This window comes from Nomascus leucogenys, chromosome 4 (assembly GCF_006542625.1).
Source record: "Nomascus leucogenys isolate Asia chromosome 4, Asia_NLE_v1, whole genome shotgun sequence".
Classification (NCBI taxonomy): domain Eukaryota; kingdom Metazoa; phylum Chordata; class Mammalia; order Primates; family Hylobatidae; genus Nomascus; species Nomascus leucogenys.
In genome coordinates this window covers 75,214,004-75,274,951 of record NC_044384.1, presented here as the reverse complement: position 1 = coordinate 75,274,951, position 60,948 = coordinate 75,214,004, and the positions used below count along the sequence as shown (strand labels likewise).

The 60,948-nt window shown below is 35.5% G+C and overlaps 2 protein-coding genes and 2 pseudogenes across 2 annotated transcripts; all 4 read right to left on the bottom strand.

The window, feature by feature from the left end:
* Positions 1–2,170: 2,170 nt before the first annotated feature.
* Positions 2,171–3,115, bottom strand: LOC100595103 (olfactory receptor 5D14). Its single transcript, XM_003275273.1, has one exon. The coding sequence runs from the start codon at positions 3,113–3,115 to the stop codon at positions 2,171–2,173; it is 945 nt and encodes a 314-aa protein (XP_003275321.1).
* A 7,628-nt stretch (positions 3,116–10,743) lies between these two features.
* On the bottom strand, positions 10,744–11,684 carry LOC100597934 (annotated as a pseudogene).
* A 13,941-nt stretch (positions 11,685–25,625) lies between these two features.
* LOC100594761 (olfactory receptor 5D13-like) lies at positions 25,626–26,570 on the bottom strand. Its single transcript, XM_012495833.1, is given in 1 exon segment — positions 25,626–26,570. A coding segment is annotated over 1 exon segment (945 nt).
* Positions 26,571–59,363: 32,793 nt separating this feature from the next.
* Positions 59,364–60,008, bottom strand: LOC100597594 (annotated as a pseudogene).
* Positions 60,009–60,948: the final 940 nt, after the last annotated feature.

Below are 60,948 nucleotides of genomic sequence, written 5' to 3'. Positions count from 1 at the left end.
CCACTGTAAGTCCCACTGCTCTACCCACTTACATCCCACTTGATAACGAGCTCTGTCCCTGACCAAGCAGAAAATCTATTGGATCTCTGGACCTCTGGTTTGAACACCTGGAAGCAGCATTTTTGTCCATTGATGCTGCAGGTTCCTCTCTGGTGAACCGTCAGTGCCTCCGGAGCATGGTGATTCTGAAGTAAAATAGAGGCCAAGAGGCCAAACAATCAAATTCTTATTAGAGTGTTTTGATTTTTTAACATTTATTTTACTTTCAGGGGTACACGTGCAAGTTTGTTTTAAAGACAAATTGGTGACACAGGAATTTGGTATACAGATTATTTTGTCACCCAGCCAAAAAGCATAATACCCGATAGGTAGTTTTTAATTCTTCGATTGTTTTTAATATTTGAACCAAACACGCATGCCAAAACTGCACCTAACAAAATCATTGTTATATTCTTAAACTATTAAATGCCCAATCTGTGTTTAAATTACCCCAATTGTCTCAAGGACATACTTTTCCAGTTAGTTTGGATCAAGAGGCAAACAGCTGTGATTGTTATAGCCGGTTTATTTTGTTATATAACCATTCTTTGTGTGAGAGCCTGTGAGTGTGTGTGTGTGTGTGTGTGTGTGTATACCTGCATGTCAGGTAATTTTTTGCAGGGTAAGATAATAATTCAGCACTCTCTGTATTTTGCTTAGTGCTTTATTTTGTGTCATTTTATTTATATCTCTGCTTATTCTTTTTAACTAATGCTGAGATCAAGGATATTTATTAGCTTAGTTTCATTCTTTTACTTTTTTTTTAATAAAGCAATAATTCTGGCTGGGCGTGGTGGCTCGCACCTGTAATCTCAGCACTTTGGGAGGCCAAGGGGGGCAGATGACAAGGTCAGGAGATCAAGACCATCCTGGCCAACATGGTGAAACCCCGTCTCTACTAAAAATACAAAAATTAGCCAGGCATGGTGGTGCACACCTGTAGTCCCAGCTACTCAGGAGGCTGAGACAGGAGAATCGCTTGAACCCAGGAGGTGGAGTTTGCTGTGAGGCCAGATCTTGCCACTGCACTCCAGCCTGGCAACAGAGCAAGACTGTCTCAAAAAAAAAAAAAAAAACAAAAATTCTTCATAGATGATTCTGACTACTGTATACTGCAGTCCATTGAGAAGCACATGGTAAGTGGTTGATGATAGTTGTTTGTCCAACTTTTAGTGATGATCATTCTGATCTCTGAATTCAGGTTGTGTTAACTTTATTACTTCATCTTAAAATTATCCACAAACTTTTTACCTAATGATTGTTATGTCTGTTGAAATCATTACCTTTATTCATTTTTTAAGTGTGGAGTCAGTTTACAGTTGTGATTGTCTAATTTCATCCTTGTTTATGCTTTTATTTCTTCTGAAATTCACCTCATTAATTGGTAGGTGATGCTGAAATACAATTCATATAGGAAAAATAGAATAAATATATATATTATTTAACTACTTATTTTCAGAGTAATGAATTGGTGCCCTAATATCCATTGATATTAAACAATGTTTTATTTATTTTTTTCTTTTTTAGTATCTAGATTTAAACCCATATGAGGACTTTAAATCAATTGTAATCGATATTCATTTTTATGTTTAAAAAATTTTTTCTGACCATAAACCAGCATCAGCCATTTCAAATTGCTTCCTATGTCTCTTTGAGACAATCTGATTAGCTGCTGATAGTATTCTATCTTTCTGGAGCATTAAATTGCCCAATGCTCATCTTGCCTATTTTCCACCCTAGACTTCAAATTAGCCATTTCTCCAAGAAGCCCTAGTTTTGTTCCTAGGGAAAAGGTTTCTTTTTAGAGAAAATTTGGGGAATGTTGTTTGAATTTGTATAGTATTTGTTACCAAATATTTGTATTTATTTAGTCATTCATATAAAAGTTAGAAATAATTTTGAAATTATGGTTTCTCAGTGTTTTCAGATTAAATGTTTACTTTCATTCATTTTGTATAAACTGGACTAAACTTGTAGAGATTTCTGAACCTGATAATACTGGGAATGCTATATCAATTCACATTTGACAATTCCATAAAAACCTCATATAAATATATGCTCTAGGCTTTAGAAACATTGTAGCCTCTGTTTGGGTTGTTCATTTGGATTCAAAACAACTTTTGAGACGGGTTCAGTTAAATGGAACTTGTGTGTGTATTAATTTCCAGAAAACATCTTTCACATCTTTATTCCTTAGGCTGTAGATAAGAGGGTTCAGCATGGGGTTGACAACTGTGTAAAATACAGAGGCCACTTTGACAGTTTGCCGAGAGTTTTTGGAGTTGGGTACACAGTAAAGGGAAAGGATGGTCCCGTGGAAGATGGTGATAGCAGTCAGGTGGGAGGCGCAGGTGGAGAAGGCTTTGTGGCACCCACTGGCAGAACGGATTTTTAGTACAGTCACAAAAATGAAAACATAAGAAGTGAGGATGATCAGTAGTGTACACACCTCATTGAAGGTGGCAAAGCTGAAAAGCAGCAGGTGGGGGATGAGTATATCAGAGCTAGACACAGCGATGAGAGCAGTATACTCACAAAAAAAGTGGTTGATTACATTAGGTCCAGAAAAGTTTAGCCGGAGAGCATAACAAAGGAGTACCAAGGGGCCAAACATGCCCCAGAGATATGACCCAGCCACCAGCAGGGCACAGAGCCTCTGTGACATGGCCACTGTATAAAACAGAGGATTGCAGAAGGCCACAAAGCGGTCATAGGCCATCACTGCCAGCAAGAAAGACTCTGTCACCACAGCAGTGCAGGACAGGAAGTACTGCATCATGCAGCTAAAGTAGAAGATGCTTTTATCTGCCATTACCAAGTTCTCAAGCAGCTTGGGAGTGACAATGGAAGAGTAACAAAAATCAACAAAAGAGAGGTGACTAAGGAAAAAGTACATAGGAGTGTGAAATTTGGGGTTAATCTTGATGATTACAATCATCCCAAGGTTTCCTACCACAGTGATAACATACATGAGCAGAAACACAAGGAAGAGAGGAATCTGAAGCTTTGGGTAATCTGTGAAACCTAAAAGGGCAAAGGTGGGCTCCATGCTCAGATTCCTTAAAACCATCATCATAATTCCTTTTAATGGGAGGGTTGAAGAGAATTGTTCCTGCCAAAGCAAAATATGGGGTGAGCGATAATTATGCCATGACTTTCTTTGATTAAAAGGAAAAAAGGAGAAGGAACAGTTATTGGTCCTAGTTTTGTCCAAGAAGAACATGCCTCATGCAGGCAGCTGCTATGTCTAAAACAAACCAAGCCAAGTCTTTGAAGTGTCTTTCCATTTTTGTTACACTTTCTGTTTTCATATATATATATATATATATATATATATATATATATGAATATATATGCGTATGTGTATGTGTGTATATATGTATACAGTAGTATACATGTCCACACATTAACTAGTAGCATGACATGCACATAACTTACAGAAAATGTTTATACTAAATATTTAAACTAATAAAGATTCTGTGGAAAAATGTAAAATATTTACATCAAACAACAACATACATTGCTACCGTATTTGTTTATATAGACAAATTGATTAAAATATTCAGAATATGTTTCTATTCTAAGGACAAAGGAAAATATTGTGGAAATCTGGAAAAAGAGCACACCAATTCCACTTTTTACCAACTTTTGTTCTAGAAAGGCTACTTCTTTCATTGAATATCTGAGTTACTGAGGAGTTGACAAGGACAATGGCCTACTTTTGGCCTCTTGGTGAAATGGACATTTTACTGGCGTTTATGACTTAAGGGTCAGCATCTACTATAGCTCAGGTATTGCATAAGTATCTTACAAGAGTCTCAAGATTTATCAGGTGAAAGTTCCCTTAAGCCTGACTAGTTTTCAATCTTATAAAAGTTTACATAGTAATTTAAGATGAATATAAAGGAAATATGGATAAATATCCATTTCCAAGTAGCAAGTTTATACTATTCATCATGAGATAATTGTCAATGGATATAAGGCTAAATATTTTCATGAGTGTTGACCTCATTTTTTAATATTATTAGGCTCAGAATTGAATAATACAGTGATTTAACATTTAAAAAATCAAAGGCCCCATTTGCCGTATCAGGAAGACCCTATTTTCAATTTCATAGAAAGCCTGGATACACTTACCTGCTACAACAAAGAAACAGGCTGCCACCCTCCTGTCTCTTCAGACAGTGTATACCTGAGGCACCAAGACTCTTTCATTTAACTTTATAGCCCTAGGGACTCGAACTCTGGAGAATCACTAACAACTTACTCTTTACAAGCATCAAAACAGGCAATTAAGGCAAATACCAAGTCTCTTGTGTCACATTTAGTGACTGGAATTTCCTTGAAACTACTCAGAAAAAAAAATGCAGCATGAAGTTAACTATCAAGCTTTGCTTGCATGTAATTCAAATTACAATAAAACTTTAAATACTGCCTCATCGGTTCCAAAATTCAGTGCACCTCTTGGATTTTGACCAATTTACTCAACTTGCTTACAGAATGACCCAAAAGTTGTCCATTTGGAGTGGATCCCAAAACAAGAGAAAACTTGTAACAAACTCAGTAAGAAAGCAAGCTGCTGTGCTATTGTCTGGTATGATACAGCATATATTATTATCCTTGAAGTATATTTATCAGGTAGGGTTGTTCGGAACGTTGGATAGGCCTTTATAGTGAATTGCATGTCAGATCTTTAGGATTTTAAAAAAAAGCAATAACTTACTCTGCAGTTTAGGATTCTTTAAAAAAGCAATGACTTACTCTGCAGTTGAGTACTGTTCATTTGAGAGTCAGCTTCTGACTTCTTTAATGGGCTTTTAGTAGAGACTGAACGATTGACAATAGCCACCAAGTACCATGAGATGTGCAGCTCTCATTTGTGAATGGGATATAGTCTATCCTGCATGCATCCTGGGTATAAATATGCAGCAGCAAATAGCACTCCTATTCCTGAAAACACAAATAAATTTAATAATTAAGTGGTACAGATGTCCGTGGCCCATACCTTGTTGTATTGTTTCTTCTTGCTCAGCCTGAATTTGTGTCTCATGGGGCATTCCCTACGGCAACCTGAATGTGGAAGAAAGCATAGGAGCCTCATTTTCAGATGATTCCCCATGATATGCTGGCCCACACAGAAGTGAATAACTGCAGGACTGTAATCCTACCCTAAGGTGGCCCTGAAAAGCAACAGTTAAAGACAAATGTTCTAGTATTTACAAATTCAAACAGTATGCTTGGAACATGAGGAACACCTTTTGAAACTTAGTTACAGGGCAGATTCTTTGGCAATACTTTAGAAGGATGGGGTAATAGCCTCCTGAATATATTTATATGCTTGAAATCTGCAACCAACATACATTGCTGTTTCTCCAATAATTTGTGAGATCTAGAAATTTCCCATAAGGGAAACCATGAGCTCTAAGGGTTTAGAGGTTTTATCTCCCAAGTGTGTCATGCTTCCACTAGAGAACACAGTGATTGATTCATTAAATTGGAATTGTGACTTGTTTGACCAAGAAAATATTGCAGGAGTGATGTGAGCATTCTGAGTTGAGGCATCAAAAGGCATTGCAGTTTCTTTCATTCTCTTCAAATGCTGCTGTGAGAACACCACATAATAAAACCATTGTAACCTACAAGCAGATAAGAAACTCCTTGGGAAAATACTGAGACACCACAGCCAATGGCCAGCACCAAGTAACCTAATAAGTGAGTGGTGCCATCTTGGAAGCGTTAGCTCCATCAGAATCCCTAGGTAAGTTCAGCAATGTGAGTGAGCCCCAGTGAGACTGGAAGAAGAACCACCCAGTAAGTCCAGAGAATGGTGAGAAATAACAAACTGCCTTCAGCCACTAAGTGCTAGAGTGTGTTTTCCTTGGCAAAAAGCAATTTAAGTATGTTCTGAGTTACAATTTCCATGGACCGATTTGCTTACAAAGTTATTTGCAATATCCATTATTCCTGTAAAACTAGACCCACATGTTCAGAGCTGAGCATGTAGCTGATTTCAGATGCATCAATCACAGTGGGCAACCAAATATATATACATGCATATATACATGGTCATCTATACATGCATGTATATGTATATTCATATATATATACACACACAAACATATGTTTATGCATATATGCATGTAAAAAGACAGAAATAGACATAAGGCAGAATTCAAAAATTATGTAAATAAACTTCTAATTCTAAACTTCATTACGTATAAATGGTATAATACCTGCTTCTTTCCTGGAATTGTTTCTTATCATTACCAAAATATAAAAATGTAAGATATAATTTTCCAAAATTTGGATGAAGAAATACCATTTTCATACCCAATATGTCAACTGATGTGATTATATTTTCATCAGAAAACATTTGGTCAAAGGTGTCTTCTGTATATGTAAGTGTATGCATGAGTTAAAACAAATAGGACACAAAATTCACAATAAGTCCCTCTGTGTGTAGTGGAATCTTGTGTAATGAAACCATTACGAGTTGATTTATGTACTAGTGGAATCAGATTGTATGACCATAACACATCTTGCTCATTTATTTTATGTCTATCAAGACTGTTTCCATTTTTTTTGTTATTATAAGCAATATGAAACTGAACATTGTTGAACATCTCTTCTGATGTGAACATGCTTGAGTTTCTTCAGAGCAGTTATTTGGCATAATTTTTCATGTCACAGGTTACAAGAAAATATTATTTTACGATATACAAGGATAAAGTGAAAATGATTTGTTCTTTTTCCAATTTTAGCACCATTATATTTACTTTATTTTTTAAATTAGTTTTTATAGATATCTTTATACTATGGATATTAATCTTTTGTCAATTAAATATATTTCAAAATTTTTCTCTCATTCTCAGATTTCTTTTTTCCATGTGCTAGTGGAATACATTTTAATTTTAATGTAGTCCCATTTATTTTGCTTTCTAAATCTTCAAAATGTTAGCCTACTCTGATATCATAGAGATATTTTCCTTTATAGCCTTAAGAGAAGCCAAATCTTATAAGAATTCTTTATGGAATCATTAATATGGAAGGCAAGAATACATTGCTTACAGAGATATTTTCACTGGTGTTTTGCAAAGTTTTTACATTTCTTAGATCCCTTTTCTTGTGAATTTTACAAAATTATTACTGAACCCTAAAAAATTGAAGTATACTATAGGAATGCTGGTAGCAATGTATTATTTTAATATTTCCAATAAACAAAAAATATTACTAGGCCAATGTCCAAAAACAGTTTTGCTGATGTATGCAAAATTATTCACAAGTATTCTGAAACTTAATACAAGCTGCAAATAACTTTCTCCCATCATGATAAACCAGAATCTGTCTAATCCAGAGATATTATTGATAATTAAATCCAGAATACTACATGTTTGCATTTCTGTGACTAGGTTAATCAAATGAACCAAAATTTTCTGAAATGTTAATTACAATATTAAAGAAACTTTTCATGTTTTCTGTAATCTAAATTAAGTTTGAAGGAAAAGATCTCTAAATTGAACCTAACAATTTTAAAAAATTAATCCCAAGCCTAATTATGAGACATATTGTTGATAATGGAAGCACTGTTTTTGCGGTGCTGGCAAATGTAAAACAGTCAAAAAGTTATAGAGTATCCAGCTTAAACAAGATACTTAACATTAGAAAAAGAAAGGTTTCCACAGGACAATAATTAGCAGCACAAGCATTCATATAAAGAAACGTGGTCATCTTTGATTACATCACACCTGTTCTTTGGCTTTTAAAAAATGAGATGGGAGCCATATTCATTGAGGAGACATCACTTGAAGTCTTACCTATGTAAATAAGACATAACGCTAAATATTATCAATTTAGTCTAAATTTTTATTTCTTTCCCTCTGTAATTCATCCAGTACATTGAAGGCTGAATTTCTAAGTTAATTTTCTAAGCACTGGAGATAGAAGAAAAAATAAAACAGAAATTTCAGCCATCTTAGAGCTTGTCTTCTACTGGGAGAAACAAATAACAAACAAATAAATTGTTGCATGAATTTAAAATATCACCTACAGCTATGAAAAAACATTAATCAGGTTAAGGGGATGGGCGCAACCATCACATTATATTAGGTTGTCAAGTACGGATTCTGTGAGAAGGTGATATTTGAATAGAAACATACATACTTTCATTGAACTATACTTATTAAAATTGCTTTCAATGCTAAAATATTTTGAAGTCCATCAACTTCTGCAGAGATTCATTCACATTTTTGTACCTCATGCTACAAGTCTGTGAGTTCAGCATGGGGATTAACATAGCATAACATATAGAGTGTGCTTTCTCAATTGCCTGTGAGCTTTTGGAGTTAGTGCACTAGAGAGAGGAAGGATGGTGGAAATGTGGGAAATGGGTGGAGAAGGTTGATGTGCACTGGTAGAAACTGCCTTTTAGACAAGTTGAAAATGAAAGCTAAGGAGTGAGTACTCTGAGATTCCTTAATTCATCAAAATTGACTGAAGCAAAACAAACAAACAAACAAAAATCCACTATCCAGATGAACTGACCAATCTGAAATGGCAACAGAATATTTATTTTAAAATATACTAACTATGTTGTGCCCACAATAGGCAATACAATGAGAGAATGAGTCACTGGGGAGAGATTATATGCCCTGGTCTAACATCCTGCTGGATGGATGGAGCAAAACTTCTGGGACATGGTGAATGTATAATGCACAGGGCTTTCTCAACTCCTGCTCTACTAGTTTCCACTGACTTGCTCTTGAAAAGCTTTGTCTGCAAAGATTTAAACAATGCAAAGAACTTATTTTAAAGGGAGAGTATGTATGTTAAGATGCATACAAGAATCATGAAAACTTTTTCTCTAATTTAAATGTTTATGTTTTAAAAAGTAGTTATGTTTTCATAATTATTAAAATTTATCACTAAAATCGTTATTGCCAATAGAAAAAAATAAAAATAAAAATGTATTTTAAATGGCCTCTAGTGACTCTACATACAATTAGACATGAGTGCTGTTTAGACATATATATGTCCAACAATATATATGTTTTATGCTTAATAGCATATATATTTTATGATCTGATATTTACTTGTTATATAAATTTCTTAAGGCTACCACAAAAAATTACCAAAAATTTTATATATATACATGTTATTTTGCATCCTTTAATAACACAACATTGTATACACACACCAATAAAACCACCCAATCCAAGGTGAAATTAAAATTGAAAGTTTTCATTTTATTTCCCAGGGTGAACAAACTTTGGGTCATATTATCTGGAAAATGTGTAAAATAATATATTAGTAATTGCTCAGAATTATGGTAAAGTTATCTCTGATCCATGGTGCACAGCTAAGAAAAATTAAAAATAAAAAAGGTTTATTTTATGTTTTATAGTTGTCTATTCACTCACATATACAGGAGAAGGTTTGGTGGTATATTTTATAGTATAAGGTGGAGTTGAAAGCTTTATTTGATGTGAACACGGTAACTCTGGGTTAACAATTAATATTTAATCACTAAGGTGATGTGAAGGAACAATACCAGGCTGACACAGTCCATGTCCTGGGGAAAGTTATGTGACACAAACCATGATTAGCAAGAGATAAACAGAGATAATATTTTGCCTTAAAAAGCAAAACAGAGATTATATTACTTATTTCTGAAATTTATCATGGTATCAACTCTTAGTAAATAGAATTTAAAGAATCAAGTTTAACACATAAATTTGTGAGATTAACAATGTTTAAAATTTTTATCCTCTTGGTAATCTTTCAGGAACTTCACATAAAATCAAGATTTTTACTTGATATTCAGAGTCATCATATTTAATATCACTGCCTACAAAAGCACAGGAGGATGTGAGGGAGAAAAGAGTAAAGAATTCAGTAGGATCTTAGAGACCGTGTCCCAGCTTGTCATTACTTAGTCTTACAAATGCACACTCCTATTCAGCTTTTTAGATCTCCTCTATAATCCTGACATTCTCATTGCTAAACTGGAACTGAAGACTTGTTTTTTGAAAATTTATTTACCATGCCAAAAGATGAAACAAGAGATTTAGGTTTTATGATCTAATATCTACTTGTTATATAAATTTCTTAAGGCTACCACAAAAAAATTATCAAAAAATTGGCAGCTTAAAACAACTAAAATTTATTTTCTCATAGTTCTCAAGACCAGAAGTCTGAATCAAGGGGCTGGCAGGACTCTGCTGCCTCTGAAGGCAGTGGAGGAGAATCCTTCTTTGCTCCCTGGCTTGTGGCAGCAAAACAAACACCATCTCCCTCTGTCTGCACATGACTTTCCTCCCTGTGTGTCTTCCTGTTGTCCTTTATTATCTCTTATAAGAACACCCTCCCTTGGATGTTCTTGGATTTAGGTCCCACTTTAATCCGCTTAGCCTTATTATATTAACAATGATCCTATTTCCAAAAAAGATTACTTCTGAGGTTCTGGGTGAACTTAAATAGCTTGGGAGACAACATTCAACTCACAGCACTTGTTATAGCCCATATGGTTCAAAACTATTTAACTAAAAACAGAAGTGAATAAAAATCAAATGATCACGTAACTGGCTTCTTAAAATAGATTTAAAAATCTGACTGGTGAATTGACTAAATAATTCAAATTATTCTTTACTAAAAGCATCGAACGAACCTCAATATAATACATTGAATTCGTTTTGGGAACGTAAGTCTTTAACAAAATTGTATTGAGTGATTCATTAACTTTCGAACACTCTCTTTCATGTCTTTGTTCCTGAGGCTGTAGATTAAAGGGTTCAACATGGGGATGATGACTGTATAAAACCCAGAACCTACTTTGACTGTGAGCCATGAGTTTTTGGAGTTGGGTACACAATAAAGGAACAGGACAGTCCCGTGGAAAATGGTGATGGCAGTCAGGTGAGAAGCACAGGTAGAGAAAGCTTTTTGGCGCCCGACAGCAGAAGGCATTTTTATGACAGCAATAAAGATGAAAATATAGGTAGTGAGGATGACTCCCAAGCTGCTCACCTCATTGAATATTGCAATGACAAAACAAAGCATTTGGCTGATGTAGGGGTCAGAGCAGGAGACAGAGACGATGACAGAGTGCTCACAGACAAAATTATTGATGATGTTAGACCCACAGAGGGATAACGACAAGAGGAAATAGGTGAGTGTCAGGGAAGAGATTATACCCCATATATAGGGCCCTGCCACTAAAGATGCACAGTTTCTGGGACATGACAACTGTGTAGAGCAAAGGGTTACACACCGCCATGTATCGATCATAGGCCATCACTGCCAGCATGAATGTTTCTGCCACTGCACATACACGCCAGGAAGAATTGCATGATGCATCCTGTGAAGGAGATGGTTCTGTCTTCCACAACCAAGTTCTCCAGCAGTTTGGGTGTAACTGTGGTGGAATAACAGAAATCAACAAAGGACAAGTGGCGGAGGAATAAGTACATGGGGGTGTGGAGTTTGGGGTTGATCCTGATGATCATGATCATGCCCAGGTTTCCCAGCACAGTGATTGTGTAGGTGGTCAGGAAGACCAGGAACAGAGGAAACTTGAGGTCTGCATATTCTGAGAAGCCCAAGAGGGTAAATACAGCTCCAGAACTCTGATTTCCTTCAGCTAATGACATGGTTGTTGTTAGAGAAAATCTGAAATGATAGTAATAAAAGTGATAATTATCTCCTACACGTATAACATTTACCCATGTGTCAGACTTTGTACTGAAACATTAAAACATATTAATTTAGATTTTTAAATAACATAATGAATTTTAAAATGAGTAGCCCCATTTTTTTTTTTGTACAAGAAAACTGAAGCATATATGAATTAGGAGCTTGTATGTGGTTAGACAGCTTGTTAGTGATGAGCTGGATTTTGAAGTTGACCCTGAACAGCAGAGGTTGCAGTATAGTGCAGTAATCCCTCCTTAGTCACAAGGGATACATTTCAAGACTCCTAGTAAATGCCTGAAGCCACAAATAGTACCGAGTGCCATATATACTAGGCTTCTTCCCTATACATACATACCCATGAAAAAGTTTAATTTGAAAATTAGACACAGTACAAGATTAACAACAATAAACTAATAAAAGAAAATAATTACCACAATATGCTAACATAATTACTTTTGCACTTTGGAGACATGATTTAATAAAATAAGGGTCATTTGAATACAAGCATTGTGATGATGCTGCAACGGTTGATCTACTTTTTTTCTTCTTCTTCTTTGTTATAAATGATGAAAGGGACAACTCCTAAGAAAGAGGGTAGCAACTGTAGCATGGCAATTCTGGACAAAGGGATGATTCATGTTCAGGCAGGATGGAATGGAATAGTTTAAGAATTCATCCTGCTACTCAGAAGAACACACAACTTAAAACTTATGAATTTTTTATTTCTAGAATTTTCCATTTAATATTTTCATACGGCAGTTGACCACAACTGAAACATGGAAAGAAGAAACACAGATAAGGGGGTATTACTGTAATTTCCTCTTAGACAGAAAAATCATCTATAGTATTCTTTAAAAAGTGTTTTTCACAGTTCCAGCATTCTGAAGGTCTGTGCTTTTCAATAGCACTTTTTTTTTTTTTTGAGACGGAGTCTCACTGTGTCGCCCAGGATGGAGTGCAGTGGTGTGATCTCTACTCACTGCAACCTCCGCCTCCTGGGTTCAAGCGATTCTCCTGCCTCAGCCTCCTGAGTAGCTGGGACTACAGGTGCCTGCCACCACACCCCACTAATTTTTGTATTTTGATAGAGGCAGGCTTTCACCATGTTGGCCAAGATGGTCTCAAACTCCTGACCTCAAATGATTCACCCATCCCTCAACAGGACTAATTTAACAATTCATATAAATTAAGAGTAAAAATGACAAAGGATCTGTAAAGGTGAAGCACTGGAGGAGACAATATTGTCATAGCTACATGGCAGATGCTCAGTCTGAGGATTATAGGAATGACAGCTTTTATGAGTAACCACGGTAATTTTCTAGTTTTAAAATATACTTGGATGTTGAAGGAAACATAATTTTGCATATCTTCAACCTTTCGGTTGATTCCATCTTTACACTACAATAATTTCATTAGTTTTTTAAAATAATGTAGCAACCTAGTAAAATGATAAAGGTAAATTTTTGACACATTCCTTCACTTGTTTTATTTTCTTTCCTTCGTAAGTGCTTTATCACTTAGTGTTACAGATGCTCTTAACATTCTTCTAGATCCCTTGTTCATTATGTTTTAATTTTTTATTATTTTTTAATCTGGTAGCTTTACTAATATATATATTATAAATATATATATTAGTATATATATTATTAAATATAGTATATATATATTATTAAATCTCTGAATTCAAGAGTAACATAAAATGTGTTTTGTCGAAGCCTTTCTTGTTATTTAGAGCAAGATAGGGAAATGTGGTAAAAATCACCAGTAGTTACATACTCACTCTCAAAATTTCTGGTGACAAGAACATTGCCACTCAAGATATTGAAGAGGTTTTTGATAAAATAAGAGTCATTTGAACCTTAAAGATACCTTTAAGATATGCGATTATCTTGTTTTGAGTCATGCAATCTTTGTTATATTTGGAAATATTATTTTGAGAAAGCACAGACATCTGGAATTATAAGTAGTTCATAATCACAAAAATCTCTTTAATTTAATGAAGATTTTAAAAATCAGTTGATCCAGTAACAAACACATCTCCAAAGTGTTCACGTTAACAAAAAATTATTTGTATAAATTCTATAAAGGGAGATACCATTTTAGTTTCATCGGACCACCTCAAAGTAGGAAGATACTATTATCTCTTTCATAGCTAAATTCAGTTTCTGACACACACAAAAAGATGCACGTCCATCATGAGGAAAAGAACAGGAGAGTGACAAACAGCTCATGAAGGATCAGCATAGAGAAAAAAGCATGGGCTTTGACAACACAGACTTAATTTCAACTTCAGACTTTGTCGTTTGCTCTGCGATCTTTCATAGATTACTCAAATTTTCTGAGCCTCAGCTTCCTTATCAGTAAAATGAGAATAACAACGACCAGATAACACAGATTTTATACATGTGTAAGTATTAAATGAGGAAATGATGCTAATGAACTCAATTCAAGTTCTGACAATTATAAAGTCCAGAAAATATAGGCTTCCCCATCATCACTCCTTTTAATTATTTAGTTGTATGACTAGTTGGTATTATTTGTCAATCCTTATGTCATTATAAAGCATCTGAGAAACAGATCAAAGGCCGAAGTGAGCAACAGTAGACATGTAAATACAATTTAGGGCGTCAAAATTTAGTTCAGCTCTTCTTCCTGGATTTCCTTTGGCCTCTCCCTCTTAGTCCTAATTCATTCATAACTCTCCTTCTATAAATCTGCTGTCTTTCCCTTTGTTTTTTCACAGTTATCTGACGCTTTCTGGTCCTCTGTTTCTCATCTGAGGTTTGTGCCTGTGGAACACTTACCAAACTGCGATTAGTTCTCTGGTAGATCATGGTAGCCTCCACTGCGAGATTATAAATTGTTTCATTCCTGGGTCTTGTGGTTATTATGACAATCTCAGTTTCAAAAACTTCAATTGTTCTCTATAACTTAATTTATCAAATTTAAATTTGACTGCTTGATTTTACCTAAAGCCTTACCCTGGCTGTTCCCTAGTATTCAACCTTCTTTAATCATGCCAGTATTCTCAGTTTATAATGAATAATACATGCTTATTTATTCCTTGGATTATTCTATTTTTCTTTTGTTTTACCTGGAACATTCTCTTTTTATAGTCCACTGATGTAGAATTTGCAATTTATAAACCATTAGATGAAAGTCAGTATCACAAAGTAATGTTCCATTTGACTCTAACAATATCTTCTACATCTTGGTATACCTACAGGCATTATTATCAGGAAATCAAATGTGGTATATTCTGTTCACTATTATTTTATGCTTATTACTCTTTCTACTACAATTTGAGAGGTTTTCATATTTTATAATATCTTTTTACAATTTTCAGTGTGACTGTACTTTGTTAGGTACATAGTAGATACCCTGAAAGCAAAAATGAGAATGTATGCCCCAGAGAAGGAAGAAGAGATCAGAACTCAACAAACCAAGCCCTTGGGAAGACAGACTCAGTTTATTTGGCACTTAGACTAATGGGGAGTTTCCTATTCAAAGATTTCAGGATTTCAGGGTGCCCCATATGAATGAAAGATAACATGAGATATATCACTGACCTGAAGCCAATTCACCTAAGATCCTAATCTCCAAGGAAGTTTCCACTCAGAATTCAAGTATCACTTAAATTATTAAGAAGTTGATAAATATAGCAGGAGTCTACAATAAATTTAAATTAGTATTCCAAAAATATATTTCTTTTTTAATACACAGAAAAAAATTGGGGAAAGGAGGAGAAAAGGGAGAGAGAGGGGGAGGTTTTGAAGCTGATTCTGCTTCCTAGAAACAAAATCAAGGGTTTATGTAGGACTTCACGACCTTGGGGTTTCAGACCCTAGAGAACTTTTACTGAACTACTTATTTTTAAAACATAAACTCAGAAATTAGATTAAATACCTCCCTGTGTTGCATTTTGAAATAATGTAATTTCTTTTAAACCACTGAAGACAATATCTCATCAAACCTATTTCATTAATTTATTTTAGAACTTTTCATGAGAGAAAATATACACATTCACATAGAAAACATGGTATCGATAATATAACACAAAGGAAATGACAACTCAGTGAGAATGCAACAATTAATAACTGCTATTAATGTTTTATCTTTATTTCTTTTTGTATGTATCTTGTGTTTTTTGAGATGTATGAACAATAGAATGTGCATTCTGGCTTTTTCATTTATCATAAAATAATCGCTATTGTCCTTGGAACAATTGATTTACTTCATGGGAAGTAATTTATGCTTTCTTCCAAATATGAGCATGCTACTTTTCCAAGCTTATAATAATAAAATCAAGTCTTGAAATATCTTTTTTGTCCATACCTTCTTAAAAATAACATGTATTTTGGAAACATATTTAACTGTCTAAAACTATTGGGGGTCAACCAATGAATTGATTCCACTACACCTAAGTATCCCATAATTATATCCACTTAGGCTCTCTCTGGACTTGTGAAAACCTGGCTAAACTTTGTCAGAGTCTCTACCTGGGACCACTAACACAACAGAAGCTATTTATCCATAGGATATGGAAACTTTGTTGTAGATGGCTTGGTTTTATTCCAGAATTCCAGGTATCTGCATCAAAAACCTAGAAGGTTTTCTTCCAGGATTCTTAGAGGTTGGGGTCTTACATTTAAATCTTTAACACATCTCAAGTTAATTTTTGTATATGGTAAAAGATAAGCATCTGCATTTGGCTAGCCGGGTATTCCAGTACCATTTATTGAATAAGGTGTCCTTTGCTCAAGGCTTGTTTTTGTAGACTTTGTCAAAGATCAAAAGGCTGTAGGTGTGGAGCTTTATTTTTGGGTTCTCTATTCTGTTCTATTGGTCTACATGCCTACTTTTTTTTATAGTACCATGCTGTTTTGGTTACTGTAGCCATGTAATATAGTTTGAAGTAAGATAATATAAGGACTCCGGATTTGTTCTTTTTGCTTATAATTGCTTTGGCTATTTGGGCTCCTTTTTCATTACACATGAATTTTAGAACAGTTAATTCTGTGAAACATGATGTTGGTAGTTTGATAGGAATAGCAGTTAATTTGTACATTGTTTTGGGCTTTACAGTCATTTTAATTACATCAATTATTCCAATCTATGAACATGTTTTTCCATTTGTTTTTGTCATCTATGATTTCCTTTCAGCAGTGTTTTGTAGTTTTTGTAGAGACATTTCACCTCCTTGGTTAGATGTATTCCAAGGTACTTTTTTGTGGCCATTGTTAATGGAACTGCATCCTTGATTTGCCTCCCAGTTTGAATGTTATTGGTATATAGAAATGTTAATGATTTTTGTACATTGATTTTGTATCCTGAAACTTTACTGAAATTGTTGACAAGTTCCAGGAGCCTATTAGTGGATTCTTCAGGGTTTTCTGTGTATAGAGTCATATTATCATCAAAGAGAGATAGTTTGACTTCTTTTCCTATCTTGATGCCTTTTTTTTTTTTTTCCTCTTGTTTGCTTTCTCAGGCTAGGACTTTCAATACTATGTTGAATAGGAGTGATGAGAGTGAGTGGTCTTGTCTTCTTGCAATTCTTCCAGCTTTTGCCTGTTCAATATGATGTTGGCTGTGGGTTTTTCATCAGTGGATGTTATTATTTCAAGATGCATTGCTTTGATACATCATTTGTTGAGTGCTTTTATCATGAAGGGAAGTTGGATTTTATCAAAAGATTTTTCTCCATCTGTTGAGATGACCATATGGTTTTCAATTTCAATCCTGTTTATGTGGTGAATTATACTTTTGATTTGTATATGTTGATCCAAACTTGCATCCCAGGAAAAAAGCCTACTTCATGGTGCTGAATTAATTTTTGATGTGCTGCTGTATTTGGATTGATAATATTTTGCTGAGGATTTTTGCATCTATGTTCATCAGGAATATTGGCCTATAATTTTATTTTTTCAATGTTTCTTCGCCATTTACTGGTATCAAAGTGGTGCTAGCTACATAGAATGGATAAAGAGGAGTCCCGCCTCTGCCATTTTCCTGAATAGTTTCAGTAGACTTGGTAACAGCTCTTCTTTGTATGTCTGGTAGAATTTGGCTGTGAATCCAATCTGGTCTGGGACATTTTTTGTTTGGTAGGTTTTTTGTTACTGGTTCAATTTCAGAAATTGATATTAGTCAATTCAGGGTTTCGATTTCTTCCTGATTCAATCTTGGGAGGTTGTGTGTTTTCAGGATTCTACCCATTTTCTCTGAATTGTCTATTTTGTTTTCAAAAAGGTGTTGATAATAGTCTTTGAAGAACTTTTGTAGTTTGTGGGATTAGTTGTCATTTTGTTATTTCTGATTGTGCTTATTTGGATCTTCTCTTTTTTCTTTGTTAATCTAGCTTGCAGTCTATCTGGTTTATTCTTTCAAAGAACTTTATTTTTGTTTCTTTTTTTCTTTATATGTATTTTTAAGTCTCAGTTTCATTCAGTTCTGCTCTGATTTCAGTTATTTCTTTTCTTCTGCCAGCTCTGGGATTAGTTTGTTCTTTTTCTGGTTCCTGTGGGTGTGATGTTAGGTCATGAATTTGAAATCTTTCTAACTTTAACACACTAAACTTTCCTCTTAACACAGCTTTTGCTGCATCCTAGAGATTTTGCCATGTGTGTCTCTGTTTTCATTTATTTCAAAGAATTTTTCTTTTTACTTCTGCCTTAATTTAGTTGTTTACCCAAAAGTCATTTAGAAGCAAGTTGTTTAATTTCCATGTAATTGTGTTGTTTAGAAAGATCTTCTTGGTATTGATTTATATGTTTATTCCACTGTAGTTCAAAGGTATGGTTGACATGCTTTTCATTGTTTAAAAAAAGTATCGAGACTTGCTTCATGTTCAAGCATGTGGACAGTCTTGGACATGTTCTGTGTACAGATGAGAAAAATGTATATTCTGTGGTTGATGGATGTAGTATTTTGTAGATGTCTATTTAATGTCCAATTGCTCAAGTGTCAAATAAATCCAGAATTTCCTTGTTAGTTTTCTGCCTTGATAATCTGTCTAACACCGTCAATGAGGTGTTGAAATCCCCCATTATTATTGCATGGTCGTCTACATTTTTTGTAGGTCTAGAAATGCATGTTTTGTACATATAGAGGCTCAAATATTAGGTGCATATATATTTATGATAGTTAAGTCTTATTTTTGAATTGAATCCTTTATCATTATGTAATGTCATTCTTTATCCTTTTTTGCTGTTGTAAGTTTAAAGTCTGTTTTCTATATTGTAAGAATAGTGATCCCTGCTCTCTATTATTTTTTGTTTATGTGATATATCTTTCTCTAACCCTTTACTTTGAATCTATGTTGTTCCATTTGAGAATGGTCTCTTGAGGACAGCAATTTGATAGTCACATGAGTCTTATTTGTTTTATCCAATTTGTCACACAGTGGCATATAAGTGGAATGTTTACATTCAAGGTTAATGTTGGTTAAGTGAAGTTTGGATCCTACTATGAAGTTGCTAGTTGATTGCTTTGCAGTTTCTATTGCATGGTTGCTTTATTGGGTTTGTGGGCAATATACTTAAGGATATTTTTGTGGTAGCAGATATTATTCTTTTATTTCAATGTTTAGAACTCCCTTAAGGATCTCTTATAAGCTAATTTAGAGGTAACAAATTTCCTTAGTGCTTGCTAGTCTGGAAAAGTTTTTATTTCTCCTTCACTTATGAATCCTAGTTTAAAGATATATGAAATTTTTGATTGCAATTTCTCTCCTTTAAGAATGCTGAAAATAGGCTCCCAGACTCTTCTGGCTTGCAAGGTTGCTGCTGAGAATTTGGCATGTCTATTTCTCTAGCAAGATTAGAGAAATATTCTTTATTTCCTGAAGTACGTTTTCTAGGTTGTTTGCTTTTCCTTTTTCTCTCTCAAGCATGCCAATAATTCATAGGTTTTGTAGCTTTTCATAATCCCATATTTTTTCAAGGACTTTGCTCATTTTTGTAAATTCTTTTTCTTTGTTTTTACCTGACTGCATTAGTTCAAAAGACCAGCCTTCTAGCTCTAAAGTTATTTCTTCTGCTTGGTCCAGTCTATTGATAAATATTTCAATTGTATTTTGAAATTTCTTCAGTGAGTTTTTCAATTTCAGAAGTGCTAATTAATTTTATTTTCAGATGTTTATCTCTTCCTTCATTTCCTAGATTGCTTTAGGATTTTCTTTGTGTTGATTTTCAACCTTGTCTTGTGTCTCACTCAGCTTCTTGCAATCCATGCTTTGAATTCTTTATCTGTTATTTTTGAGTTTTTATTTTTATTAGGGACCATTGCTAGAGAACTGGTGTGATAGGAATATAACTCTCCAATTATTTTCTTCACCAGTGTAACCAGGTCAGTCATTGTCTTCTCACTTCCATTCTTTACTTGAGAGCCAGTCATGGATTTTCACTTCAGGTAGGATACAGATATTCACTGCAGTCAAACATTTCCATAACTTTTTAAAAGGCAAATTGCTGCGGTTTTGATTATCTCAAATGTAAACAGAAATTTTTAAATGCTGATTTAATAGTTACAAATGTACACTAAATAAAAAATAAAAGGTGTATTGCATAATATCGTGGATATTCAACAATGTTGTTGCAAAGGACATGGTTTTCTTCTTTTTAAATACTGTACAGTATTCCACTGTGTATTCATCTACTGATGTACACATAAGCTGTTAACATATTGTGAATATTGTGAGTAATACTGCAATGAACACAGGAGTGCAGTTATCTCTTTCACATATTGATTTCATTTCCTTTAGAAATATACCCCATATTGAAGATGCTGAACTGTATGGTAACTCTCTTTTTAGTTTTTTGAAGAAGCTACATACTGTTTTCCACATGGCTATTACCAACTTACATTCCCACCAGCAGTATACAAGCTTTCCCTTTCTCCACGTCCTTGCCAACACTTGTTATCTCTTTTTCATGAGTGATAGTGATAAGTGCAAGGTGATATGTTGTGTAATTTTGATTTGCATTTATCTGATGATTGTTGATATTGATAATATTTTCATATATCTATTAACCATTTCCATGTCTTCTTTGGTAAAAAAAAAAATTCTATTTAGGTCCTTTGCCCATTTAAAAAAAATCAGGGTATGTGGGTTTTGTTTGCTATTGATGTGAATGAGTTTCTTATATATTTTTTATTAACCTATTATCAGATTTACGATTTTAAAATATTTCCTCCTATTTTGTAGATTGTCTTTTCATTTTTGATAATTTCATTTTCTGTGCAGAAACTTTTTAGCTTGATCCAGTCCCACTTTTTTAATTGCCTATGCTATTGGTGTCAAATTTTAAAAACGGTTACCAACCCAGTGTCAAGGAGCTTATTTCCTATGGTTTCTTCTACAAGTTTTACATTTTCTGGTCTGACATTTAGAACTTTATTCTCTTTTAAATTGATTTTTGTGTGTGGTGTAAAAGAAAAGTCATATTATTCTCAAGCACACAAGATTTATTCTCCAGGACAAATAATGGCAGGCAGTAAAACAAGTGTCAGTGAAGCTGAGAAGATTAAAATCATATCAAGTAGTTTCCCAACCACAATGGTAAGAAACAATAATGGTAATCATTTATTGATCAATTAAAATCAGTAACAAAAAGAAAAGTTTAAAAATCAAAAATGTGTGGAAACTAAACAAGATGCTCCTCAACAATCAATGTATCAAAGAAGAAATCGAAAGAGAGACTTAAAAATATCTTGAGGCAAACAAAAATAGAAACAACATATCAAAATATATAGGATCCATCAAAAGCAGTTCTAAGAGGAAAGTTTATAGTAATAAACGCTACGTTAAAAAAAATAGAAAGATCTCAAATAATCTAAGTTTATACCTTCAGGAACTAGCAGAAAAAACAAACTGTTTTGGTGACTTTTCCGTTTATCTGTAAACCTGTGTGTCCATGAAGCACTGCTGGATTTGTCGTTTCCCCAGTAGCAGCCCTTTGCAAGGCCCAAACCTGAAATTCAATCTCTTCAAAGAATCATAAAATGTGTGCAATGTAGAAAACAGCTAGTGACTACCAGATCACCAAGGAAGATCTCTTTGCTCTTTGAAATGTTAATTATCTATTACTAGATAATTAATACATACTAATAATATCTATTTTTCAATTTATATTTTTAATTGAGAAATAATAGTTCTATAAACAGATCTATGGGGTAGAATGTGATGTTTTGATATATGTTTACATTATGGAATGATTAAATAAAGCTGATTCGCATATGTTCACATCACAAACTTATCAGTTTTCTATAGTGAACATTTAAAATCTACTCCTTCAGCAATTTTGAATACATAATACATTATTGTTAATTACATTACTTTCAAAGGCAAAAATCACTATTACTTTTGTACCTACCTAATATAATTGTTACTCAAATTAATAATTATTAGCTACAATAAATTATAATTAACTGAAACATTTAAAATCTACTCCTTCAGTAATTTTGAAATATATAATACATTATTATTAACTATGATCATTGTGCTCTGCAATAGATCACTAAAACGTATTCCTACTGTCTACTTGAAACAGTATTCCCTCCTTTAACCATCTACCCTTTCCCCATCTCTCACCATTCAATTTTCTGCTTCCATGGGTTTGACATTTTTAAATTCCACATACAAGTGAGATTATGTGTTATTTACGGGAACTCTGATACACTGTTAGTCGACATATAAATCAGTACAGCCATTATGGAAAATGTAAGGAGGTTCCTCAAGAAAAATAAAAAAGAATTACCATATTATCCAGGAATTCCACACACCTGTCAGACCTCAATCAAAACTCCAGGATGCCCACCCTCTAGAGGTATAAGTAAATTATGGGGCGGCTGCATGTTATGACAACTTTTGTTTCTTTAGCCTGAGTATTTTACTGGCTTCTTTACTACTCCACAGAAGACCTGTCTTCCCCCTTTTATTTCAGCAGTCCCTCCAAGACATTTATAATGAACTACTGTCCTAAAGTCCTTCTATTTAAAAACCAGGCATCATTATTTTCTTTTCCTCACCAAACTTCAACTCATATTTACAGAGTCTGTCTTTTCTCAGGATCAATGAGAAATGCAATGGGATCTTCCCATTTCAATGTGAGAGCCACTCATTTACGAACAAATTACCCCTACCCTGAATTATTGCAACAGGACAATTATATTTCATCTGTCTCATTATTTTTTTTTTTGAGACAGTCTTGCTCTGTCTTACACGCTGGAGTGCAGTGCACTATCTTGGCTCACTACAACCTCCACCTCCCAGGTTCAAGTGATTCTCCTGCCTCAGCCTCCCAAGTAGCTGGGATTATAGGCACCCGCCAGCATGCCCAGCTAATTTTTGTATTTTTAGTAGAGACAGGGTTTCACCACGTTAGCCAGACTCATCTTCAACTCCTGACCTCAGGCGATCTGCCTGCCTTGGCCTCCCAAAGTGCTGGCATTAGAGGTGTGAGCCACTGCGCGGGCCCATCTGTCTCATTCTTAAAGGATTGGTGTATTAGTTAGGGTTCTCTAGCAGGACAGAACTAATAAGATGTGTGTGTGTGTGTGTGTATATATATAAAGGGGAGTTTATTAGGTAGTATTAATTCACACGATCACAAGTTCCCACAATAGACCATCTGCAAGCCGAGAAGCAAAGAATCCAGTCCGAGTGCCAAAGCTGAAGAAATTGGAATCTGATGTTCCAGGGCAGGAAGCACCCAGCACAGGAGAAAGATGTAGGCTAGAGTCTAAGCCAGTCTAAAGCCTTTTCACATTTTTCTGCCTGCTTTATATCCCGGCCACTCTGGTAGCTAATTAGATGGTGATGACCCAGATTAAGGGTGGGCCTGCCTTTCCCAGACTCAAATGTTAATCTCCTTTGGCAACACCCTCACAGACACACCCAGGAGCTACATTTTCATCCTTCAATCCAGTCAAGCTGACACTCAGTATTAACCATCACACTTGGTAATGTGGATATTATAGAAGGTCGTCAAAGACATAATGCAGGTGAAGATGTATTGAGATTACCTAGCATATGTATATTGTACCATAAACAATACATATACAGTTATGCATATGATTTCACATGTGCATATACTCATGTGTGTATATGTGTGTGTATTCATAAAATCAGTTTCTCTGTGTTGGACAAGATTTTTCCTGCTTCCCTCTGTTTACCCTGAGTAAGTAGCAAAATTCCATCATGGAAGAAAATCCATCGCTTCTAGGAAACTCACTTTTTAAAGGAACGTGGTCACAAAATCCTCAAGAACACCCCCTACTCTTTTCCCTTCCCTATTATATTGTATATCCCAGAGAGAAAAATTTTCTCCTAAATTAAATATATGATTTCCCTTCTAATGGGTAAATACCCAGGAAAGGAATTGTTGAGTTGAATGGGAAGTCTTTGTGTAATTTCATAAGCTATTGCTAAATTGTTTTCAAAGACTTAGCTTTTACCTCCACCTGAAATGTGTTAGCATTACAGTTGATTCATTTTTTCACTGAGACTAGGGATTTCAGATAAATTTATTTTAGCCATTCTAATGAGTGTTCAATTATACATCATTCTGTGTGTGTATGTATGTGTGTGTGTGTGCTGAGACAGAGTCTCCCAGGCCTGAGTGCAGTGGCATTATCATAGCTCATTGTAACCCCAAACTCCTGAGTTCAAGCAATCTTACCACCTCAGCCTCCTTGGTCACTGTGGTTTTAATATAACTTTCATTGATGATTAGTGATACTTAATATCTTTTCAGGTGTTTATGAATGATTTGTGTATCTTCTTTTGTCAAGTGGGCCCTAAAACATTTCATCCACTTTTAACTAGATGGTTTATCTTCTTGTTTTGAGTACAATAGTTCTTTATATGTTCCACAAACAAATCATTTGTCAGACCTAAATAATGCAAATATTTATTCACAATCTGCAGCTTATATTTTCACTTTCTTAATGTGTTTTCGCCATAAAAAAAAGCTTTTAACATAAGGTTTTATTGTTAATAAAATTCATTTTATCCATTTTCTGATGATCCATTCTTTTAACATTCTATCCAAAAAAGGTCCACTCAAACTTTGAAAAGATTCTCCCTATGTTTTATGCTAAAACGTACTTATAACATTTACATTTAGATTTATGATATATTTCATTTAATTCAAGTTAGTAGCTTTGTATGATGGGAAATAAAACTTACGGCTCTTTTATTCCATATGAGTATCCAGTTTTCCCATTATTATTTTTCTCCATTGTATTATAATGGCCTGTTTGTTGGAATATAAGTTACCAGATATGTGCAATTTCATTTTAGGACTCTGTTATCTTAATATCCCATTGCCTTAATACTCAGGTAATTTTTTAGAATAAAATAGGGCATGCATTTAGGAAAGATAGAATAATACTTAATTCTATTTTGTTTGCTAATCAGCAGGCTATAATTATCATGAATAAAAATCAACTTCTTCCATTCAAAACAAGAAAAAGCAAAGCGTTGGTTGTTGCACAAGACACAGTAAGCAGAAGCTTTTGTTAAAGTCACTCAGGAATATGTGTTTCCTGATTACAATTTTAGGGGACCATCCTGAATCTGCACATATTTAATGAGCTTTGTATCAGTTTTGCTTTGAAAAATACACATAAAATTACAGAATATCTTGAAAAGTATTTTAAAATAATTTACAAATACTGCAACAGATGACATAAAAGCTTTAGGTTTTAGAATTTTTAGTTACATGTCATTTAGAGCTATTTCACTAATTTCAAAAGGTTGTGCTGGTGTGAATGTGTTAACTGATAGTCTATTGATTAAATAATTTGAATAATCAATTGCACTGTAAAAGACGGGTAATCTGCAAGATAGTAAATCACTTTTTTCAGAAATAACGTATCTAAGAATATCATATTCAGTGGTAAATCAATTTGGTGACAACTAATTTTTCAAACATGTTCTTGACATCTTTGTTCCTAAGGCTATAGATCAATGGGTTCAGCATTGGAATCGCCACTGTGTAAAACAAAGAAGCCACTTTAACAATGAGGCTAGAAGTTTTAGGATTAGGAAAACAGTAAAGGAAAAGGATAGTTCCATGGAAGATAGTGATGGCTGTCAGGTGGGAGGCACAGGTGGAGAAGGTTTTCTGGCGCCCACTTGCAGAAGGCATCTTCATAATGGTAATGAAAATAAGCATATATGATGTCAGAATGATAATTAGGCTGCTCACCTCATTGAATATGGCAATAATAAAGCATAGCATCTGGCTGATATAGGGGTCTGAGTAGGAGGCAGAAACAATTACAGAGTGGTCACAGATAAAATTATTTATGAAGGTAGATTCACAAAACGACAGGTCAAGAAGAAAATATGTGAGTATCAGGGAGCACACTATCCCCCATGTATAGGACCCAGCCACCAGAAGAGCACAGAGCTTCTGAGACATAATAGTGGTATAGAGCAAGGGTTTACAAACTGCCACAAAACGGTCCTAAGCCATTGCTGCTAACATGAAAGTTTCTGTCACTCCAAAAATGCAAGCAAAACAAAATTGCATGATGCAATCAGAGAAAGAGATGGTTCTGTCTTCCACAACCAAGTTCTCCAACAGTTTAGGTGTAACTACAGTGGAAAAACAGAAATCTACCAAGGACAAGTGACTAAGGAAAAAGTACATGATAGTATGGAGTTTTGAATTGAGTCTGATGATTATTATCATGCCCAAGTTCCCCACTACAGTGGCTGTGTAGACAAACAAGAAAACCAGAAAGAGTGGAACCTGGATTTCTGAGTATTCTGAAAAACCCAAGAGAATAAAAGTGGGTGTGCTGCTTCGATTTCTTTCAGATGCCATCATGATACCTGTTGGATTAAAAAGAAAAAAGTTATTCTTGAAAAGCAGAAGTGGATAGGAAAAAAGTGAGAGAGAGGAAATAGGCTTCACGTGTTTCGAGGACAAGTAATATAGAACAGTGATTCTCAAAATGTGGTCATCAAACCAGCAGTAGCATCACCTCCTGGGAACTTCCTACTATTGCCAATTCTTCAGCTCCATCAACCTTCTGAACAGATACTCTGGGATGAGGCCCACTATTTGTGGTTTAACCAAGTCTCCAGGTGATTTTGATGCCTGCTAAAGGGCAAAAACCACCACTTACATGGAAAATATACAGTAATCATTCTATTATTGAAAAGTCAGCCATTTTTAGTATGATTCACATAGAACTGAAATATAAATTATGACATAAAATCAATTTTTAAAAACTGAGAAGCACAAAGGAAACCTTCTCATGGATCTAAAAATTACGCTGAGGATCAAGTAGGTGATTTGGCACCGCCATTGGTGGCACATAAATGTTAGTATTTTCTACCTTTGCTGGGCATAACACAGAATTAAATGACTGTAGATTAAGAATTTAAATAAACCATAAAATGTATATAGCCTATGCCTTCCACCTAATCCTTGAGAGTCTGCTGTGGAAGCCCATTTCTAAGATGTCTATATAGCTTCCATTAAAACTTTCATCAATGTACCTTGTCTCCTGGAGTGTTTTTATGGGCATTTTGACAATTTGCTGAACTTTTATTATTTTATTAAATAAAGTTAATTAATTAAATTTCCATTACCTGTTTCTCGATGTGCTTTAGGTCACATCTTCTGAGATATACATATATATGTATACATGTATGCACATAATATGTATTCTATACGTGCTAATATGGAATATATTAGAAAAACAGAAACATCTGTAGTTGTCAACAATATTTTCATACAAAATATATTCTATGATACCCTGAAAGTTGTATAATGAAAATTACACATTTTCTTAACCAATAAGAAATAAATAATCTCTCTTTCTTTTTTTTTTGAGCTTGAGGCAATTTTATTGAAATTAGGGGTAGGAATGAAAGATTATAGCCAATCTACATCAATTATAAACAAAAGTTGTAATATAGTCATCACTGTTTATATGGAGTTATTTCTATTTATTTATTTTTGTTTGCTTGTTTTTGAGACAGGGTCTCACTCTATCACCCAGGCTAGAGTGCACTGACAAGATCACTGCTCAGTGCAGCCTCGAACTCCCAGGCTCAACTGATCCTCCTCAGTAGATGGGACTACAGGCATGCACCACCACATCTGGATAATTTTTTATTTTTCTCTAGAGACAGGGTCTCACTATGTTGCCCAGGGTGTTCTCTGACTTCTGAGCTCAAGCGATTATCTCTCTTTCATGATAAGACAAACTTTAAGACAGGAGAGTGAAAACAATAAAACCTAAAGTAAATGGACTTGTTATGAGTGAAAAAGCATGAATAAAAATAGGACAATGCAGCAGAAATCCATGTATATTTCTTTTTTCATCTTTTCAGCTTTCCCTGGAATGAGTGCCAAGCTCCAGTCCTATGCATTTCCTTACATGCACTACAAGCAACCCTCAACACAGAGCATCCATCATGAGCATATTCTTTCCAGTACCAATTAAACCTAGCTTAATATGAGAACATCACATCATCAGGAAAACCCAGACATGGGAGTACTCTACAGGATATTTAGAGAGTACTCCTTAAGACTCTCAAAGTCAATGTGCAGTGTTATTTCTGAGTCCTCTGTTCTGTTCCATTGGTCTATATATCTGTTTTGGTACTAGTACCATGCTGTTTTGGTTACTGTAGCCTTTTAGTATATTTTGAAGTTGGGTAGCGTGATCCCTCCAGCTTCGTTCTTCTGCTTAGGCTCGTCTTGGCTATGCAGCTCTTTTTTGGTTGCATATGAAATTTAAAGTAGTTTTCTTCCAATTATGTGAAGAAAGTCAATGGTAGCTTAATGGGGATAGCACTGAATATATAAGTTATTTTGGGCAGTATGGCCATTTTCACAATATCGATTCTTCCTATCCATGAGCATGGAATGTTTTTCCATTTGTTTGTGTCCTCTCTTATTTTATTGAGCAGTGGTTTGTAGTTCTCCTTGAAGAGGTCCTTCACATCCCTTGTAAGTTGGATTCCTAGGTATTATATTCTCTTTGAATACCATCTGATACCTGATAGAAACCTGACAAAAACAAGCAATGGGGAAAGGATTCCCCATTTTATAAATGGTGTTGGGAAAACTGGCTACCCATATGCAGAAAGCTGAAACTGGATCCCTTCCTAACACCTTACACAAAAATTAACTCAAGATGGATGAAAGACTTAAACGTTAGGTCTAAAACCATAAAAAACCCTAGAAGAAAACCTAGGCAATACCATTCAGAACATAGGCGTGGGAAAGACTTCATAACTAAAACACTAAAAGCAATGGCAACAAAAGCCAAAACTGACAAATGCGATCTAATTAAACTAAAGAGCTTCTACACAGCAAAAGTAACAATCATCAGAGTGAACAGGCAACCTAAAGAATGGGAGAAAATCTTTGCAATCTATCCATCTGACAAAGAGCTAATATCCAGAATCTACAAATAACTTAAACAAATTTACAAGAAAAAAACAAACAACTCCATCAAAAAGTGGGTGAAGGATATGAATAGACACTTCTCAAAAGAAGACATTTATGCAGCTGACAAACATATGATAAAAAGCTCATCGTCACTGGTCATTAGAGAAATGCAAATCAAAACCACATTGCGATTCCATCTCGTGCCAGTTAGAATAGTGATCATTAAAAAGTCAGGAAACAATAGACGCTGGAGAGGTTGTGGAGAAATAGAAATGCTTTCACACCATTGATCGGAGTGTAAATTAGTTCAACCATTATAGAAGACAACGTGGCACTTCCTCAAGGATCTAGAACTAGAAATACCATTTGACCCAGCAATCGCATTACTAGGTATATACCCAAAGGATTATAAATCATTCTACTATAAAGACTCATGCACACGTATGTTAATTGCAGCACTGTTCACAATAGCAAAGACTTGAAACCAAAACAAATGCCCATCAATGACAGACTGGATAAAGAAAATGCGACACGTATACACCATGGTATACTATGCAGCCATACAAAAGGATGAGTTCATGTCCTTTGCCGGGACATGGACAAAGATGGAAACCATCATTCTCAGCAAACTAACACAAGAACAGAAAACAAAACTGCACGTTTTCACTCATAACTGGGAGTTGAACAATGAGAACACATGGACACAGGGAGGGGGACATAATATACCAGGGACTGTTGCAGGGTGGGGCCTAGGGGAGGGATAGCATTAGGAGAAATATCTAATGTAGATGATGGGTTAATGGGTGCAGCAAACTACCATGGCACGTGTATACGTATGTAACAAACCTGCACGTTCTGCACATGTACCCCAGAACAAAAAAAAAAAGATGAAATTCAAATAAAGACTGGAGTTTAGTTGTAGTAATGTACCAATGTTTTTTGTGTGTGTATTTTAATGAGAACACTTAACATGAGATGTACCCACCTAACAGATTTATTATTATTATTCTTATTATTATTATACTTTAAGTTTTAGGGTACAATTATATAGCCATCATATGGTTATTTATCACCATTACTTTCAATGACAAAAACTGCAATTACTTTTGCACCAACCTAATATAAGGCTCAAAACACTCAATGTTATAAAACTGCTTCCTGAGAATGTACTTTGTAGATATTCTTAAAAGTTTCAATAGATTATCTTCTGTTAGTTATGTAGCCTGTTTGCAGCACATATTGTATGAAACAAAAATTTCTGTATGTTTTAGCAATTATAAACCACAAAATGTATACTACAGTCATACATTGCTGAACAATGGGTATATATTCTAGGAAATGTGCCATTGGGTGATTTCATATCTGTGTGAACATCATGGAGTATACTTACACAAACCTAGATGGTATAGCCTATTGTAGACACCTAGACAATGTGTTATAGCCGATTACTCCAAAGCTACAAATCTGTATAGCATATCGCTATGCTGAACACTTCAGACAATTTTGAAACAATAGTATTTGTGTATCTAAACACAGAAAAGGTACAGTAAAATATATGGAATAAAAGATAAAAAATGATACTTCTGTATAAGGCACTTACTATGAATGGAGCTTGCAGGAGCTACTCTGTAGGAGTCAGGAAGTAGATAGTGGGTGAATATGAAGGCCTAGAATGTTATTTAAACAACTGCAGAATTTATCAACACTGTACACTTTGGCTATCCAAAATTTATTTTTAAAAATGTCTTTCTCCAATAATAAAATAACCTTTGCCTACTGTACCATTTTTACTTTACAAATTTCATTTTTTTAATTTGACCATTTGGTAATAATTCTTACCTTAGAAAATAACACATTGTATAGCTACACAAACATATCTTTTCTTTATATCCTTGTTTTGTTTATTTATTTATTTTTTATTTTTAATATTATACTTTAAGTTTTAGGATACATGTGCACAACGTGCATGTCTGTTACATCTGTATCCATGTGCCATGTTGGTGTGCTGCACCCATTGACTCCTCATTTAGCATTAGGTATATCTCCAAATGCTATCCCTCCCCCCTCCCCCCACCCCACAACAGTCCCTGGTGTGTGATGTTCCCCTTCCTGTGTCCATGTGTTCTCATTGTTCAATTCTCACCTATGAGTGAGACCATGAAATGTTTGTTTTATTGTCCTTGCGATAGTTTGCTGAGAATGATGGTTTCCAGCTTCATCCATGTCCCTACAAAGGACATGAACTCATCATTTTTTATGGCTGCATAGTATTCCATGGTGTATATGTGCCACATCTTCTTAATCCAGTCTATCATTGTTGGACATTTGGGTTGGTTCCAAGTCTTTGCTATTGTGAATAGTGCCACAATAAACATATGTGTGCGTGTGTCCTTATAGCGGCATGATTTATAATCCTTTGGGTATATACCCAGTAATGGGATGGCTGGGTCAAATGGTATCTCTAGTTCTAGATCCCTGAGGAATCGCCACACCAACTTCCACAATGGTTGTACTAGTTGACAGTCCCAACAACAATGTAGAAGTGTTCCTATTTCTCCACAACCTCTCCAGCACCTGTTGCTTCCTGACTTTTTAATCATTGCCATTCTAACTGGTGTAAGATGGTATCACATTGTGGTTTCGATTTGCATTTCTCTGATGGCCAGTGATGATGAGCATTTTCTCATGTGTTTTTGGCTGCATAAATGTCTTCTTTTGAGAAGTGTCTGTTCATATCCTTCACCCACTTTTTGATGGGATTGTTTGTTTTTTTCTTGAAAATTTGTTTGAGTTCATTGTAGATTCTGGATATGAGCCCTTTGTCAGATGAGTAGGTTGCGAAAATTTTCTCCCATTCTGTAGGTTGCCTGTTCACTCTGATGGTGGTTTCTTTTGCTGTGCAGAAGGTCTTGAGTTTAATTAGATCCCATTTGTCAATTTTGGCTTTTGTTGCCATTGCTTTTGGTGTTTTAGACATGAAGTCCTTGCCCATGCCTATCTCCTGAATGGTATTGCCTAGGCTTTCTTCTAGGGTTTTTATGGTTTTAGGTCTAACATGTAAGTCTTTAATCCATCTTGAATTAATTTTTGTATAAGGTGTAAGGAAGGGATCCAGTTTCAGCTTTCTACATATGGCTAGCCAGTTTTCCCAGCACCATTTATTAAATAGGGAATCCTTTCCCCATTGCTTGTTTTTGTTAGGTTTGTCAAAGATCAGATAGTTGTAGATATGTGGCACTATTTCTGAGGGCTCTGTTCTGTTCCATTGGTATATATCTCTGTTGTGGTACCAGTACCATGCTGTTTTGGTTACTGTAGGCTTGTAGTATAGTTTGAAGTCAGATAGCGTGATGCCTCCAGCTTTGTTCTTTTGGCTTAGGAATGACTTGGCAATGTGGGCTCTTTTTTGGTTCCATATGAACTTTCAAGTAGTTTTTTCCAATTCTGTGAAGAAAGTCATTGGTAGCTTGATGGGGATGGCATTGAATCTATAAATTACCTTGGGCAGTATGGCCATTTTCACGATATTGATTCTTCCAACCCATGAGCATGGAATGTTCTTCCATTTGTTTGTATCGTCTTTTATTTCATTGAGCAGTGGTTTGTAGTTGTCCTTGAAGAGGTCCTTCACATCCCTTGTAAGTTGGATTCCTAGGTATTTTATTCTCATTGAAGCAATTGTGAATGGGTGTTCACTCATGATTTGGCTCTCTGTTTGTTATTGGTGTATAGGAATGCTTGTGATTTTTGCACATTGATTTTGTATCCTGAGACTTTGCTGACGTTGCTTACCCGATTAAGGAGATTTTGGGCTGAGATGATGGGGTTTTCTAGATATACAATCATGTTATCTGCAAACAGGGACAATTTGACTTCCTCTTTTCCTGATTGAATGCACTTTATTTCCTTCTTGTGACTGATTGCCCTGGACAGAACTTCCAGCACTATGTTGAATAGGAGTGGTGAGAGAGGGCATCCCTGTCTTGTGCCAGTTTTCAAAGGGAATGCTTCCAGTTTTTGTCTATTCAGTATGATATTGGCTGTGGGTTTGTCATAAATAGCTCTTAATATTTTGAGATACGTCCCATCAATACCTAATTTATTGAGAGTTTTTAGCATGAAGGTTGTTGAATTTTGTCAAAGGCCTTTTCTGCATCTGTTGAGATAATCATGTGGTTTTTGTCTTTGGTTCTGTTCATATGCTGGATTACGTTTATTGATTTTCGTATGTTGAATCAGCCTTGCATCCCAGGGATGAAGCCCACTTGATCATGGTGGATACGCTTTTTGATGTGTTGCTTGTTTTGGTTTGCCAGCATTTAATTGAGGATTTTTGCATCAATGTTCATCAAGGATATTGGTCTAAAATTCTCTTTTTTTGTTGTGTCTCTGCCAGGCTTTGGTATCAGGTTGATGCTGGCCTCCTAAAATGAGTTAGGGATGATTCTCTCTTTTTCTATTGATTGCAATAGTTTCAGAAGGAATGGCACCAGCTCCTCCTTGTACCTCTGGTAGAAATTGGCTTTAAATCCATCTGGTCCTGGACTTTTTTTGGTGGGTAAGCTATTAATTGTTGCCTCAATTTCAGAGCCTGTTATTCATCTATTCAGAGATTCCACTTCTTCCTGGTTTAGTCTTGGGATGGTGTATGTGTCTAGGAATTTATCCATTTCTTCTAGATTTTCTAGTTTATTTGTGTAGAGGTGTTTATAGTATTCTCTGATGGTAGTTTGTATTTCTGTGGGATCAGTGGTGATACCCCTTTGTCATTTTTTATCGCGTCTATTTGATTTTTCTCTCATTTCTTCTTTATTAGTCTTGCTAGTGGTCTACAGATTTTGTTGATCTTCTCAAAAAACAAGCTCCCGGATTCATTGATTTTTTGAAGGGTTTGTTCGTGTCTCTATTTCCTTCATTTCTACTCTTATCTTAGTTATTTCTTGCCTTCTGCTAGCTTTTGAATGTGTTTGCTCTTGCTTTTCTAGTTCTTTTAACTGTGATGTTAGGGTGTCAATTTTAGATCTTTCCTGCTTTCTCTTGTGGGCATTTAGTGCTATAAATTTCCCTCTACACACTGCTTTGATCGTGTCCCAGAGATTCTTGTATGTTTTGTCTTTGTTCTCATTGTTTTCAAAGAACATCTTTATTTCTGCCTTCATTTCTTTATGTACTCAGTAGTCATTCAGGAGCAGGTTGTTCATTTTCCATGTAGTTGAGCGGTCATGAGTGAGTTTCTTAATCCTGAGTTCTAGTTTGATTGCACTGTGGTCTGAGAGACAGTTTGTTATAATTTCTGTTCTTTTACATATGCTGAGGAGAGCTTTACTTCCAAATATGTGGTCAATTTTGGAATAGGTGTGGTGTGGTGCTGAAAAGAATATATTTTGTTGATTTGGGGTGGAGAGTTCTGTAGATGTCTATTAGGTCTGCTTGGTGCAGAGCTGAGTTCAATTCCTGGAATATCCTTGTTAACTTTCTGTCTCATTGATCTGTCTAATGTGGACAGTGGGGAGTTAAAATCTCCCATTATTTTTCTGTGGGAGTCTGAGTCTCTTTGTAGGTCACTAAGTACTTGCTTTGTGAATCTGGGTGTTCCTGTATTGGGTGCATATATATTTAGGAAAGTTAGCTCTTCTTGTTGAATTGATCCCTTTACCATTATGTAATGGCCTTCTTTGTCTCTTTTGATCTTTGTTGTTTTGAAGTCTGTTTTTTCAGATACTACAATTGCAACCCCTGCCTTTTTTTGTTTTCCATTTGCTTGGTAGATCTTCTTCCATCCCTTTATTTTGAGCCTATGTATGTCTCTGCCCATGAGATGGGTTTCCTGTATACAGCACACTGATGGGTCTTGACTCTTTATCCAATTTGCCAGTCTGTGTCTTTTAGTTGGAGCATTTAGCCCATTTACATTTAAGGTTAGTATTGTTATGTGTGAATTTGATCCTGTCATTATGATGTTAGCTGGTTATTTTGCTCGTTAGTTGATACAGTTTCTTCCTAGACTTGATGGTCTTTACAATTTGGCTTTACAATCTTATCTTACAAAAAGAAAGATACCCTTTCTTTTTGCAGTGGCTGGTACTGGTTGTTCCTTTCCATGTTTAGTGATTCCTTCAGGAGCTCTTTTAGGGCAGGCCTGGTGGTGACAAAATCTCTCAGCATTTGCTTGTCTGTAATTTCTGCTTCACTTATGAAGCTTAGTTTGGCTTGATATGAAATTCTGGGTTGAAAATTCTTTTATTTAAGAATGTTGAATAGTGGCCCCCACTCTCTTCTGGCTTGTAGAGTTTCTGCCAAGAGATCTGCTGTTAGTCTGATGGGCTTCCCTTTGTGGGTAACCCCACCTTTCTCTCTGGCTGCCCTTAACATTTTTTCCTTCATTTCAACTTTGGTGAATCTGACAATTGTGTGTCTTGGTGTTGCTCCTCTCAAGGAGTATCTTTGTGGTGTTCCCTGTATTTCCTGAATTTGAATGTTGGCCTGCCTTGCTAGATTGGGGAAGTTCTCCTGGATAATATCCTGCAGAGTGTTTTCCAACTTGGTTCCATTCTCCCCATCACTTTCAGGTACACCAATTGGATGTACATTTGGTCTTTTCACATAGTCCCATATTTCTTGGAGGCTTTGTTCATTTCTTTTCATTCTTTTTTCTCTAAACTTCTCTCCACACTTCATTTCATTCATTTCATCTTCCATCACTGATATCCTTTCTTCCAGTTGATTGCATCGGTTACTGAGGCTTGTGCATTCATCATGTAGTTCTCATGCCATGGTTTTCAGCTCCATTACATCCTTTAAGGACTTCTCTGCATTGGTTATTCTAGTTATCCTTTTGTCTAATATTTTTTCTAAGTTTTTAACTTCTTTGCCATTGGTTAGAACTTCCTCCTTTAGCTCAGAGTAGTTTCATCTCTGAAGCCTTCCTCTCTCAACTCTTCAAAGTCATTCTCCATCCAGCTTTGTTCCATTGCTGGTGAGGACCTGTGTTCCTTTGGAGGAGGAGAGGCACTCTGATTTTTAGAGTTTCCAGTTTTTCTGCTCTGTTTTTTCCCCATTTTGTGGTTTTATATACCTTTTGTCTTTGATGATGGTGACATACAGATGGGTTTTTGGTGTGGATGTCCTTTCTGTTTGTTAGTTTTCCTTCTACCAGACAGGAGCCTCAGCTGCAGGTCTGTTGTAGTTTACTGGAAGTCCACTCCAGACCCTGCTTGCCTGGGTATCAGCAGCAGTGGCTGCAGAACAGCGGTATTGGTGAACAGCAAATGCCGCTGCCTGATCGTTCCTCTGGAAGTTTTGTCTCAGAGGAGTACCCAGTCGTGTGAGGTGTCTGTCCACCCCTTCTGGGGGGTGCCTCCCAGTTAGGCTACTCAGGGGTCAGGGACCGATTTGAGGAGGCAGTCTGTCTGTTCTCAGATCTCAAGCTGTGTGCTGGGAGAACCACTACTCTTCAAAGCTGTCAGACAGGGACATTTAAGTCTGCAGAAGTTATTGCTGTCTTTTGTTTGTCTGTGCCCTGCCCCCAGAGGTGGAGCCTACAGAGGCAGGCAGGCCTCCTTGAGCTGTCATGGGCTCCACCCACTTCGAGCTTCCCTGCAGATTTGTTTACCTACTCAAGCCTGAGCAATGGGGGGTGCCCCTCCCTCAGCCTTGCTGCTGCCTTGCAGTTTGACCTCTGACTGCTGTGCTAGCAATGAGTGAGGCTCCATGGGTGTAGGACCCTCCGAGCCAGAGCCAGGTGCAGGATATAATTTCCTGGTGTGCCATATTTTAAGCCCATTGGAAAAGCACAGTATTGGGGTGGGAGTGACCCGATTTTCCTGGTGTCGTCTGTCCCCCTTTTCTTTGACTAGTAAAGGGAATTCCCTGACCCCTTGCACTTCCCAGGTGAGGTGATGCCTCCCCCTGCTTTGGCTCATGCACGGTGCACTGCACCCACTGTCCTGCACCCACTGTCTGGCACTCCCCAGTGAGATGAACCCAGTACCTCAGTTGGAAATGCAGAAATCATCCATCTTCTGCATTGCTCACGCTGGGAGCTGTAGACTGAGCTGTTCCTATTTGGCCATCTTGATATCTCTATATCCTTATTTTATAAGATGCTTTCTGTATTTATTTTTTTCTACTTTTGAACTCTTTTGTTAAAAACTAATACATAAGTGCATACTTTAGCCTAGGCCTACACAGTGTCAGGTTCATCAATATCACTGTCTTCCACCTCCCCATCATGTCCCACTAGAAGGTCTTCCGGGGTAGAAACATATATGGATATGTCATCTCCTAAGATAACAATGTCTCCTTCTAGAATACCTCTTGAAGGATGTATCTGTTTCACAGTTAACATTTTTTAATATGTGGAAGGAGTACACTCCAAATGATGATAAAAGTATATATTATTAAATTCATAAACCAGTTCACGATCTTTTAGTGTCAGTATCAAGTATTTAGTACTGAATATAATTGCATATGCTGAGGTTTTATATGACTGGCAGCACAGTAAGTTTGTTTACGCCAGCATCACCAAAAACATGTGAGTGATGCATTACACTATGACATTATGATGCTAGGATGTCACTAGGTGATTGGAACTTTCCAGCACTATTATAATATTATGGACTCACCATCATATAAGCAGTCCGTCTTTGCGTGAAACATCATTATCTAGCTCATGGCTGTACTAAAAAAGTAAATATACCTTACAACCTCCAAACACTTTTTCTTGATGTGGCGACAAACTGAGATGTGGTGGTCAATGAGGAATGGCAGAACATGTGTGATTGAAAAATATAAACATTTTGTTTATGTAAACCAATAGTCATCCTGACATTAGAAATTTCAGATGATTAACCCTAAAAAACAAGCAATAAAAACCACAAACATATTCTGTAAATGTATTTGGAGACCCAATAGATAAGATGTTGCCTTCTTGGACACATCTGTGAATTGCCACAACTTCTGGTCTTGTTTGTAACAAATGACAACTTACCATCAAATCTATCACAACTAATCCCAGGCACAGAGAATCTGTTACAGGATCACTTTCTGTTACATAGGAGATTGGGTGGACCTTCTGTGAACCTCGTGCATTTAGTCACATGCTTTGATTAAAAACGCTTGTTTTTACATTCAGGAACTTGGATTACTTTAGTTGCATCACAACTACACAAGTTAAGAATTTTGAGATACAATATTTTATTACTACAAGACAGCTAGATTAAGCCATTTTATCACTAAAGGTTCTAGAACTTGCATTGAAGAAATAATCCTTGGAATGTTTAGATCATACTCTGTCTAGTGGAAACTAAGTGTCGTTTCTGAAAGATTCTAAACTAAGAGAAGACAAAGCTTGGCAAGCAGAAAAGAAGAGCATTTCTGAATATTTCCCCATGCCTTCTGTTCAGTCTTCATTAGCAATATTTTTAGTGCTTCTTTTTTGCGTTAAAGTACATTCCCTCACATTTTCTCATCTGTTTGAATTTTATTTAATAAACATATAGTATTTTCTTGTGCAAGAAACTGTTATAAGAGCTTTGAACATATTAACACACTTAATCCTCATGTCAATCTTATCAATTCAACATTATTATAATTCCAATATGTACAGATGAGAAAACTGAGGTGCGGAATGGCTAATTCTTGCACCCGTTTTTATCAGAACCTAGTTATATCTTGCTTTCATTAATATTACAATTGTCAACTGATTTTCTAACCCCCAGTTTTTCTCCCTGTAGTCCCTATTCTAAACTGATTCCAGAATCATTTTTCTATACATATTTACTCATTAATTTCTCTTCTTAAAAACTATAATGGCTCCAGATTTCTTGCCGTGTTATTATGATTAAAAATAAGCAATAGTATTTTAGCAACAATAGCTATTTTTTACTTTTGTCTGTGTATAAAGCCATGCATCATCTTTTATTTATTTTTCCTCATATATACTGCTCTCTCTTCAAACCCTGTCAGTGAAACTTATTATGAAAGTAAACATTTTAGTAGTTCTATGTTTGAAAATTCACTTTACTGATATTTTTCTATTGCATTTTTGGGTACTTTCCTGATGCAAATGGATCAAACTTTATGTCTGGAATTCACAGAAATTAAGACTCAACCCTTTCACATCATAGTCCTTTAAATATTTAAGGACATTTTACATGGCTCTCTTTTCCTCTCTAGTTAAACATTTTTAGTGTTCTTTGTTTGTTTGTTTGTTTTGTGGGGCTAAGGGGTGAGGGCATTTGTAGTTTTTCATTTTATTCCTCACCCTGGTTACTAAATATGCCAGAAAACCTACTCAATATTCTAAGCATACCATTGACTCTCTGAGCAGATATTGACACTGGGAAGTAAACCTCATTTTCCCAACAGTATTCTGCCATGCCAAGAGCAATGAACTCAGCAATCTTCTTTTATTTGCCATATATCTAATAATGGTCCCTAACTGAGAAGTTGTTAAATATTTGAACTGCCTTAGGTCACTTTATTGCCATGCCAAGCGTTGTCCCCAGTTATTACTGGTAAGCTGCACCTCCATGCTTGTGCACTTAAAATTTTCTGACAGATTTTAGGACTGTGCGTTTATTATTACATTTCATGCACTGTTTAACTCTTTTCTTGCTTCCCTTCACTGTTCAATCCTTCATTGTAATTGCATCAATACTTAACCACAGATACTTGCCTTAATTAGGCCACTCTCTCTACTTGGAATTCCTTTGCTGTTTCTTCAGATTCCATTAATATTACTATTCTTCAGAGTCTGTTTCATTTTTATAGGCCCCATTGCAATTTGGGCAATTTGTTAAATCTCTATTAAACATTCTTTCATCTCAACTCCTGGAGAATATATATGTTGTGCTCTACAGGAACTTATGTTAAATAATTATAGGAAGCTTTAAAACCTAGAAGAGTTCACAATCACCTAAAATAAATGCAACACTTCCTCGCCCATCTCACAATTATCTTGAAAGCCAGGTCCATATTGTATATTTATTAGTTCACAGACAAAACAGACACTGAAAAGTGCATAACAAAGACTATAATTGTTAAGATAATATTATAGCAATAATGTTATCAAAGTAGTAATGGTAGTGCTTTGAACTAACTACACTTGATACATGGGAGGATTCCCAGGATTGAATGAATAAATTATATCCTTGTTCTTAGCAAAGCAAATAATAAAATTCCCACTGTGCTGTCTAATCAGAAACTCTAATCTCAACAGTTATTTTCTTTATTGAGGGAAGCTGATCTAAATTTATGGAGAAAACGGTAGCATCACATCATGCTATCTTGTAGAGAATATGGGTTTAGGAAAGAGAAGCTGCTACTTCAGATTCAGCCTCCTATTTATGACATATGTAACTTTAGCAAAACGTTTAATAATATGAGCCTTAACTTCATCATATATGAAATGTCGATACCAATATGGTAGGTCCTTTAATCTTTAGCACGAAACTCTCGAATAGGGTATCACTTTAAAATATCTGGCTACAAATCTATACTTTGGTAAAGCCTTGACAGATAACAGCTCATTTCCATTTTAATTTTCGAGTGTGTAAACCTCCCAGAAAAATTGCATCAGTTTGAAGTTTTGAAAATGTCTTTGCAGTGCAAATTTAAAAAGATATTTTTAAAAGAGTGTTATATCCTGGAATCCTTTAATTTTAGAGTTTTCCCTCAATCTTGGATTCAAAATTATACCTGTTTCTCAATCCACAAACATAGGATTTTCATTTTACCATTGCATTCCCGTCCCTGTGTGGTTCTTGCTGATTCTTTTTTTGCCTACTCAGGTTTGTGGCTTTGGGACAGACAATTAGGGAAATGTTAAAACAAAGAGAGGGAGAGAGAAATCTTCAAAATGTCCCTCTTGCTGAATTTCCACTGTCATCAACTACTCATCTAGAGACAAGATTTCAAACTCTCCTATCAAACTGTAGTCAAATCTGCAACATGAACATTTTTCAACTCCCTCTTTGCCTGGAATACAATAGTGTAAGTGTTTTTTGATATAGTTTATACTAATGTATCAAACTGAACCTTTTCGGCCTAATTTCTACAATATCCCCAAGAACTATATAACCAAATCATCTAGTCACCATAATATTGTTTATTTATAGCACTATTTTAAATCTGTATTTTAGAAAACAAGTCATTTATAACTTCTAGTCTACTGTCTGTCCTTCTGAAATGCCACCTTTCTCCTTCATGTTTTACATTGTGTCATTATTTCAGAATTCATTTGCATAATTCTTCCAAGAAAGCCTTGAAGTTAATCAAAATGTCTTTTTCCTTGAAGTTAATCAAAATGTCTTTTTCTCTCCCTTTATTTTCTCTCCATCCATACCATAACAATATTTATACAGTGGATGGAATATTTTTCTAATATGTGTGTGTGTGGTCCTTTCAGCTTTTTCTCTGAAGAATATCTCTTCTTTAGGACAAGACTTACATTCAACCTCTCTTCTATAACCTCTGAAGTACCTACCATACAGGTAGAGATTTTATATTTTTAAATTCAGGGCAATGGTCCTAGAAGTAATAAAAATAAAATTTAGTCTGTTGAATATAAACCATGAACTAAGTAGATGTTGCTGTTATTCAACTCACGTGGATTTTCTCCCCTGCCACAAATGTGCCAGATTCCAGTATTCCTCATGTGAAAGTGAAGAAATGACTCTACAGTGAGCCAACTCACCAGAAGCCGGATTTTCCTGATACAGCTTTTGTTGATGGTGTTCTTCCCAGTATTAAGGAGCTTCACACACTTTCTCTCTCAAAAAGGAAATTTTGTTTAAAGTTTTCTAGTCCTTCAATCAGTCAGTTGGTAATTCTTACAAAATATGATTCAATGAAGTACTGAAATGGCATTTTTCCAACTGTCAAGAAGTTGAAAGGAGCAGAGAGATGCTTCTGAGGAAGGGACAGATCTTGAGACCACATTCTGTGATCGTGTTGTTTGTTTTACATCTAACTGCTTGACTTCAGGGACACAGACCCTGGAGAATCCTGACAGTTTGTTGTCATGAGCTATAAACAAAATAATTAGAGAAAACTTTCTCTTCTGTAACTTAGAATATAATTTCTTCTGAATTGCTAAGTGTTGGTCATGTCTTAAAAAAATAATATACATCTATATAGAGGCTATACTGAAAATCTTGAAAAAATAAAAATAAAAAACACAACTGTAACTATTCTAATAACCCCTATATAATTAGATCTGATATGCTTTTAAAATATTTTTCTATTGCTTTATGTGTATGCATTTATTTATACACAAACATTTTTAACATTACATTGTACATATTTTTACATTCAATTATATTGGCTTATTGTTATAGTCTAAACATGCCTTGAGCTAGGGTTTCAAAGAAAAAGGATATGTTAGGTATCAGAATTGCACTGTAGCTCCAGCTATATTTTTAAACATAACATATAAGTCATAGTACTGATATTTTAAATCCATGTAACGTAATTTCTGAATCTACTCCTGTAGAGCACAAATCAGAGAAGAAAAAAATGGTGTCAAATGTCGACCCAATAATATACCAACTCATTTTTTACTGACCATGAAGTCTTGAGACATGCACATGTGTAGTGGCATTTGAAAACAGAAATTACAACTATTCAAAAAGTTTGGAAATTCTGATGCAGCTAATATTGAAAAATTTAGGAAAATTGATAGGCTAAATTTAAGCAGCTTGTTATGATTTGTATTTATATTATGAGCTATTTTTAATAGGCCATGGGCAGCAAAAATTAAATATCTGCTTGAAAATTCTACGACCGACCTCCATTTTACCTGATATTCCAGTTGAAGTCAAGTCAGGGATTAAATCAATGAAAATAATTTTAGAATCTAAGCAAAGAATTACTTTAAAACATTATCACTTAGAAAGAGCAGATTTTTTTTTTTTTTACTTTTCTATTTTATAGATATCTTAGTGTATAAGCCAAAACTAAAAAAGTAAAGACAGGCAAAATATAGATCTAATACACAATGCAGCATTCCACTACTGGGTATCTAGCCAAAGAAAAAGAAATCAGTATATCAAAGGTATACCTGCACTTGGCATGTCTATTGCAGCATTATTCACAATAGCCAAGATATGGAATTAACCTGTATCCATCAATGAATGAATGGATAAAGAAAATGTAGTGTAAACACTCAGTGGAATGTTATTCAGTCATAGAAAGAATGAAATTCTGTCATTTGCGGTTATGTAGTTGGATGTTTGTCCTCTCCAAATTCCATGTAGAAATGTGATTTCCAGTGTTGGAGGTGAGGCCTAGTGGTAGATGTTTGGGTCATGAGGATGGATTCCTCATGAATGGCTTGGTGCCCTTGATCTATTAGTTCATGCAAGAGCTGCTGGTTCATGTGAGAGTCTGGGACCTCCCTCCTCTCTGCCTTGCTCTCTTTCTTTCCATGACACATCTGCTCGCCCTTTGACTTCCGCCATGTTTGTGAGCTTCCTAAGACCCTAATCAGAAGCAGGTGCCGATGCCATGCTTCTTGTACAGCCTGCAGAACTGTAAGCCAAATAACCCCTTTTTCTTTATAAATTACCCAGCATCAGAATTTCCTTTATAACAGAACAAAAACGGATTAACACATGCAACAATGTAGATGGAACTGGAGGTCATTAAGTTAAGAGAAATTTGCCAGGCACGGAAAGCCAGATATTACATGCTCTCACTCATATGTAGGAGGTAAAAAGTCAATCTCATGGACGTAGAAAATAGAATAATGGTTATCAGAGGCTGAAAAGGGTAGTGGGGAGAGTGGTGTATAAACAGGTGTTGATTAATGATCAAAGATTAATTATATCTAACCAAAATACAGTTAGATAGAAGGAATAAGATCTAGTAGTAGCCCATACAAAATAGGGCAACTGTAGTTAACTATAATCTACTGTATATTTCAAAATAACTAGAAGAGTGAAATTGGAATATTCTTAAAAGAAGAAATGACCAGTGCTTGATGTGATGAACATCCCAATTACCCTGATTTAATCATTATGCGTGGTATCCTTGTATCAAAACTTCACATGTATCCCATATATATGTACAACTATTATGTAGCCATAAAAATTAAAAATAAATACATGAATAAGACAATGAAAGCCCATGTTGGCACAAACATATTTGTGCAACAAGTTTTAATTTTAAAAGTATTAATTATGTGTATTATTATCTTGCAATTCTAAATTCCAATGCTACAAACTTTGTTCAGAGTTGCATGCAGGTTTTGGTTAAGGAATGATCTGTGCACACAATACTAACTTTTTTTATCTTCCAATATGTGGTTTCATTACAGCTTTAAGTCATTATTTTCATAAGTTCTGAACATGTTTTTAAAAACAGAAAACAAGGCTGTGGCTATTTCAATAGAGGCATGCGAAATTGCTTTATATAAACACATTGTTTAAATAGAGATCTTAATTATAGATGACATGTCACCTTCTTGGGCTAAAAAAAGAAGTATTTCAATAAATTTCTGCCAATTCAAAGTTAAAGATTTATTTAAAAGAAAGGTGCCAAACTCTTCTCAGTCAGATAATCAATGAGAGAATAGATTTAGTGATATAATTTGTTATTTTTGCTACCAAAGTAAGTATAGTAAGAGAAAATGTTTTAAAAATGAACTAAACTATAGGTAATTTTTGTTTCAGAAGAAATGTTGAGATCCAAGAGGCCAGGCCAGAAAGATATTAAAAGAAAAAGTCTATAGTCCCAATCCAATTGCTATTTAAGAAACAGTCATAAAAATATTTTTTTCTTTTGAGAATTGTCTGATTATAATCTTCACCCACTTTTTGATGGGGTTGGTTTTTTTTCTTGTAAATTTGTTTGAATTCCTTATAGATTCTGGATATTAGCCCTTTGCAAGAAGGACAGATTGCAAAAATTTTCTCCTATTCTGTAGGTTGCCTGTTCACTATGATTATAATAGTTTCTTTTGCTGTGCACAAGCTCTTTAGTCTAATTAGATCCCATTTGTCAATTTTGGCTTTTGTTGCCATTGCTTTTGGTGTTTTAGACATGAAGTTTTTGCCCATGCCTATGTCCTGAATGGTCTTGCCAGGTTTTCTTCTAGGATTTTTATGGTCCTAGGTCTTACATTTAAGTCTTTGATCCATCTTGAGTTAATTTTTGTACAAGATGTAAGGAAGGGGTCCAGTTTCAGTTTTAGCATATAGCTAGCCAGTTTTCCCAACATCATTTATTAAATAGGGAATCTTTTCCCCATTGCTTGTGTGTATCAGTTTTGTCAAATATCAGATGGTTGTGTAACAAAACTGCATGCTCTGCACATGTAACCCAGAACTTAAAGTATAATAAAAAAGTTTTCCAAGTGGGAGAAATTATTTTATTTTTCTAAGATATAAAAGTTAACAGTATCCTAAAGGACTCTGATAGAAAATAAAGGGAAAATATCAAAGTAAACTGGAATAACAAATCCAGGGGAATTCAGGCCTAAGTAGTGTCTGGGCAATGTCTTTTTCTTAAACTTTTAGATAAATTTTCCATGACAACAATAATAATTAGTAATAATATAATGTTAGTTCAAATACCTCCAAAACAATGATATAGTAAAACAGTAAAGGCATTTGATTATATAAACATTCATAAGAACTATTTATTTTATTTTTTTTTTATTTTTTTTTATTATACTTTAGGGTTTTAGGGTACATGTGCACAATGTGCAGGTTTGTTACATATGTATCCATGTGCCATGTTGATTTCCTGCACCCATTAACTCGTCATTTAGCATTAGGTGTATCTCCTAATGCTGTCCCTCCCCCCTCCCCCCACCCCACAACAGTCCCCGGAGTGTGATGTTCCCCTTCCTGTGTCCATGAGTTCTCATTGTTCAATTCCCACCTATGAGTGAGAACATGCGGTGTTTGGTTTTTTGTCCTTGCGATAGTTTACTGAGAATGATGTTTTCCAGTTTCATCCATGTCCCTACAAAGGACACGAACTCATCATTTTTTATGGCTGCATAGTATTCCATGGTGTATATGTGCCACATTTTCTTAATCCAGTCTATCGTTGTTGGACATTTGGGTTGGTTCCAACTCTTTGCTATTGTGAATAGTGCCGCAATAAACATACGTGTGCATGTGTCTTTATAGCAGCATGATTTATAGTCCTTTGGGTATATACCCAGTAATGGGATGGCTGGGTCAAATGGTATTTCTAGTTCGAGATCCCTGAGGAATCGCCACACTGACTTCCACAATGGTTGAACTAGTTTACAGTCCCACCAACAGTGTAAAAGTGTTCCTATTTCTCCACATCCTCTCCAGCACCTGTTGTTTCCTGATTTTTTAATGATGGCCATTCTAACTGGTGTGAGATGGTATCTCACTGTGGTTTTGATTTGCATTTCTCTGATGGCCAGTGATGATGAGCATTTCTTCATGTGTTTTCTGGCTGCATAAATGTCTTCTTTTGAGAAGTGTCTGTTCATGTCCTCTGCCCACTTTTTGATGGGGTTGTTTGTTTTTTTCTTGTAAATTTGTTTGAGTTCATTATAGATTCTGGATATTAGCCCTTTGTCAGATGAGTAGGTTGCAAAAATTTTCTCCCATTCTGTAGGTTGCCTGTTCATTCTGATGATAGTTTCTTTTGCTGTGCAGAAGCTCTTTAGTTTAATGAGATCCCATTTGTCGATTTTGGCTTTTGTTGCCATTGCTTTGGTGTTTTAGACATGAAGTCCTTGCCCACGCCTATGTCCTGAATGGTATTGCCTAGGTTTTCCTGTAGGATTTTAATGGTTTTAGGTCTAACATATAAGTCTTTAATCCATCTTGAATTAATTTTTGTATAAGGTGTAAGGAAGGGATCCAGTTGCAGCTTTCTACATATGGCTAGCCAGTTTTCCCAGCACCATTTATTAAATAGGGAATCCTTTCCCCATTTCTTGTTTTTGTCAGGTTTGTCAAAGATCAGATAGTTGTAGCTATGCGGCATCATTTCTGAGGGCTCTGTTCTGTTCCATTGATCTATGTCTCTGTTGTGGTACCAGTACCATGCTGTTTTGGTTACTGTAGCCTTGTAGTATAGTTTAAAGTCAGGTAGCGTGATGCCTCCAGCTTTGTTCTTTTGGCTTAGGATTGACTTGGCGATGCGGGCTCTTTTTTGGTTCCATATGAACTTTAAAGTAGTTTTTTCCAATTCTGTGAAGAAAGTCATTGGTAGCTTGATGGGGATGGCATTGAATCTATAAATTACCTTGGGCAGTATGGCCATTTTCACGATATTGATTCTTCCAACCCATGAGCATGGAATGTTCTTCCATTTGTTTGTATCCTCTTTTATTTCATTGAGCAGTGGTTTGTAGTTGTCCTTGAAGAGGTCCTTCACATCCCTTGTAAGTTGGATTCCTAGGTATTTTATTCTCTTTGAAGCAATTGTGAATGGGAGTTCACTCATGATTTGGCTCTCTGTTTGTCTGTTATTGGTGTACAAGAATGCTTGTGATTGATGGGACATATCTCAAAATAATAAGAGCTATCTACGACTATTTATTTTAAAATTTAATATCAAAGCATGTAAAAACTTCCTTAGCAAATAACATTATATGTTTCTTAATTTCATAAAGGAGCTTCAAATAACTACAGGACAAACAGGCTTAATATTAAAGCATAAGATATTACTTTTGAAATCATAAATATTTACAGCTTTCTTTATTTTGTCAATCATTGTACTATAACTTTTAACCACTACAGTTGTGTAATAATGCATATAAAGAAGCATCAATTACAGATAGATCAATAGACAGATAAAACAAAAAAGGTCATTTTCATAAGATGACATTTCACAGATAATAATACATAGCAATGTAGAGATAACATGGATAAGGGAAAAAAATGAATGAGAGTTTTATAATGTTTCTGAATTCAAAACAAATATATTAAAATCAACTGTATATCTTTATAAAAGCAGCAAACTAGAATGAAATCTTTAAGAATAGACTACTTATGATAGCATCAAATATTCAATACCTAGGGGTAGGTCAGTAACTCTAAAGATAAATGTATCAAAATATATTAAGAGGATTTAATGCAAACCTACATAGAATTGTATTAAGTTCAAAGACTGGAAAAATATATATCTATTCTCTCAAAATAAACTTCATTCTGTCCAATAAAAATACCACTCTGTTATCATTTTTGTCATCATCATCTGCATTATCATTGTCATCATTGTCATTTACTTTGGAGAGTGACAAGAACATCCTAAAATTTTTCTGAAAGTGTGGAAGGCCAAGAATAGTAAGTCTCTGGAGTAAAAAAAAAAAAAAAAAAAAAAAAAAATCCCTGAGGATTTTTTCAACAGAATGTCAAGACTAGCTTTACCATATGGTAATTAATGCAGTGTGATAATATTGTAGGAACAGATGAACACACAGTAGAAGATAATAAAATGTTCAGAAACAGACTAAGCTATCATTAGGTACTTCAATATGGCAGGTATTACACTACAGATATGTGGAGAAAGAACATGCCTCTTGATGTATGGAGGTAAAATAACTGCATATCCATATCACATGATATAGCAAAACAGATAGCATCTGAATTACCAACATCACAAAAGTGAATGCACACGCAATTTTAGCCACATATAAAATCAATCCATTGACTTCCTTAAAGAACTTTTAATTATAAAAAGATATTATAAAACATTGGTTTATGTTGAATAGCCCCCTTTACTTCCGATCACTCACCATTCACCAGTTGGCCTAGAACAAAGCCTACCTATCTCAGAGTTGTATGTGTATGTGTGTGTGTGTATGTGTGTGTTGGTATGCACACATACAAAGGTAAGCATCTCACTTCAAAATTCCAAGTTCTGTATCATCAAGTTATTGCTACATACACAAATTATAATACTCCAACACAATAAAGCATTGAGCATACATGTCTTGCTCACACAACAGTGGATCAGCTAACGTGGCTTTGTTACACACTGCAGCTGCGGAGTTACTGAGGGTAGTCCTGATCCTCATGTTTCTCTTTCTTCTGAGACTAGCAGGCTACCTAGGCATGGTCTTCTTACAGTTATGGTAGAAACACAAGAGGGAACACAAAAAAAACACACGAATATTGTAGGTATTACTAATATAAGGAATAATAACAATCCCAGTTGAAATGAGAAATTTATTTCTCCAATGGAATAGGCAGAGAGAAAATGTTCTCAATAATAATCTAATGTGGATTGTTTTACATCCATCCAACATTATTATATACAGTCAAATTAAAGGAAGTACAGCCATATGATTAAATTAAAGGAAGTACAGCCATATGATGAATTGAGGGGAATAACAACGTTGAAGTTTGAACCAGGTTTTGCTATAGAGAAAAATATCATATGCTTACAGGAACAAGAACACAGACACACACAATGAGGAAGAACTTTACTCTGCTTTAGTTTACCAGTCTCACTGTAGTGTCCTCCAGTTGTGGAATCTAACACTGTGAGTATCATCCAATCTGCCAACTTAAAATGCCCAAATCAGAGAAATATTTCAGGCAGCCCAGGCCAAAGCTAAAGATTTATTTTGAACTAAACTTGTGTGTGTTTTTTTTTTATTTTCCCCAAAGCAGGTTAGATATAAGCAGTCATGCTCAGATAATTTATTTAATAAGTAATTTATTTAATATGGTAATTTATTTAATAAGTAAAACTAATAATAGTAGATGTGTAAGTGAAACAAGAAAGAAAAGACAACCAAATAAGATGCACTGAAAAGTCAGCTACAACTGCAGGACAATGAAGCTTAGTCTAATAAGAATAGTCTGGAAAATAGTACAGAATATAGCTAATAATCACTCATCAAGGATAGATCACACTGGAATTTTTTTTTTTTTTTTTTTTTTTTTTTGAGATAGAGTCTCGCTCTGTCACCCAGGCTGGAGTGCGGTGGCACAATCTCGGCTCACTGTAACCTCCGCCTCCAGGGTTCAAGCGATTCTCCTGCCTCAGCCTTCCAAGTAGCTGGGATTACAGGTGCATGCCACCAAGCCCGGCAAATTTTTTGTATTTTAGTAGAGACGGGGTTTCACTGTGTTTACCAGGATGGTCTCGATATCCTGACCTCGTGATCTGCCCACCTCTTGGCCTCCCAAAGTGCTGAGATTACAGGCATAAGCCACCACACCTGGTCCTCACTGGCATCTTTTACATCAACTTTTATCACTCATTGAATGAGATCTGTTTGGTTGGATTCATTGCCTCAAACATCTCACTTTCCTCACCTTTGCGATGATCTAACTACTGAGGTTCAGAAAAATTCCTTAGGCAAAACGATGATTTGGACAGTAAGAGGTTGGACAGTATTTTAGTTATTTAACTAATATTTATTTTCTTCCATAATTTATGAAGATCAGGAATTCAGAAGCAGCTGAGGTGGGTGGTTCTGGCTGAAGGTCTCTTCAGAACTGTGGTAAACTTACGACTCAATAAGGTTGGAGATTCCACCTTTATACTCACTTCCATGATTATTGGCAGTTCCTCACTGGCTATTCACCAGAAGCTTCGGTTCCCTCCCATGCTTCTCAAAAGGGCAGATCAAAGCATGGCTATTTGCTTATTCCAGATGAGGGATTCAAGAGAACACACAAGCTGGAGACCTTTGGGAGCCAATCTCCCAGTGACACACTGGCACTTTTGCTTCATGCTATTGGTTATACAATCTAGGAGGGGACTACACAAGGGTACTAACCAAGTATTTTATGTTCTATATTCTGATGCTTTGACATCTTGGGCCTTGTGAACCCTGGAGGGATGGGCCCACCCATGGTCAGCCAATTCTTAGAGACCATAAACAACTCACCCTGGAGTCTGGCTTTCTAATGCAAACTAACCAATCCAGAACCACTGCTCAGGTCACCTCCTCTATCAGGCACTCATGCTCTGGGCCATTATCCTCCTTCCTAAATCATCCCTTGGGCCAGGTACTAGACACCTAGGGAAAGCCTCTACACACAGGGGCCTGCTGAAATTATTCAAGCTAGCCAATTGCAAGTCTGTTCATCAGTTCCTTTATAAAGATTCCTGCTCACATTTCACTGGGCGTGGTGGCTCATGCCTGTAATCCCAGCATTTTCGAAGGCCTAGGTGGGCTGATCACTTGGAGTCAGAAGTTTGAGACCAGCATGGCCAACATGGTGAAACCCCAACTCTACTAAAAATACACAAAATTAGCCTAGTGTGGTGGCAGGCACCTGTAATCCCAGCTACTCCAGAGGCTGAGGCAGGAGAATCGCTTGAACCCGGGAGGTGGAGGTTGCAGTGAGCTGAGATTGCGCCATTGCACTCCAGCCTGGGCACAGAGCAAGACTCCATCTCAAAAAAAAAAAAAAATTCTGCTCATATTTCCCCTCACTCCCTCCACTTCTGGATCAACTCTGGTGCTTGCTTGTGTAGCCCTGCGGAACATGTCATGCCTCCTCTTTCTAGGGATCTGTAAGTATAATAAAATTTTTCTTTTAACACAGTCATGTCAATGTCTGTATATTTTACTATATCTGATTAAAACAGATCTTGGTGACCTTTCAAACAAATGGATCATTACAAGAAAGTAGAAATTATTGGGTGTCATTTTGGGGACTGGATGCTACATGACACCTTCTGATCCACAATGACTCTTGTCCCTTCACCACATAAAAAACACTCAAATCCTCCCAAGGGCGCAAATGCCTTATTCCACCACAGCATTTTGTTAAAGTTGACAATATGTAATCGCCATCAGGACCAAATATAAAGGAAGCTCCATGGATGTATTTTCTTACTTAGAGATTCTCAAGTCCAGTTTCTCTCAACCTATGAAACTAAGGAGACAAGTAATGGTTACTCTATAAACCTAGCATACAATGTTGGTGCTGGTAAAAGATATTGCTATAAACATTCTGGTTCAACAGATGCCAAGCAATTACTCATCCATGGCAATTCTGAAGTCCAGCCAGGGAAATTTAGAAATTTCTTTGGTTAAATTGCAAAATCTGGGAATAATTGGCCTAATTAGTCTAGGGTTCCTTGGCTCTCACCTCTGGACTTTTGGTGCCACTGTCTGAATCATCCTTTCGTCTTATGAAATGTGGGACATATTTGCAACTTAGCAAGTTTCTTAGCTTGTTTTCTGCTAATATAATTTTGGTAGCTCATAGGCCCCTTTCAATTTTTTTCAGTCACTGTGTCTTTCAATTCAAGATAGTGATCTCTCTGTCTCTCTCTTTCTGTGTGTGTGTGTTTGTGTATATATATGTGTGTGTGTATGTATACATGTACACATATATACATAAATTAACTTTGTGGATCTTCTATGAATCTTACTGAATTCCACTATATTAGAGATAAAAACACACCCTTAAGTCTTTTAGATATAAGTCTTTCCCTACCTTGGACTTCTATGAGATGGCTCAGAGATGGCACACTTAAGATTCCTAAAAGCCTTGCTGTTGATAGAGGATGTGGAGCCCTTTTAATCTCTTTTGAGAGTCTTTTGTGTGAATATACTCTGAGATACCACTTTAGATCTTTCTGAGGTTTTTTTAGTCTTTTTTTAAGATTTTATAGTCAAATCCTAGACTTCATCTTTTAATCATGTTTTCACAGCAATGCCATGGATTTGATCATCCTTAGAAACCATTTCTTAATTTTTCCAACTTTTGCCATTATGGGAGACTAAGAGATTTCAAAGCCATCAAATCCCAGATCTTTCAATATTAATAATTTAGTTTGTTTCTTGCCTCTCTCACCTTACTCTAATCTTCAAGGAGAAACCAGGTGGAACTTTAAACATTTCACTTAGAAAATATCTTTTGTTAGATAACCCAGAATATTAGGCACATTTTGTACTTTTCAAATTACTATAGGCAATAGCATTACTAAACATCTGCCCTACATAACAAGAATATTCCTTTCTACAACCTCCAATAATATTTTTCTCACTTACCTGGAATCTCTAAACTGTAATCTTACCAAAGATCTCCAAAACATGTTAAGATTTCAATGATATTTTGTTCAAAACTGACTGCCCATTTCCAAAGCCACCTTAACATCTTGGGTTTTTATTTGGCAACAATATATTCCCAGGCACCAAAAATCCACTGATATAGTTTGACTCTGCGTCCTCACCCAAATCTCATGTTGATTATGATCCGCAGTGTTGGAGGAGGGACCTGGTAGGTGATTCGCAGAGGCGGACTTCCCCTTTGCTGTTCTCCTGGTGGTAAATGAGTTCTCAGAAAATCTGGTGGTTTAAAGTGTGTACACTTCCCCTTTTACTCTGTCTCTCCTGCCAGCCATGAGAAGACATTCCCGCTTCCTCTTCGCCTTTCTGCCATGATTGAAAGTTTCCTGAGGCCTCCTTAGACCTGCCTCCTGTACACCCTGTGAACTGTATGTCAATTAAACCTCTTTTCTTCATAAATCACCAAGTCTCAAGGTAGTTCTTGATAGAAGTGTGAGAACTGACTAATACATCTGCATTATTCATTGACAGTTAAGAAGTATCCCCAAAACTTAGCAGTTTGAAACAATAAACACTGATTACCTCACGGTTTCTATGCATCAGAAATCCAGGAGCAGCTTAGCTCTGAGTTTAGAGTCTCCCATGAGGTTGCAACCAGGCTTCGGTAATCTCAAGGCTTAACTAGTGTCAAACTTCAGAGTCCAAGCTCACTCACAAGGTTGCTGGCACCTCTTGTTCCTTGAAGGCTGTTGGCCAGAAGCTTAGGTTCCTCATCCCAAAGGTCCCTTCACAGGGTTATTCAAATATGGCCACTTCCTCCCAAATGAGAGACCTAATGTAGGTGGAGAAAGAGAGAGAGAGAGAATCCAGCCTGTTAGGAATGAACCTCAACTATTATGTATTCTCATTCCTACCACATGCTATTCATCACACAGACCAAGCCAGGTAAAGTATGGGAGGAGACTACACAATGATGTGAATACCAGAGAATGGGCTCATTGGGGGTTCCCATGTATGGCTGACTAACACAATCACTGGGAGTAAAATTCAAAAGATAGAGGTGGGACAATAAGAGTGTCTGGTAAGGAATTATGCAAGAGAGGCAAGCTGAAGGTTACTTTTTGAATGGTTTGTGACAGCTTATTCAAATGTGATATGTGTTGCCTCCATAACTGAAAGACCCAGTACATTTTAAATCGCTTAATTGCAGTACAAGTTGCCCTAAGTTGTCATTTGCTTTGGAGAGGATATCTCAACATTCTGCAGAGCACAAGATTAGAAGAATTATTTTCTGATGTTAAGAATACTTGCATTTTTATAGGATTTATTTAAGACAATCTCTGACACATCAGTTTCTCACTAAGAAATTTAAGACATTTGCCCAGTGTCTTAAATATCTCTAGTCCTCTGATAGTAAATTATGCCAACATTTGGATGCCTTGAATTTTTATTATCTTTTTGCAAGCTCTCCCAGGCATTCAGAAGATCCCAGTTCTTGTAATCACCACCACTTCCATGACAGTTTTGTGAAACCGCTACCTCAGTCCTCCAGGCATTTGATTCAGTGAGCACTTCATTATAATCATGCACGAAGGATTATTTAGTCAGCCATGTTACTACACACCATGGATTACTGAATACAATTTCTGTTTTAAAGATGCTTAGCCCTATCTTCACGGCCAAAGATATGATTAGATGCCCATATTTGAAGGTCTAGTTCAGAGAACATTTTTACCAAGAGTCTGAGTCCATTCGAGAAAAACACAATCTTTTCTAGGGATTTCAAAACATAACATTTATTATAGAAAATTATTTTTACAGTTGTTAAACAACTGATGAAAAGGCAAAAACCCCACAAAACTTTAATATACCACAGTAGTGGTTACTGCAGAAAAGAACTACCATCTCTAAAGCTGAGGGATGCTGGGATTAACACAGTGTGGAAAGATGTAAATAGATATCACAGATCCAGGAAAAAAAATGTTAATTATCTTACTTTGAGATATCTTTTACATTCCTTTACTAATTCTAATTGGTTTTGATAGATCTTTTTGGATTTGGATGTTCATACAATTATATTATCTTAAAACATGAAAGTGTTATTCTATCTTCACTAATATTCTTTTTTTTCTTGTCTTAATTGTCTAGAACAACCTTTCCACAGAAGTGGAAATAATGAACATTCTTCTCTTGAGTTGAAATTTAAAACAAAGCTTCTATTATTTCTTTTTTCTTTTTTGTTGTTTTTTTGTTTTGTTTTGTTTTGTTTTTTGAGACAGAGTCTCACTCTGTCCCCAGGCTGGAGTGCAGTGGTGTGATCTCGGCTCACTGAAACCTCCGACTCCCTGGTTCAAGCCATTCTCCTGTCTCAGCCTCCTGAGTAGCTGGCATTACAAGCACACACCACCACGCCCAGCTAATTTTTGTATTTTTAGTAGAGACAGCGTTTTGCCATGCTGGCTAGGATGGTCTCAATCTCCTGACCTTGTGATCCGCCCACCTCGGCCTCCCAAATTGCTGGGATTACAGGCAGGAGCCACTGCACCTAGCCGATTATTTTAACATTAATTGTGATATTTACCTATAGATATGGTAGGTAAAAGATTAAGACATTTCTATTTCTATTTTTCTGGGAGCTTTTGTTTTCTTCTGTTTTGTTTTATTATGAACAGGTTCATAAAATTAGTTGTATGCATCAATTAACTGGGCCACGGGGTACCCAGATATTCAGTCAAACATTATTATGGATGTTTTTATAAGGGTGTTTTTGTATGAGATTAACAACTAAATTGGTAGCCTAAGTAAAGCAGATTGCACTTGCTAATGTGGATGGGACGCGTCCATCAGTAAATGCCTGAGTCTAACAAAAGGCTAATTCTCTTCCAAGCAAAGGAAAATTCCTTCCTCTTTCTGCCTTTGAACTGGGACATTACGTGTTTGCCTATAGACTGGAACTGGAACATCAGCTCTTCCTGGGTTTCAAAACTGCTGACCTTCTGACTGGAAATACACCTCTGGCTCTCTGGTTCTTGGGCCTTCCAAATTAGACTAGTCATCATTGGCTCCCCTGGGATCCAGCTTGCTAATTTACCCTGAAGTTCTCAGCATTTGTCAGCCTTTATGATCACATGAGCTAATTCTTTAAAATAAATAAATACCTCTATATGGACAGATATAGATATAGGTAAGCAGATATCCATTCCCTTGATTCTGTTTCTCTGGAGAATTTTGACTAATACAAGATATAAATTTTAATAAATATCTTTCTAAATTGAAATAAACATATGCTTTTCTCCCTTATTTTGCTAATATGGTAAACTCATTGATGAATTTTAAATTATATATCCACTTTAAATTCCTAGGATAATATACAACTTGTTTTATATATTGTTGAAATTTATGTGAAAACTTTATTATTAGTATTGTTGTATTCTATATTCTGTTTATAAGTTGTTATCTAAAATAGCCAAGAATTACCTCCAGAAATTCTTTCTGAATTTTGGTTCTCTCAGATCCACAGGTTCAGGCTTGTTTTTATTTACTATCCCTAGGATTTTTTCCTGGTGCTTAAACTGCATGACAACAAGTTTCAGGGGAAAACTTTTACCAACAAGGTATCTTTGAGCTTAAATATTCTATATATCGAGAATGCCATAAGCAGGAAATACTGACTATTGAATCAAATATTTATCCTTTTCTTAATCAATCATATATGTTTCCATTTTCTTTATAGGGACTCTGTTGTCCTATTATGTTTGACAGCAGTAAAAACCACTCATGTAAGCAAAGTGTTATGTAATATAATCATGTAATGATATATTTGTCCAACACTAATACAATCTTTGATGCCGTCTTCATTTAGTCAACATAATATGAAAGTTGACATTTATATAAAATGGTCCAGATATAATTTTTATAGTTGTTAATCCACTAAAAAGTGAGCATGAAACTATGTAATTTCCTTTAGTATTGTGCATATGCTCAGCAAATGTCCTGCCACAGCCCTTCAGGGGAAAAAAGTCACATTTATACCTACTGTATCCAAAAGTTTAAAAGAAGAGCAGCATACAAATGTATTTGTAGAAAAAAAAATAGCCCATAGCTATCACTTAATATGACCATTAGCAAACTCACTTACATTATCTAAAATGCATTCATCTTCACAGTTAACATGTTTGCCTTCAGATTTCAAAGTACAATTTGAGAATTTGGAGGGGGAAATTGCATTATATTTGTGTAAACTGCCCATTTATGAACATTTACCAACAAAAAAAAAATCTTGCATTAAAGGGTTTAGCAACTGTTTTTTTCCTTGTATTTTTATTTTCTACCAAAAGAAACCTACCAAATTACAGCTTACATCTTCAAAATCAATATTTAAAAATAATATATTCTAACTTTATTCTGGAAACCATATTGAATATACCAAATATTCTGCAATGCATACTCAAACTTTCTAAATCTTTTGTGTTCCTTAACATCTTTATTAAACTATACACACATGCACCCACATACACACAGCTTTAAAAATACTCGACTATAGTATTTAATTATGACTCATTATTGGACAGTCAAAAATTAAAGTAAATCCTCTATTACTTTTGCTATATTCTGTAAGTGTTGAGAATTTTGTTGTGTATTCCTAAACAGTAAGTTACATAGACATGTAAGTTGGTGTAAAGCATTACAGTAAAAAATTATTGAATTTTTATTTGGAAATAAAGATAAACCTTAAGGGGAAACAAGTATCACTTAATAGGTTGGACTGGACCTTCAACACATGGTTGCCTTCATATTCTGTGCTCGTAAGCTGTAATCATGATTAGCAAGACACAGGAGAAAATGTAAGTTCTTATACTTAATCTCAACCAGCCATTTGGTTAAGGCAATCAAATTATTTCAATTATTTGAAAACTTCTCTAAAACCAGTTAGAGTCATGGGTTATCTGTTTTCTGCAGTAAAGTTATCTGGTATGATCAAGAAAGAATGTGTTTAAAGATGTAAATGTTTCAATCGATTTTGAACCCAGTTTTTCATTTCTCCCCGTACCCATCACTCTTGACTTGTAATTTTGCAGTTCTACAAGAAGTAGATAACTTTCTCAACTCTTGCTTTGGGGCTTGGACATGTGATTTTCTCTGATGCATAAAATGTTAACAGGTGAGACCCAAACAGGAACTTTAAGTATGCTTTTATTTTTGGAATACCCTGTCGTGGCTCTGCTTTCAACAAAGACTATCAGACAAAGGGTCCAAAGAAGATGACATACATACAGGTCTCTAGATCCAAAGGTGGCTGATCAAGTTACCCCATTCTTGACACCCAAGTGGCCCAACTGATATCAACAGAGCTACCCCAGTCAAGTCACTTATTTGAAAAGATTGCTTACTGTTAGACATCACTGAGTTTATGAATATTCTTTTTATCAATAAATAACTAATGCTTGAATAATATATGTGTATTATCTCAATATTATTATCCTGGTTGTTATATTGTACTATCATGGGGGAAACTGGTTAAAAGATAATTGGAATTCCTCTATATTATTTCTTACAAAAGAAAATGAATAGAAAATTATCTCAATAAAATTTTTAATAAATAACATGCACAATCATATTGGCATCAATGGCAAAACTAGGGTGATCGACATTTATTTGCAAAAATATTTACCATCTAATTATAGTGCATAAAGAAAAACATAATTTATAATACCAATTATAACTTAACTATACCAGCTTCTGGACTTTGTAAGGAAGATAATTTTCTTATTTATTTTTGTTTGTCTGCAAATCTTCTAATGCCAAAGTTGTGCATGCAGAATTAATTGTAATTATTTTGTAGATAGTGTTTTATACTGAACAGCTCTTATCATAGTAATTTTATGTTATCAGGTAAACTTCCTCATTATAAACTGCTATTCTTCAGATCATCTCAAAAATTTTTACATTTTGCAAGATTTAAATCTAACTGAAATTTGACCTGGACAATCACAATAAACATATACAAACACAAAAACTTTTGTATTACAATATTCTGGATCAAAAATTTAGTTTAAATGGTCTGAGATGTCATACTTACAATATTTATAACTTTAAAGTTATTTTACTAAACATCAGTGTGAATAGATATTTTACTGTCAGTTGGAGGGTTATCATAATTCATGCAGTGACTAGTTATTGAACAACTGCACTGCTGCTGTCAAGGATAATTAATATTTCTAGCATTATATTTTATGACATAATAATTTGGTGATGACTAACTTCCTGACTGTCTCTTTTACATCTTTATTCCTGAGGCTATAGATCAAGGGGTTCAGCATAGGAATGACCACTGTGTAAAAGACAGAGGCCACCTTGACCATGAGCCATGAACTTTTGGAGTTAGGAACACAGTAGAGAAAAAGGATAGTGCCATGGAAAATGGTAATGGCGGTCAGGTGGGAGGCACACGTGGAGAACGCTTTCTTGCGCCCCCCAGTGGAAGGCATCTTCATGACAGTGATAACAATGAAAGCATAGGAAGTGAGAATGATCACCAGGCTGCTTATTTCATTGAATGTGGCAGAAACTAAAATGACCTTCTGGCTCATGTAGGGGTCAGAGCAGGACACAGCAACAATGGCGGCATGCTCACAAACAAAGTTATTAATGAAGTTAGTCCTACAAAAAGATAAAGTCAACAGAAATTATGTGTATGTTAAGGAACAAACTAAACTCCAAGAGTATGATGCAGCCACTAACAAGGAGCAAAGCCTCTGGGACATTGCAACCGTGTAAAGCAGAGGGTTACACACTGCCACGAATCTGTCATAGGCCATCGCTGCCAGCATGAATGTTCTGTCACCAAATATACAGGCAAAAGAATGCATGCATCCTGTGAGAGATGGTTTTTTCACACCAGTTCCAGCAGTTTTGTAACTGTGGGAATAACAGAAAAAAAAGGACAGTGGCTGAGGAAAAGTACATGGGGTGTGAGTTTGGGTTGATCTTGATGACCATGATCATGCCCAGGTTCCCCAGTACAGTGATTGTGTAGATGGTCAGGAAGACCAGGAACAGGGGCATCTGAAGGTCTGGATATTCTGAGAAGCCCAAGAGGATGAAAGTGACTCCAGCAGTCTGATTTTTTTTGAATCCTATGGAAAAAAAATAAGAAAGTTGATCCAGAGAAGTAGAAATCAATATGTGCAATAAGAAACAGAAAGGAAGAAATACTGAGAGACTTAGTGGTTCTTTATTAAGAGTGTTGCTGAAAATTCTAGGTTTGCACTGTTAAGTTATTTCAAAAGGTAGAGTACTTACATAAAAATTACAAGGTGAATAGGATTATTTTGTGAATGGAATAATAAAAAACAAAATTAGGACAGGAATAACAAAACAGGGTATACCTTCCTATATTTCAGATAATAAGACAGCAGGCTTCATGAGAAGAGCCACTTTAAGTTTGCATGAATCTGAGATAAGTGCAAATATTTCTGTTGGAGGAAATACATACTTTTCTACAGTTTCATTCCTGCCATACCTCTAAAGCTATGAGACAGTTAACTTACAACTCTTAACAAACTGTAAAATGTTAACATTCCTGTAAAATGGTAAATTTAACATTTTATTGGTGGTTTTATTTTTAACACCCTTGTCATTCCCTGTAATCCAATACTTTTAACACATTCTGGAGCTGTGTTGCACTAATATGCTAATCTTTCTCATGCATGTCCAACTCAACTTGAAAACATTTTCATGTTATTTTTAATGATGTATTATATCACTTATGAGAAGATTATTGCAACAAAATATGTGATTTATGTTTCT

Excerpts from the sequence above, each read along its gene's own strand:
- LOC100595103 (XM_003275273.1), bottom strand. The coding sequence starts at position 3,115 with ATGATGATGGTTTTAAGGAATCTGAGCATGGAGCCCACCTTTGCCCTT.